Consider the following 61,173-nt stretch of genomic DNA (forward strand, 5'->3'; position numbering starts at 1 on the left):
GGATTCTTTCATAATTCTTTGGAAGGCAATAAGAATTTTTTGTAAGGCATGAAGGGTTCTACATAGAACCATATATCCTATTTCCCAGCATGCTCTATTGCAGGGTGATTTTCAGAATGATTTGTTTAAATATTTTTGTTTTTGCATGTACATTTATTGGTTGATACATTTTATGCTACACAAAGATATACATCATACATTTTTCTAAACTAATCCGATCTGTTAGTAGATGGATTAGTACTGAGATGGTTGTTCCAGTTTAGATGATTGAGGTAGTCTCAGTATATCATTTCCCTACGCTGGCAGTCATTCTGAAGTCAGGTTGCAGTTCTACTGTACTTATTGGATATCCTAACTGGCTGGATTCCAATAGGAATTACGCATCACCATTGGTGTAAAAAGTACTTATTTGTTATACCTGAGTAAAAGTAAAGATATCTTAAAACTTCTTGACACTAGGGGGGCGCCATTTCGACTTTGTAAAAATGAGTTCCCAAATTAAACTGCCTCGTACTCAATTCTTGCTCGTACAATATGCATATATTATTACTATTGGATAGAAAACACTCTCTAGTTTCTAAAACCGTTTGAATTATTTCTCTGAGTGAAACAGAACTCATTCTGCAGCACATTTCCTATCAGGGAGTGAGATTTCAGAAATCGAGGTCCCTGTTCTGAGGTCAGTTTATAAGTCCCCATGTAAGCCATCGGGCTACATGCACTGCATACGCCTTCCTCTAGATGTCAGTAAGCGGTGAGAATTTGAATGGAGTCGATTGCGCAATCTTGGGCCCTATATAAGGCCGTGGAACGGAAGTACCGTCCTTTTCAACGGTGCGCCTGGCGCATCAGGGACATCACTATGGCCTCCTGCAAAGCTTTCGTTTTAGCAGTTCTGTATCACCGGTCATGTTTTTATTCGTTATAGTTGTTAAAGACATCATAAGGTAGTTAATTTAAACCGATTTATAGCAGTTTATATCAGTTTATTGCGATTTTCCTGGATTTCTTTGTCATGCGCTTTCACGAGTTGGACACCTCTCCAGTGGGTGGCTAACGTTAGCGGCTATTTCGACAGGACAAGAGGACATCTTTCAACCAAAAGATGATTGTTCTGAAGAAAGGACACCTAGCCCAAGATTCTGATGCAAGCTCAGAAAATCGTAAGCAGTCTTTATGCTGTTAATTCGTACTTATGTTGACAAATGTCAAATAATAATTCCGCCATGAATTTCGGTGCGGTCTCGCTTTAGCGCACGCTGTATGCTTGAAGTAACGTTAATTTTAAAAATGTAACCCAGCGATTGCATTAAGAACTAATTTGTCTTTCAATTGCTGTCCAACCTGTATTTTTTTTGTCAAGTTTATGAACAGTTTTCGATTAGAATAGGTGCCTCTCCAAGATGGCGCCGGACAGATTGCTTGAGGTTTTGGACACTATTCTCATTGTATAAGCACGATTTGTGCCGCTAAATATGCACATTTCCGAACAAATTCTATATGCATTGTGTAATATGATGTTATAGGACTGTCATCTGAAGAACTCTGAGGAGGTTAGTGAAAAAAATAATATATTTTGGTGGTTTATACGTTATCGCTATTTTTGCCTTGAATCAATGCTGTTGTGATGTTTGCTATTGTGGTAAGCTAATATAACGCTATATTGTGTTTTTGCTGTAAAACACTTAGAAAATCTGAAATATTGGCTGGATTCAAAAGATCTGTGTCTTTCATCTGCTGTACGCTGTGTATTTTTAAGAAATGTTTTATGATGATAAATTAGCTAATACACGATGGTCTCTGTAGTTATTCTAGTCGCTTTGGTGAGAGTTGTGATAGTGGCTGCAATGGTAAACTATGATTTATACCTGAAATATGCACATTTGTCTAACAAAACATATGCTATACAATAAATATGTTATCAGACTGTCATCTGATGAAGTTGTTTCTTGGTTAGTGGCTATTTATATCTTTATTTGGTCGAATTTGTGATAGCTACTGATGGAGTAAAAAAATGGTGGAGTAAAGAAGTGGTGTCTTTTACTAACGTGTTTAGCTAATAGATTTACATATTGTGTCTTCCCTGTAAAACATTTTAAAAATCAGAAATGATGGCTTGATTCACAGATGTGTATCTTTCATTTGGTGTCTTGGACTTGTGATTTCATGAACATTTTATTATATGATATCCCTGTGGCTTTAGGCTAGGCTATGCTAGTCAGCTTTTTTGATGGGGGTGCTCCCGGATCCGGGTTTGTGAGGCGTTAGAGGTTAATAGAAAATGACTCAAGTGAAAGTAAAAAAAAATAAAAAATTATTTGTCACATACACATGGTAAGCAGATGTTAGTGTGAGTGTAGCGAAATGGTTGTAGTCACCCAGTAAACTATTACTTGAGTAAAACTATAAAAGTATTTGTAGTACTATCAAAACTCAATGTAATTGAGAAAATATACTTAAGTATCAAAAGTTAAAATAATTTCAAATTCCTTATATTAAGCAAAGCAGATGGCGACATATTATTGTTATTTACGGAAAGCCAGGGGCACACTCCAACATAATTTACAAATTAACCATGTGTGTTTAGTGAGTCCGACAGGTCAGAGGCAGTAGGGATGACCAGGGATGTTGTCTTGTTAAGCGTGTGAATTGGATAGTTTTTCTGTCCTGCTAAGCATTCAAAATGTAAAGAGTACTTTTGGGTGTCAGTAAAAAGTGTATTTTCTTTAGGAATGTAGTGAAGTAAAAGTAAGTTGTCAAAAATATAAATAGTAAACTACAGATACCGCAAAAAAACGAATTAAGTACTTTAAAGTATTTTTACTTACTTTACACCACTGCGCATCACTTATCAAGCCAGTATAATATGACTTGCAGGCCTGATGTGACCTGTAAACCAGGATTTTCCTAACACCACTGTGTTAGAGTACAACTAGGGCCAAAAAAGGCCTTACGATACTGTATGTGTAATGTATTGTCATAAATTATTACATTTTAAAGGCTGATGAGGCTGGTGGAACCGTTCAAAGAAGGTTATAAGAAGAACCTTTAAACAAGCTCTAAATCGTGTTTAATGCACTCTGTTAGTGAATTTTTTTGCAGTACTGCTTAAACTAGAGGATAGGAACCAATTTCAGCGAGTTTCAAGCATGAAATTGAAAAAAAACACTTTTCCTTAAACAAGCTCTAAATCGTGTTTAATGCACTCTGTTAGTGAATTTTTTTGCAGTACTGCTTAAACTAGAGGATAGGAACCAATTTCAGCGAGTTTCAAGCATGAAATTGAAAAAAAACACTTTTCCTTAAACAAGCTCTAAATCGTGTTTAATGCACTCTGTTAGTGATTTTTTTTGCAGTACTGCTTAAACTAGAGGATAGGAACCAATTTCAGCGAGTTTCAAGCATGAAATTTAAAAAAAACACTTTTCCTTAAACAAGCTCTAAATCGTGTTTAATACACTCTGTTAGTGAATTTTTTTTCAGTACTGCTTAAACTAGAGGAAAGGAACCAATTTCAGCAAGTTTCAAGCATGAAATTGAAAAAAAACACTTTTCCTTAAACAAGCTCTAAATCGTGTTTAATGCACTCTGTTAGTGAATTTTTTTGCAGTACTGCTTAAATGATAAACTGGTTCATGGTAGATCCCTTCATAGACGGTTGTAGGTAGAACCATATACAGGAGGTTCAATAAAGAACCCTACATAGCATCAATCAATCAATCAAATGCATTTCTAAAGTCCTTTTACATCAACAGATGTCACAAAGTACTATACAGAAACCCAGCCTAAACCCCCAAACAGCAAGCTTTGCATATGTAGACGCACAGTGGCTAGGAAAAACTCCCTTGAAAGTCAGGAACCTAGCAAGAAACCAGGCTCTGAGGGGGTGGCCAGTCCTCTTTTGGCTGTGCCAGGTGGAGATTATAAGCATACATGGCCATTAAGGACAGATTGTTCTTCTAGATGTTTAAACGTTCATAGATGACCAGCAGGGTCAAATAATAATCACAGTAGTTGTAGCGGGTGCAACAGGTCAGTACCTCAGGAGTAAATGTCATTTGGCTTTTCATAGCCGAGCATTCAGAGATTGAGAAGGCAGGTACGCTAGAGAGAGAGAGAGTCGAAAACAGCAGGTCCGGGACAATGAAGCATGTCCGGTGAACAGGTCAAGGTTCCATAGCCACAGGCAGAACAGTTGAAACTGGAACAGAAACACAACCAGGTGGACTGGGCACAGACGCCTCACAAGTCCTCATTTGGCAGCTTCATTAAATAGTACCCGCAAAACACCAGTCTCAACGTCAAAAGTGAATTAGGCGACTCCGGGATGCTGGCCTTCTAGGCAGAGTTGCAAAGAAAAGGCCATATCTCAGACTGGCCAATAAAATAAAAGATTAAGATGGGCAAAAGAACACAGACATTGGACTGAGGAACTCTGCCTGGAAGGCCAGCATCCCGGAGTCGCCTCTTCACTGTTGACATTGAGACTGGTGTTTTGCGGGTACAATTTAATGAAGCTGCCAGTTGAGGACTTGTGAGGCGTCTGTTTCTCAAACTAGACATTCTAATGTACTTATCCTCTTGCTCAGTTGTGCACCGGGGCCTCCCACTCCTCTTTCTATTCTGGTTAGGGCCAGGTTGTGCTGTTCTGTGAAGGGAGTAGTACACAGCGTTGTAAGAAATCTTCAGTTTCTTGGCAATTTCTTGCATGGAATAGCCTTCATTTCTCAGAACAAGAATAAACTGACGAGTTTCTGAAGAAAGCCTTTGTTTCTGGCCATTTTGAGCATATAATCGAACCCACAAATGCTGATGCTCCAGATACTCAACTAGTCTAAAGAAGGCCAGTTTTATTGCTATTTTAATCAGTTTAAGCTGTGCTAACATTATTGCAAAAGGGTTTTCTAATGATCAATTAGCCTTTTAAAATGATACATTTGGATTAGTTAACACAACGTGCCATTGCGACACAGGAGTGATGGTTGCTGCTAATGAACCTCTGTATACCTATGTAGATTATTCCATTAAAAGAATCAGCCGTTTCCAGATACAATAGTCATTCACAACATTAACAATGTCTACACTGTATTTCTGAGCAAAATGATATTATTTCAATGGACAAAAAATGTGCTTTTCTTTCAAAAACAAGGACATTTCTTAGTATCCCCAAACTTTTAAACGGTAGTGTATGTTTCTCTTAAGGATACCCTATAACTATAACACATCCAATAGTCAGGTGCTGTGCTGATGTTCTTCACCAGTGTTTACCCTTTGGAGCTGTGAATGACCCAGGTTAGCATTGTGTGAGTGTTCAGAGAGTGCCGACCTGCTCCCTATCACTGTATGCAGTCAAAATGCACTCCACTCTAGATAGCACTAGTGGAAATAACTGCCTGTAATGATTCAATAGAGCACTTCCTGCTCCCTCTCCTGCCAGGTACTAATTACATTAGCAGCTCTCACAGAGATGAGTGCAAATGGCTATATTCACACACACGCACGAGCGCACACGGACGGACGGACGCACACACAAACACACACACACACACACACACACACACACACACACACACACACACACACACACACACACACACACACACACACACACACACACACACACACGACAAGCCTGTTAGTTCTCTTTACTGCACCTTATGTTTAAACGCAAAATTCTTCGACCGACCATTAGTGGAATTGAAAATGGAAGGCTTCTGAATGTTGTTTGGTTTTTTTTCATATCTGTCTGAGGGTCATATGGTAGATGTTTCAGGATAATGGAATGAGGCACACAAATAACTCCAATCTCTATACCGTAGGCTTTTCTGTGTCTTTACGTAGGTCAAAAGTTTTGTTAATAGTCTTGTTTTTTTGCACATTAAATACAGCTCAAACTATCAAACTACTTGTAAAAATAGAACAGTACCACTTTATTTAAACCCTGCAAAGCACATTGTTTATAGGCTGTTATAATGCATTGTAAGACTTGTCATAAGCTTGTATGACCCCCGTGTAATGTGCTATTACCAATGCTTAATAACCCTTACTAAATAAAAGCCATTTTGAGTCTGTTGAAAATATCTATATAGAGACATAGCATAGCCTTATAGAGATTATGAAGGTTCACACTTAGTAAAGTGTTACCGAAATAGCACATTGGATTTGGAGGGAGATACAGTAAGGTAGATCAGGGGAGGAGAGCTACACACTAAAACATGTGGATTCCTCAAGGGTTCTTTGGGAAGGTTGCTGGTTCTATGTGGAACCATACTTACCCAAATAAGCCCTTCAATGGTTCTTTGCAGTTCAAAAAAGGGTTCTTTCCTCTTTTAGTGATACTTAAAATGTAGGGGCGGTGGGGCTCATTCTAATATTTTGGGGCGTAATTTATGCACAGCTCTTTTTGTGCAACCGTGAGAGTGTCATTCCAGTTTTTTCAACTTGTGTGTTATACATTTAAATGTTAAATACCATAGTTGTTAATGGTGTCTTGTGAAAGACTTACTAAGTCAGTAGATCTCAATTCTTTCCTCTGTGATCCCCAGCTGTTCCAGAGCTAGCACAACTGATTTAACTTGTTAATAACACATTAATAAACTTCTTAGGGATGGGCCCTTTTTTCTCTCAATTTCTGCCTGAATGATGTGCCTCAAAGTAAACTGCCTGCTCGGGCCCTGAAGACAGGATATGCATATAATTGGTACCATTGGAAAGAAAGCACTTTGAAGTTTGTAGAAATATTAAAAAACGTAGGAGAATATGACACAATAGATATGGTAGGAGAAAATACAAAGATTTATTTTTTCGAGAGACCATCCTCTTATAAATGCAAGAGAAAGGTCATATTGTAAAATATCTCCCTGGATGCAATTCCTATGGCTTCCACAGGATGTCAGCAGTCTATGTTCAAGGTTTCATGCTTGTAACTTCAAAAACGAATAAAAAATAACAGTTTGTATAAGGACACAGTATTGGAAATCCGTGTCTTGGAAATCGGTTTCCTATTGAACATACTTCTTTCCGAAATAAATATTATAGTTTGATTACATTTTAGGGTACCTGAGGAGAAAATAGAAACGTATTTTGACTTGTTGAAACAAAGTTTAGGGGTAGATTTTTGGATTTCTTTCTCTGCAAGTTGAACGAGTGGATTACTCAAATCGATGGCAGGCGTCAACTAAACAGACTTTTTGGGATATAAAGAAGGATTTTACCTAACAAAATTACACTACATGTTATAGCTGGGACCCTTTGGATGACAAATCAGAGGAAGTATTTCAAAAAGTAAGTGAAAATTTAATCGCTATTTGTGAATGTATGAAACCTGTGCCAGTTGAAAAATATTTTGATGTGGGGCATCATCCTCAAACAATTGCATGGCATGTTTTCGCAAAATGCATTTAGATTAAGAACAATGTAAGCTTTCAGCCAATATAAGAAACTTACATGTACCTAAATGTTTAAAATCCATAATATTTATTTGAATTTATTTGAATTACATGCATTACATACATCACTTTTATTATAAATCGAAATCCTCCCAGATTGCAGTTCCTAGGGTATCCACTAGATGTCAACAGACTTTAGAAAGAGTTTCATGCTGGTTTTCGGAAAAATGAGCCAGGAATTGTAGTTTTTCTAGGTGGCTCCCATTTTGGCTGTAGTGTTTCCAAGCGTGTGGAAGAGAGCGCTTTCTTTGGTATTTTTCTCCGGTAAAGACAATAACGATTCTCCGTCTTAAATTGTATTGTTGTTTGACTTGTTTGGAAAAGTTTATTAGTAACGTTTGGGATTCATTTTGTACGTATTTTGATGGACGGAAACTGGATTATGACTGAAGCGCGCCAGCTAAACTGAATTTTTATGGATATAAAGAAGAACATTATCGAACAAAAGGACCATTTGTGATGTATCTGGGACCTTTTGGAGTGCCAACAGAAGAAGATCATCAAAGGTAAGGCATTTATTATGTCGCTATTTCTGACTTTCGTGGCGCACCTGCCTGGTTGAAATGTTTTTCATGCTTTTGTATGCAGTGCACTGTCCTCAGACAATCACATGGTGTGCTTTCTCCGTAAAGCCTTTTTGAAATCTGACACAGCGGCTGGATTAACGGCTGGATTAACAAGAAGTTCAGCTTCATTTTGATGTATTACACTTGTGATTTTATGAAAGTTCAATATTTATAATTCTGTAGTTTGAATTTCGCGCTCTGCAATTTCACCGGATGTTGGCCAGGTGGGACGCCAGGTCTTTAATGGTTCTTTATAGAACCTTAGGAAAGTGTTTTTTATAGCACCATACAGTATTTTGTTTTTTTTATGTATTGTTTCTTACATTGTTAGCCCAGAAAACCTTAAGTGTTATTACATACAGCCAGTGAAGAACTATTGGATATCAGAGCGACATCAACTTACCAGCACTACGACCAGGAATACAACTTTCCCGAAGTGGATCCTTTGTCCGCACCACCCAGGGCATTTGAACTGATTCCAGAGGCCAACCCAAAACAACGCCGCCGAGAAGAGGGAGATAGAGTGGTCTTGGAGGCACGCACACCCCCCACCGCTTCTGAGTATATTACTCGCTAATGTCCAGTCCCTAGATAAGAAGGTCAACGAAATCAGGGCAAGGGTTGTTTCCAGAGAGACATCAGGGATTGTAACATACTATATTTCACGGAAACATGGCTCACTCGGGATATGCTGTCGGAGTCGATACAGCCACCTGGAATCTCAGTGCGTCGCGCCAACAGGAATAAACATCTCTCTGGGAAGAAGAAGAGCGGGGATTTCATGATTAACGACTCATGGTGTAATTGTAACAACATATAGGAACTCAAGTCTTTTTGTTCATCTGACCTAGGATTCCTCACAATCAAATGCGTGTGTCAACCAACACGCAAAATGCATGTTGAAGGTGAAGGGGGTGGGTCGTCTACATCATTCACTTCCCATCATTCAGTTTACTAATTTTGCTATGACATCTTTAGTCTGACAGACATTTATGTAACCTTAAACTCATTTTTTTAACTTCCTACGTTACCTAACCTGCTGCTTTAGTTAGTTCCATCAATATATTCCCTCCAAAAGGTACAGGTTTGGGGTCAAGTACGTTGTTATGTGCGGCGTGAAGACCAGATTTGTCCAGGACATTATTGTCTACACAGGGTTCACCACTGACTTCTATCTAACCTTAAAAGGGGCTTGGGGTGTCTAGGTACGTGGTCATGATAATGCTGGCTCATCATCTCAGGGAGGGCCACACTTTGAATGTGGACAAGTCCCACACCCTTCCAGCATCTGCTCTCCCACAGCACAGGGGCCTGTGGCACAGTCCGGTTGAACAGGAAGGGGATGCTGGCAATCAGAAGCAGGAAGATGCCGAGGGGGAAGGTGGAGTTGGTCAACAGCTGGCAGTAAAGTGGCATGACAACGAGACGTCCATGTTCTCTCCACTGTCCATACAGCAACCATGTCTGCCACGTAGACGGTGGACCATCTGACGGGAGAGAGAAAGATCAAACCAAACTGAGAACCTCATGAGAGAGCTGCTGGAGAAGCACTACACTGCTCAGCGTCCATTCATTGGGGGCCGCCCTGCTGCAGACAATCCCCTACGCCTCACTGTAAGTCATTTTCCCTACAAAGTCTTTAAAATTGCTGCTAAAGGCAGTTGCACACAGAGGCATTGCAAAGTCCGGCACCAGGAGAAAGAAGCAGAGGAGTTTGACAAAGTACACTTGTTTATGTTGTGACACACCCCTGTGTGTTGCACCATGCTTTGGGGAATATCATAAACTCAAGTACTATTGAGCACATCTGCAGCAATTAGTGACTGACTGACTGACTGACGTGACCTGCCATGATATGCCCTAAGGGATGGCGGTGGGAATGCAGTTGTTCAATTCATATGAATATTGAAACATAGGTTAGGCATATTATTAATATTAAGTTGTCAATCTTTTCTTTAGTTTTTTTCCTCAAGTAAAACTACTTTTTGTTTTTGTTGTTCAACCACTAGCAATACTTCAATAAAATAGACAACCATTACATATAGGCCTATGTAATTTCTTGCATTTTTTTTCCTCCAGTAAAACTATAAAGGAATGCATGATAAAGCACTATGTTGCTAGTTGACAGAAGCTGGCCTCAATCTTCAGCAATAAATATGTGCAGTTCCAGTTGTGATGTTGGCAAATCATTTTAAATACTGTGTGTGTGTGTGGTTTCTGAATGTACAAAATAAAGAGGAAGAATTAGTACTTATAATATCAGGATATAGCAATAAAACAATATCACAATGGAGTAACATAATAACACTGCTATAAAAATAAGTTGCAATGACAAAAATCACAATTATGAATGATATAAGAACAGTAACTGAAAAGCTCTATAAGGGCTCCACAAGAGGGCAGGGCAGGACAGGGGCAGAGCTATGCTAAACAGGCCAAATTAATACATAGGCCGTGGTCACTATAAGACCAGGGTAGCTTCAAAGGACACAACACAAGCTAATACTTCTTTGACACCATTAGCATTGTTTTACAGAGCTAATAGAATAATGTAGCTAGCTACATAAGCACAATTGAGTATATCACTATAAAGGTTATGAAATTAGTATCTTGCGTTGCACGGTTACAAAGGCATACACACAGAATACGTTATGCTCCATACATACATACATGCTGTGACGCTCGTTGATAGAAGGATCGGACCAAGGTGCATCGTGGTAGGCGTACATCTTACTTTTTTTGATGACACCGAAAAAACAACAAATACAAAACAAAACGCACAGTTCTGTAGGGCTGGAAAGTAACAGTACAAAAACAAGATCCCACAAACTAAAGGTGGAAAAAAGGCTGCCTAAGTATGATCCCCAATCAGAGACAACGATAGACAGCTGCCTCTGACTGGGAACCATACCCGGCCAACAAAGAAATAGAAAAACTAGAATGCCCATCCAAATCACACCCTGACCTAACCAAATAGAGAAATAAAAAGGCTCTCTAAGGTCAGGGCGTGACACTACCCCCCCAAAGGTGCGGACTCCGGCTGCAAAACCTGACTCTATGGGGGAGGGTCCGGCTGGGCATCTAGCCTCGGTGGCGGCTCAGGTTCGGGACGTAGACCCCGCTCCGCTCGCTGATCCCTCCGCTTCCGTGGAACCGGACCGTGGATTGTCGCCGGAGGCTCCGGACCGTGGATTGTCGCCGGAGGATCCGGACCGTAGATCATCGCCGGGGACTCCGGACCGTAGCTCGTCACTAGAGGAACCAGATCGTGGATCATCGCCGGAGGAGCCGGACCGTGGATCGTCGCCGGAGGCTCCGGACTGTGGATCGTCGCCGGGGGCTCCGGACCATAGATCGTCGCTGGAGACTCCGGACCGTAGGTCGTCGCCGGGGACTCCGGACCGTAGATTGTCGCAGAAGGCTCCGGACTGGGAACCGTCGCTGGAGGCTCCGGACTGGGAACCCTCGCTGGCGGCTCCGGACTGGGAACCCTCGCTGGAGGCTCTGGACTGCCGACCGTCGCTGGAGACTCCGGACCTTGGATCGTCTCTGGAGGCTCCGGTCCATGGATCATCACGGGATGCTCCGGGCCATGGATCATCCCTGGAGGCTTTGGGCCATGGATCATAACTGGAGGCTTCGGGCCGTGGATCATCACTGGAGGCTCCGGGCCATAGATCATCACTGGAGGCTCTTGGCCATGGATCATCACTGGAAGCTTCGGGCCGTGGATCATCACTGGAGGCTTCGGGCCATGGATCATCACTGGAGGCTTCGGGCCATGGATCATCACTGGAGGCTCCGGGCCATGGATCATCACTGGATGCTTCGTGCCATGGATCATCACTGGAGGCTTCGGACTGGGAACCTTCACAGGAGGCTCCGGACTGCGAAGGCGCACTGGAGGCCTGGTGCGTGGAGCCAACACAGGGCGTACCAGGCTGGGGAGACGCACGGGAGACCGGGTGTGTGGAGCAGGCACAGGGCTTACCAGGCTAGAGAGACGCACTGGAGGCCGGGTGCGTGGAGCTGACACAGGATATACTGGGCCGTGGAGGCGCCCTGGAGGTCTGGAGGGTAGAGCTGGCACAACCCGTCCTGGCTGGATGCTCACTATAGCACGGCAAGTGCGGGGCGCTGGCACAGGACGCACTGGGCTGTGAAGGCGCACTGGAAACACAGTGCGTAGAGCCGGCGCAGGACATCCTGGTCCGAGGAGGCGTACTGTAGACCAGGAGCGCTGAGCCGGCACAACCCGTCCTGGCTGGATGCTCATTTTTGCACGGCACGTTTGTGAATGCGCACTGGAGACACAGTGTGTATCACCGCCTTGGTTTGAGCAGGCAGGGTGCCTTGGTTTGAGGGCAACGTGGGTTAACTGAACTGTTGTGTTCATATTTTGGAACAGTGACATTCTGGGTTGCCGGTTTGCCCAGGTAGCTGTCCCTGGGCAAAAAAGTTTGAAGACGCCTGATTTACAAGATACCTGCAATTTGCTCTTTAGCGCCATCTGTTGAGTACACTATAGAGCAGATCACATGACCTGGGTGGTCATTTCAGCGCCCCAGGACAGTCCATTTACTTTGTGCTGCAACCTGAAACTCTTCAATCTCATTGGTGCAGAGCAGTCCCATAGCAAAGCAATCTATTAGCTTGCAATGCAATCCGAGCACTGGGTGGCAGGCCCTTGCGCCTGGAGCTTATTGTAAGAGTAGGGGTGTTAACCCGGTGTCCTGGCTAAATTTCCAGTCTGGCCCTCATACCATCATGGCCACCTAATCATCCCCAGCTTCTAATAAGAATGGCGCCGGAGAGGATGGCTGCCGTTTTACGGGCTCCTAACCAATTCTGCTATTTTGTTTGTTTTTTTGCATTGTTTGGAACTTATTTTGTACATAATGTTGATGCTACAGTCTCTTATGACCGAAAATAGCTTTTGGATATCAGAACAGCGATTACTCACCTCAAACTCGACAAAGATTTTTTTCTTTAACCTTTCTGGGAACGGGGTTCTCGCCAACAGCCAATAAAATTGCAGGGCGCCAAATTCAATCAACAGAAATCTCATAATTCAAATTTCTCAAACATACAAGTATTAGACACCATTTTACAGATACACTTCTCGTTAATCCAACCACCGTGTCCGATTTCAAAAAAGCTTTTCGGCGAAAGCAGAACATATCATTATGTTAGGTTAGCAACTAATCACAGAAAATATACAGCCATTTTCCAACCAAAAAGAGGAGTCACAAAAAGCAGAAATAGAGATTAAATTAATCACTAACCTTTGATATTCTTCATCAGATGACACTCCCGGGACAACATGTTACACAATACATGTATGTTTTGTTGGATCAAGTTCATATTCATATCCAAAAACCTCAGTTTACATTTGAATTTGCACAGAGCCACATCAATTTACAGAAATACTCATAATAAACATTGATAAAAGATACAAGTGTTATTCATAGAATTAAAGATATACTTCTCCTGCAACCGCTGTGTCAGATTTCAAAAAAACTTTCCGCAAAAAGCAAACCATGCAATAATCAAATTTTGGCGCTCAGACAACAAATCAAGCCAAACAGATATCCGTCATGTTGGAGTCAACATAAGTCAGAAATAGCTTTATAAATATTCACTTACCTTTGATGATCTTCATCAGAATGCGCTACCAGGAATCCCAGTTCCACAATAAATGTTTGATTTGTTCGATAAAGTTAATCTTTAGCCCAGTAATCCAAATTCATGACGCGCGATTTACTAGGTGCAGACAAAAATCAAAAAGTTCCGTTACAGTCCGTAAAAACATGTCAAACGATGTATAGAATCAATCTTTAGGATGTTTTTAACATAAATCTTCAATAATATTCCAACCGGAGAATTCCTTTATCTTCAGAAATGCAATGGAACTCAAGCTAACTCTCACGTGAACGCGCATGGTCAGCGCATGGCACTCTGGGAGAGACCTTACTCAATCCCCTCTCATTCGCCCCCACCTCACAGTAGAAGCATCAAACAAGGTTCTAAAGACTGCTGACATCTAGTGGAAGCCTTGGGTAGTGCAATATGACCCCATAGACACTGTGTATTCGATAGGCCAAGAGTTGAAAAACTACAAACCTCAGATTTCCCACTTCCTGGTTGGATTTTTCTCAGGTTTTTGCCTGCCATATGAGTTCTGGTAAACTCACAGACATCATTCATACAGTTTTAGAAAAGTCAGAGTGTTTTCTATCAAAAACTACTAATAATATGCATATATTAGCAACTGAGACTGGGGAGCAGGTCGTTTACTCTGGGCACCTCTGGGCACCTTTCATCCAAGCTACTCAATACTGCCCCTGCAGCCATAAGACGATAAGCTTCCCACAATAAATCAAATCAAATAAAATGTTATTTGTCACATACACATGGTTAGCAGATGTTAATGTGATTGTAGCGAAATGCTTGTGCTTCTAGTTCTGACAATGCAGTAATAACCAACAAGTAATCTAACCTAACAATTCCACAACTACTACCTTATACACACAAGTGTAAAGGGATAAAGAATATGTACATGAAGATATATGAATAAGTGATGGTACAGAACGGCATAGGCAAGATGCAGTAGATGGTATCGAGTACAGTATATACATATGAGATGAGTAATGTAGGGTATGTAAACATACAAGTGGCATAGTTTAAAGTGGCTAGTGATACATGTATTACATAAAGATGGCAAGATGCAGTAGATGGTATAGAGTACAGTATATACATATACATTATATTAAGTGGCATTGTTTAAAGTGGCTAGTGATACATTTTTGATCAATTCCCATCAATTTCCATTATTAAAGTGAGCTGGAGTTGAGTCAGTATGTTGGCAGCAGCCACTCAATGTTAGTGGTGGCTGTTTAACAGTCGGATGGCCTTGAGATAGAAGCTGTTTTTCAGTCTAGCGGTCCCAGCTTTGATGCACCTGTACTGACCTCGCCTTCTGGATGATAGCGGGGTGAACAGGCAGTGGCTCGGGTGGTTGTTGTCCTTGATGATCTTTATGGCCTTCCTGTGACATCGGGTGGTGTAGGTGTCCTGGGGGGCAGGTATTTTGCCCCCAGTGATGCGTTGTGCAGACCTCACTACCCTCTGGAGAGCCTTACGGTTGTGGGCGGAGCAGTTGCCGTACCAGGCGGTGATACAGCCCGACAGGATGCTCTCGATTGTGCATCTGTAGAAGTTTGTGAGTGCTTTTGGTGACAAGCCGAATTTCTTCAGCCTCCTGAGGTTGAAGAGGCGCTGCTGCGCCTTCTTCACAACGCTGTCTGTGTGGGTGGACCAATTCAGTTTGTCCGTGATGTGTACACCGAGGAACTTACAACTTACTACCCTCTGATGCTGCTATCCCTGTGGGATGATGTTCTTTGGCTTGCAAGCCTCCCCATTTTTCCTCCAAACAAAACGATGGTAATTATCGGCAAACAGTTTTATTTGTGTTTCATCAGACCAGAGGACATTTTCTCCAAAAAGTATGATCTTTGTCCCCATGTGCAGTTGCAAACCATAGTCTGGCTTTTTTATGGCAGTTTTGGAGCAGTGGCTTCTTCCTTGCTGAGCGGCCTTTCAGGTTATGTCGATATAGGACTAGTTTTAGTGTGGATATGTCACGACTTCCGCCGATGTCGGCCCCTCTCCTTGTTCGGGTGGTGTTCGGCGGTCGACGTCACCGGCTTTCTAGTCACCACCGATCCATGTATCATTTTTGTTTTGTTTTGTCTGTATTACACACACCTGGTTTCAATTCCCATATCATGTTCCTTATTTAACCCTCTAGCATACCTTTCTGTTCTGTCCGTGATTATTGGTGTCTTAGTGATTGTAGTAGGTGTTATTTTGTATGTATTTTCCTTATTGGAATATTGCTTGTATTTTTTTGTGATTAAAACTCAGTTGTTTTTGTTCAAACCTGTGTCCTGCGCCTGACTCCGCTACATCTCTTCACCCAGTCGCTGACAGGATATAGATACTTTTGTACCTGTTTTCTCCAGCATCTTCACAAGGTCCTTTGCTGTTGTTCTGGAATTGATTTGCACTATACGCAACCAAAGTACGTTCATCTCTAGGAGACAGAACGCGTCTCCTTCCTGAGCGGTATGACGGCTGCATGGTCCCATGGGGTTTATACTTGGGTACTATTGTTTGTTCAAATGAAAGTGGTACCTTCAGGCGTGGAAATTGCTCCCAAGGATGAACCAGACTTGTGGCGGTTTACAATTTCTTGGCTAAGAAGGTATTGGCTAACTTTTTTAGATATTCACGATGTCAAGCAAAGAAATTGACACATTGACTCGGTACCGGTACCCCCTGTAGATAGCCTCATTATTGATATTTTAATGTGTTAGCTTTTTTTTTACCTTAGCTTATTTAGTAAATATTTTCTTCACTATTTTCTTAAAACTGCTTTGTTGGTTCAGCACAAGTGACAAATAAAATTATATTTTATTGGCTCATTCATCCCCTCTCCTCTCCCCTGTAATTATTCCCCAGGTCGTTGATGTAAATGAGTATGTGTTCTCAGTCAAGTTACCTAGTAAAATAAGGGTTAAATATAATTAAATAAAAGGCTGTCAGTCATACTCAGAGCCCTGTGAACTGGGCCACCCACACATATTCTGTACGGTGGCTCAGATGCAGCCCTTAAGAGATTTTGTAACGCTTGTCGTCTGGAGGAGGAGAAGAGGACCAAGGTGCAGCGTGGTAAGTGTTCATATCATTTAATAAAATATGCAACACTAAACAAAACAACAAACACAACAAACGAACAGTCCTGAAAGGTGACACAAACACTAAACCGGAAACAACCACCCACAAACACAGGTGGGAACAGGCTGCCTAAATATGATTCTCAATCAGAGACAATGAATGACAGCTGCCTCTGATTGAGAACCATCCCAGGCCAAACACACAGAAATACAACACAAGGACAGCCTAGAACACCAGACATAGAATGCCCACCCAAACTCACGCCCTGACCAACCAAAACAGAGACATAAAAAGGATCTCTAAGGTCAGGACGTGACAGATTTAGAGGCAGTATTTTTAAAGGAGGGTGGAGATTCACTCTGCTTGCATATTTTTTTTTACAGATATATCAGAAACAGAGGTGGCAGGTTAAGAGGAAACAAAGTGTGAAAGGTGGCATCAGGTATTGAATCCCAGTCTCATGTGGGGAATCGTACATGTGCGTAAAGCCGGGGCTTAATGCATCATGTACATGGGACGCACATGTACAAAGGAGCTCAGCTACATTAGACAGCTACATTACCCACAGATATCAAGTACTGATCACTGCACAGAAGTTCTCTTTCAATCTCTCCCTTTCTCCCGTGTGGTACAACCTTAACCATTTGACTGGCGAAGAGGAGGGAGGGCTATCCACTCCGTGGTAGTTAGATGGATTGGGAGGAGGAGGAGGAGAGTGACTGCTGCTGTGTGCCTGTCTACACAGCCCCCCTCCCTCTCTCACTCTGTCAGCAATCCCCTCTTCTCTTTCTCCCTCTCCATCTCCCTTGCGCTCTCTCTGTCTGTCTGTTGTGTTAGCAGTATGGAGCCCAACAGTCCTAAGAAGATCCAGTTTGCTGTGCCTCCCTTTCAGAGCCAGTTGGACCCTCAGGCAGCTGAACATGTGAGTTCATCCAACTGCACTATTGGCTTGTGGGGGGTGGGTGGGTGGCGGGTAATGTGCATGGGTGACAGGGATATTTGATCATTTGGACTTCACTAGAGAGTAGATGGCTAGTTGGGTTTGTTGCTAATTGACAAGCTGGGAACGTATCAAGTGTCTCAGCGTAACAGTGCTGATTTAGGATCAGTTTAAACATTTACATCACAAAAAATAATATTACATGGACAGAGGGAGCTGAGCCTAGATCAGCACTCCTGCTCTGAAACACTTGATACATAATTGCCCTGGTTTTTATGAAATAGCTTTTGGTTTTATTCGTGGTCATCTTTACAGCTGATTTCAATATTTGTGCATTAAACTATCTAACAATTATTCTAAAGATGATTCACAAACATCATGCTTGAAGTTGATTGCATTTACACAGTCAGCATTGGATGAACAATATCATGTTACTTTAATGGTTGAAGCAAAACCTTCATGCCCCTAAATCCATTACTACAACCAACATCAGCCGTTTGGCTAGTAATGGCTGGAACACACAGAATGAGAGGATTGGATGCAGTTGAGGATTAGATGCTGCTGTGCATTATACTGTAGGGTGGTTACCCCTAGGCTCTGATCGTGGGTCAGTTTTTGATTTTCCCCTCTAATGGTTATGGTTGGGATTGGGAAAGGGGAAGCTGATCCCTCACCCCTTCCTCCCCCATCTCAGATTCGTAGGAGAAGACCCACCCCTGCGACGCTGGTCATCTACCAAGAGCCATCTGGGGCAGGTAAGACAGGGAAAACTCTATCCCATCACAGTGTGTGAGTGTGAGTGTCTGTCTGTCTGTCTGTCTATCTGTCTGTGTGTTTAAATATTCTTCTTATTTATCTAATCCACAAGAATAGTACAAAAACAAAAATTTGACTAACTGTGGACATCTTGTTGGTCCCCACAAGGTCAAATTATGTTTCTAGGAGGTTTAGGGTTAAGGTTAGAATTAGTATTAGGGTTAGAATTATGTTAAGGGTTAGGGTTAAAAGCTAGGGTTTGTTTTAGGGTTTGGTTTAAGATTATGTTTTAGGGTTAGAGTTAGGGTAAGAGTATGGGTTAGGGTTAAGGTTAAGGTTTAGGTTAGGTATAGGGCTTAGGGAAAATAGGATTTTGAATAGGACTGAATTGTGTGTCCCCACAAGGTTAGCTGTACAATACTGTGTGTGTGTGTGTGTGTGTGTGTGTGTGTGTGTGTGTGTGTGTGTGTGTGTGTGTGTGTGTGTGTGTGTGTGTGTGTGTGTGTGTGTGTGTGTGTGTGTGTGTGTGTGTGTGTGTGTGTGTGTGTGTGTGTGTGTGTGTGTGTGTATCTCTCCTTGTGTGTACTGCAACTAAGGTTACAATGGAGGGGCGTACACCACCATATCCTTTTTACCAGCTTTTACAGAATGTCTGGAGGCTCCTGAGTGGAGCAGTGGTCTAAGACACTGCATCTCAGTACAAGAGGTGTCACTGCAGTACCTGGTTTGAATCCAGGCTGCATCACATCTAGCTATGATTGGGTCCCATAGGACGGTGCCCAATTGGTAAGGGCCGTCTGGGTTTGGCCGGGCTTGGCCGTCATTGTAAATAAGAATTTGTTCTTAATTGGTTAAAGGTTAAATACATGTCTTCACTCTCACACTATATACTTTATCTGCCTTAACATTATCAGCATAACATTTACTGTGAGTTTATAGAAGTCAGGACATTCACTCATGCTCACTCATATGCTATTGAGAGCCAATTATCTAAGGAAAACTCTTCCGCTATCTTGATCAGGACTATCTTGAAAAATGTATTTGTATCTTAATGACACAAAGATGGATAAATTAACGTAAAATAAAAGGAGTCAGCTGATAGTTTGTACAGGAATTCCAGCGGAATGTTAGTCATAACAATGTAAGAACCTTTCAGCACTGGCCCAAATTCAAAGGCGTCTGCATCCCAGAGCATATTCCAGTCTGTGCTAGCAAAACAGTCCTGTAGCTTAGCATCTGCTTCATCTGACCACTTTCTTATTGACCGAGTCACTGGTGCTTCCCTGCTTTAATTTTTGCATGAAATCAGAAATCAGGAGGATAGAATTGTGGTCAGATTTGCCAAATGGAGGGTGAGGGAGAGCTTTGTACGAGTCTCTGTGTGTGGATTAAAGGTAGTCTAAAGTGTATTTTCCCCTCTGGTGGTCTGTAGGTTTCCTTCCAGTGTTGGCCATTTTAGTTTTGTCCCACACCTGTCTATAATCTCTGTATAGGTTGCCAGTGGCATTATCCTCCTCTCATCATTTAGGGTGGCCATTACTCCTAGTAGCCATCTGAATGGTCACTTTTATCATATTTGGAATTCTGGAGCAACATTAGGACGTGCCAATGCACAGGCTGTGCAGTTGTAAAGGTGCTTTGGAATGGTTAAACTGTTCAACCTTGAATCTGAACCTTGAATCAGCGCATGCTCGGAGTACACGTCCTGGTAATCCGTCTGGCCCTGCGGCCTTGTGAATGTTGACCTGTTTAAAGGGCTTAATCACATTGGCTGCGGAGAGCGTGATCACACAGTCATCCAGAACACCTGATGCTCTTATGCCCCCCCCCCCCTTCCAACAGAGATCAAATGGACAGAACTCATAGAAAGTTGGTGGTAGGGGGACACTGAAACATAGTGAGTGTTTTGGTTTTGTAAGTCTGGTGGCTAAGCCTTACTTTTTAAAACATATTTTTTGTTATTTTTATTGAATATCCAAAACATACAATATACTTGCAGTGAAGCCGCTCAACAACTACATCATACCAGTCAACCAACAGACTCCCATTTAGAGCGACACACAGAAAAATCCAGGGTCAATTCCCTGCACAAGGGCACATTGACAGATCTCCCACCAGGCCAAAAAACATGAACCCGAACCCTCCAAGATCTCCCCCACAGTTCCCCAAAAGCTGTCCCTCAACCATTCGAGACCCCTCCAACATCCCCCCCCTCCAAGAAGAAAAATGTGATGTGATTCATTCCATTCCCCTGTCACGACTTCCGCCGAAGTCGGTCCCTCTCCTAGTTCGGGCGGCGTTCAGCGGTCGACGTCACTGGCCTTCTAGCCATCGCCGATCCACCTTTCATTTTCCATTGGTTTTGTCTTGTCTTCCCTCACACCTGGTTCCAATTCCATCAATTACATGTTGTGTATTTAACCCTCTGTTCCCCCCCATGTCCTTGTCCGGAATTGTTTCTTGTAGTGCTTGTGCACGTTATGCTGGTGGATACCGGGTTTTGTTTGACCCATTCATTGATTGTTCTGTTCACGGTGGTTTTATGTTTATTAAACGACACCGTTGTAAATCAGTTTTCGCTCTCCTGCGCGTAATTTCTGTGCCGCCAGTACGCACCCCCTTACGTCCCCACTCCCAAGAACCCCCCAATGCACCAACAACCAAGACAATGAACTAAAGAGAAAAAGGGAAAAGACAGAAGAAAACAGCAAACAACAATGCAAAAAACTTTTATCTGACCATCATTTTACTTCCCGCACAACAACTCCAATCCCATTTGTCTCCAATTCTACATCCCAACCCTCGGCTTCCCTCGGTCCATCCCATCTATCTCTGCTGGCCACCCACTTCGGGTTTCTACGCAACACATCTTTCAACTATGCTGTGCTGTTTGACGTACATTTTCAATTTATATAATCGAATAGAATCCACAGATTGTGAGTTGAAGATAAATACTGTTACTAAGAGTATTAGCATATTAGTAATTGACTGACCCGGTCTCTCCAGATCTCCTAACAGCACTATTTTTAGTGTCAATTTTAGATCAATGCTATGCATTTTCAGCCATTCCTGAACCTGAAACCAGAAACAGGCTACCTGAGGGCAATGCCAAAATAAATTGTCTATTGATTCTGTATCCTCACAACAAAATCTGCAGAGTTTCGATGATTTTATGCCCCAAATATTCAAAATTTTGTTGGTGGCAAGAATTCATACACCCTGCACCATGGAATCAGTACATCAAAAATCTCTTCCCAACTATTTTGCAATCTGTATGGCACAGTTGTCAACATCCTGGTCTTCAAATGAAACTGGTATACTTTCCTATTTATGCTATTTTTATTCCTCTGCCAGTTTTGATCCGTTATATTGGGCAGACAGAGCAGTTCCCTACCTCCTCCCGCTGCCACCTGCCTCCTCCATTTTTGGGGTAATGCTGTAATCAATTGGTTGTACTCTTGGATTGAGCTGACCTTCCCGTACAATTCTGATAACTCCATGAAGAACATAACTCTACCATTCCAATTTACAATATAATTTAAGAACAAAATACCCTTTTCAAACATATTTCCCATAAATACATGTATTTTAACAACAAGCACATTTGAGATCAGTGTAACAACTCTCCTCTTCGTCTGATGATGAGGAATAGGAATCATCGGACCAACACGCAGCGTGGTAAGTGTTCATCCTAAATTTAATCAAATAAACTGAACACTGAATGACAAAAAACAACAAAGAGAGTGAACGACACGAAACAGTCCTATAAGGTGAAAAAACACAAAACAGGAAACAACTACCCACAAACACAAGTGGGAACAGGCTACCTAAGTATGGTTCTCAATCAGAGACAACGATTGACAGCTGCCTCTGATTGGGAACCATACTAGGCCAAACACATAGAAAAGGACAACATAGAACAAAACATAGAATGCCCACCCCAACTCACGCCCTGACCAAACCAAAATAGAGACATAAAAAGGATCTCTAAGGTCAGGGCGTGACAATCAGCCATAATATTTGTTGTAATATTTGTTTTATCTTTTCAAGGGGATGAGATTGAAATTGTAGCCAGCTCTGCAATGCTTGTTTGAAAAAGAGAGATACTTTTAAAAAAGTATCATTTTCAATTAATCGAAAATGAGACATGGCAATCTGCACAAAGGCAAAAAGGCAATTTCTTATATAATATAATTTCATGAAATCACAAGTCCAAAACAGCAAATGAAAGATAAACATCTTGTGAATCCAGCCAACGTGTCCGATTTTTAAAATGTTTTACAGCGAAAACACAACATATATTTATGTTAGCTCACCACTATATCCCAAAAAACACAGACATTTTTTCACAGCAAAGATAGCTTTCACAAAACCCACAAATAGAGATAAAATTAATTACTAACCTTTGAACAACTTCATCAGATGACAGTCATATGACATCATGTTATACAATACAGTTATGTTTTGTTCGATTATGTGCATATTTATAGCCAGAAATCATGGTTTTACATTGGCGCCATGTTCAGAAATGGCTCCAAAATAGCGAAAGTAATTACAGATAGCCACGTGAAGTACAGAAATACTCATCATAAAACTTTAATGAAAAATACATGTTGTACATATAATTAAAGATAAACATCTTGTGAATCCAGCCAACATGTTCGATTTTTTATATGTTTTATAGCGAAAACACAACATATATTTATGTTAGCTCACCACAATATCCAAAAACACACCGCCATTTTTTCACAGAAAAGATAGCTTTCACAAAACCCACAAATAGAGATCAAATTAATCACTAACCTTTGAACAACTTCATCAGATGACAGTCATATGACATCATGTCATACAATACATTTATGTTTTGTTCGACTATGTGCATATTTATAGCCAGAAATTGTGGTTTTACATTGGCGCCATGTTCAGAAATGGCTCCAAAATAGCGAAAGTCATTACAGATAGCAACGTGAAATACAGAAATACTCATCATAAACTTTGATGAAAGATACATGTTTAACATATAATTAAAGATACACTGGTTCTTAATGCAACCGCTGTGTTAGATTTAAAAAATAACTTTAATAAAAAGCACAGCATGCAATAATCTGAGACAGCGCTCAGCCATTCTCCGCCTTTTATTATTCTATTTTTTTATTTCACCTTTATTTAACCAGGTAGGCTAGTTGAGAACAAGTTCTCATTTGCAACTGCAACCTGGCCAAGATAAAGCATAGCAGTGTGAACAGACAACAACACAGAGTTACACATGGAGTAAACAATAAACAAGTCAATAACATGGTAGAAAAAAAGAGAATCTATATACAATGTGTGCAAAAGGCATGAGGAGGTAGGCAATAAATCGAATAATTACAATTTAGCAGATTAACACTGGAGTGATAAATCATCAGATGATCATGTGCAAGTAGAGTTACTGGTGTGCAAAAGAGGAGAAAAGTAAATAAATAAAAGCAGTAGGGGGTGAGGTAGGTAAATTGGGTGGGCTATATACCGATGGACTATGTACAGCTGCAGCGATCGGTTAGCTGCTCAGATAGCAGATGTTTAAAGTTGTTGAGGGAGATAAAAGTCTCCAACTTCAGAGATTTTTGCAATTCGTTTCAGTCGCAGGCAGCAGAGAACTGGAAGGAAAGGCGGCCAAATGAGGTTTTGGCTTTAGGGATGATCAGTGAGATACACCTGCTGGAGCGCGTGCTACGGGTGGGTGTAGCCATCGTGACCAGTGAACTGAGATAAGGCGGCACTTTACCTAGCATAGCCTTGTAGATGACCTGGAGCCAGTGGGTCTGACGACGAACATGTAGCGAGGGCCAGCCGACTAGGGCATACAGGTCGCAGTGGTGGGTAGTATATGGGGCTTTGGTGACAAAACGGATGGCACTGTGATAAACTGCATCCAGTTTGCTGAGTAGAGTATTGGAAGCTATTTTGTAGATGACATCGCCGAAGTCGAGGATCGGTAGGATAGTCAGTTTTACTAGGGTAAGTTTCGCGGCGTGAGTGAAGGAGGCTTTGTTGCGAAATAGAAAGCCGACTCTAGATTTGATTTTGGATTGGAGATGTTTGATATGAGTCTGGAAGGAGAGTTTGCAGTCTAGCCAGACACCTAGGTACTTATAGATGTCCACATATTCTAGGTCGGAACCGTCCAGGGTGGTGATACTAGTCGGGCGTGCGGGTGCAGGCAGCGAACGGTTGAAAAGCATGCATTTGGTTTTACTAGCGTTTAAGAGTAGTTGGAGGCCACGGAAGGAGTGTTGTATGGCATTGAAGCTCGTTTGGAGGTTAGATAGCACAGTGTCCAAGGAAGGGCCAGAAGTATACAGAATGCTGTCGTCTGCGTAGAGGTGGATCAGGGAATCGCCCGCAGCAAGAGCAACATCATTGATATATACAGAGAAAAGAGTCGGCCCGAGAATTGAACCCTGTGGTACCCCCATAGAGACTGCCAGAGGACCGGACAACATGCCCTCCGATTTGACACACTGAACTCTGTCTGCAAAGTAGTTGGTGAACCAGGCATGGCAGTCATTAGAAAAACCGAGGCTACTGAGTCTGCCGATAAGAATATGGTGATTGACAGAGTCGAAAGCCTTGGCCAGGTCGATGAAGACGGCTGCACAGTACTGTCTTTTATCGATGGCGGTTATGATATCGTTTAGTACCTTGAGCGTGGCTGAGGTGCACCCGTGACCGGCTCGGAAACCGGATTGCACAGCGGAGAAGGTACGGTGGGATTCGAGATGGTCAGTGATCTGTTTGTTGACTTGGCTTTCGAAGACCTTAGATAGGCAGGGCAGGATGGATATAGGTCTGTAACAGTTTGGGTCCAGGGTGTCTCCTCCTTTGAAGAGGGGGATGACCGCGGCAGCTTTCCAATCCTTGGGGATCTCAGATGATACGAAGGAGAGGTTGAACAGGCTGGTAATAGGGGGTGCGACAATGGCGGCGGACAGTTTCAGAAATAGGGGGTCCAGATTGTCAAGCCCAGCTGATTTGTATGGGTCCAGGTTTTGCAGCTCTTTCAGAACATCTGCTATCTGGATTTGGGTAAAGGAGAAGCTGGGGAGGCTTGGGCGAGTAGCAGCGGGGGGGGCGGAGCTGTTGGCCAAGGTTGGAGTCGCCAGGAGGAAGGCATGGCCAGCCGTTGAGAAATGCTTGTTGAAGTTTTCGATTATCACGGATTTATCGGTGGTGACCGTGTTACCTAGCCTCAGTGCAGTGGGCAGCTGGGAGGAGGTGCTCTTGTTCTCCATGGACTTTACAGTATCCCAGAACTTTTTGGAGTTAGAGCTACAGGATGCAAATTTCTGCTTGAAAAAGCTGGCCTTTGCTTTCCTGACTGACTGCGTATATTGGTTCCTGACTTCCCTGAATAGTTGCATATCGCGGGGACTCTTCGATGCTATTGCAGTTCGCCACAGGATGTTTCTGTGCTGGTCGAGGGCAGTCAGGTCTGGAGTGAACCAAGGACTATATCTGTTGTTAGTTCTGCATTTTTTGAACGGAGCATGCTTGTCTAATATGGTGAGGAAGTAACTTTTAAAGAATGACCAGGCATCCTCAACTGACGGGATGAGGTCAATATCCTTCCAGGGTACCCGGGCCAGGTCGATTAGAAAGGCCTGCTCGCAGAAGTGTTTTAGGGAGCGTTTGACAGTGATGAGGGGTGCTCGTTTGACCGCGGACCCGTAGCGGATACAGGCAATGAGGCAGTGATCGCTGAGATCTTGATTGAAGACAGCAGAGGTGTATTTGGAGGGCAAGTTGGTCAGGATAATGTATATTAGGGTGCCCATGTTTACGGATTTAGGGTTGTACCTGGTGGGTTCCTTGATGATTTGTGTGAGATTGAGAGCATCTAGCTTAGATTGTAGGACTGCCGGGGTGTTAAGCATATCCCAGTTTAGGTCACCTAACAGAACAAACTCTGAAGCTAGATGGGGGGCGATCAATTCACAGATGGTGTCCAGGGTACAGCTGGGAGCTGAGGGGGGTCGGTAGCAGGCGGCAACAGTGAGAGACTTATTTCTGGAGAGATTAATTTTTAAAATTAGAAGTTCGAACTGTTTGGGCATAGACCTGGAAAGTATGACAGAACTTTGCAGGCTATCTCTGCAGTAGATTGCAACTCCTCCCCCTTTGGCAGTTCTATCTTGACGGAAAGTGTTATAGTTGGGTATGGAAATCTCAGGATTTTTGGTGGCCTTCCTAAGCCAGGATTCAGACACGGCAAGGACATCAGGATTGGCAGAGTGTGCTAAAGCGGTGAGTAAGACAAACTTAGGGAGGAGGCTTCTGATGTTGACATGCATGAAACCAAGGCTTTTTCGATCACAGAAGTCAACAAATGAGGGTGCCTGGGGACATGCAGGGCCTGGGTTTACCTCCACATCACCCGAGGAACGGAGGAGTAGTAGGATGAGGGTGCGGCTAAAGGCTATCAAAACTGCTCGCCTAGAGCGTTGGGGACAAGGAACAAAAGGAGCAGATTTATGGCCATGGTAGAATAGATTCTGGGCATAATGTGCAGACAGGGGTATGGTGGGGCACGGGTACAGCGGAGGCAAGCCCAGGCACTGGGTGATGATAAGAGAGGTTGTATCTCTGGACATGCTGGTCTCAATGGGTGAGGTCACCGCATGTGTGGGAGGTGGGACAAAGGAGGTATCAGAGGTACGGGGAGTGGAACTACGGGCTCCATTGCAAACCAAAACAATGATAACTAGCCTGAACAATGAGAGAGACATACAGTAAGGCATAAAGTAATTGCAGGTCTTGATTGGGAGAGCTAGCTAAAACAACAGGTGAGATAACAGCAGCTAGTCAGCTAACACAGCAACAGCAGGTAAAATGGCGATGACTAGGCAGAGAGGGTCGGATTAACTACACACAGAGCCTGAGTTAAAACACAGAGCCGACAGATAAAGCACAAATAAACAGAATGGAGTACCGTGAATTGATGGACAGTCCAGCAGGCATCAGCTATGTAGCCAAGTGATCATAGTGTCCGGGGGGCAGCCGTAGATGGAGCAGGGAGGCCGCCACTATGCTAGCACGCGGCGTTTAAAGTTAGTAGCCCGGTGGTGGTCTGCTCAGACTGAGGGGGTCTGCTCAGACGGAGGCCGGTTGAGGGCACAGCAGATGGGGTATTCGTCGGCAGACCAGACGTGGTGGTGCGGCGGGGCGCCGTGTCGACAGAGAATCCAAGCCAGATGGCGAAAGAGGTATTGTAGAATTTTGTTTGCTAACTGGTGCTAGCTTCGTGGCAGTGGCGCTAGCTGCAAGCTAGCTGTGAGGATCAGAAGTAGTGGCTCAGGGATTACGGCAGGAATCCGGCGTTGTTGTGGAGAGACAGTCCGATGCTGGTAAATTGGTGAGTAATATCCAGGCTAATAACAGGGCTGGTGTCTGTGCAGAAGGTAAAAGCTGCTAGCAGTGGCTAAAAATGACTAAATAGCTTGTAGCTGATTAGCTGGTTAGCTACTGGGGGTTCTTGAATGTGTTCCAAAGTTAAAAAAGTAGAAAAATAATAGCGATTCCGTATCACATTGGGTGAGGTAGGTAACTGGAAGGTATAATGGTATTAAAAATCGAAAAGAGATAGATTTTTTTTTTTAATATATACAAAAAATACGAAAAATACAAAAGTACACGAGAGGACGAAACAAAACACGCCTACACTGCTACGCCATCTTGGACTGTAAGGACAACATGTTGTCCGCCATGTTGGAGTCAACAGAAATACGAAATTACACCATAAATATTCCCTTACCTTTGATGATCTTTCATCAGAATGCAGTGCCAGGAATCCTAGTTCCACAATAAATCGTTGTTTTGTTTTATAATGTCCATTACTTCTGTCAGATTAGCAACTTTGGCTAGCATGTGTAGTACACGTGTCCAAACACTTGTGCAATTGAACGAAAACGTTGAACGAAAACTTCAAAAAGTGGTATTACAAGTCGAATAAACTGGTCAAACTCAGTTGAGAATCAATCATCAGGATGTTTTTCTCATATATATCCAATAACGTCCCAAACGGAGCATTTCTTCATGTCTATCTAACGCAGTGCAGACAAAGACATCACATGCCCTCTGTGCGTGGCCAAGAACTGGCAATCTGCCTGACCTGTCACTCCAAAGGCTCTCATCCGGTCCCACATGAAGCTATATGCTTCATTCCACGTTCTACTGCCTGTTGACATCTAGTGGAAGGCGTATGAAGTGCATACAGATCCATAAATATAAGGCAATTGAATAGGCGATGCCTTTCACAGCGACCCATTTCAGAATTTTCACTTCCTGTTTGGAAGTTTGCCTGCCATATGAGTTCTGTTTTACTCACAGATATAATTCAAACAGTTTTAGAAACTTCAGAGTGTTTTCTATCAAATAGTAATAATACTATGCATATTATATGATCTAGGACAGAGTACGAGGCTGTTTAATTTGGGCACAAATTCATCCAAAAGTGAAAATGTCGCCCCCTATCCCTAAGAAGTTTTAAACAATGGATGAGCTTTTCTTTGTAATCTACTTGAGAAACATTTAGGGCTCAAATACAACTTTTGAATAAGTGAAGCTTTTAGAGAGAATTATAGTGCTTTTATATTTTATAATCTCAACCCACCCAATTCATATTCATTAAATAGATAGGCACGTTGCCTATCGTGCCTATTTTGTCTGGTTTAGCGTCCCAGATGAAGCGAAATATTTTTTACTCATATAATTTGAAAAACGAATCATCAGGAGTAGGCAGCGCCATACGTAAGTGAGGGTACTGAGATATGACTAAGGAGTTAATCAGGGCAATTTTTCCATAAATAGACAGGTATTTACCTCTCCATGGTTGCAGGATCTTGTCTATTTTTACAAGTATTCTATTGAAATTCATTGTGGCAAGCATATTTATATATTTTGTGATATGAAAAGCAATTATGTCTACTTCACCATAATATTGTACACTTATCATAATTAGGTTTTAGTCCAGAGAGTACAGAAAAGTTATCTAGATCTTCAATGAGACATTGCTGGGATCTAGCTTGCTGACGTAATATAAAACTTGAGCCATCAGCATACATGGATACCTTTGTTTTTAAGCCTTGGATTTCTAATCCTCTAATGTTATTGGATCTGATTTTAAGGCCTGGCTTCTTAGATGTTTCATTATGTTCTATTATTTCTAGTATATATCTCCAATGTATCGTCCATGTAAAAAACCTGTCTGATCAGAATGAACAATACCTGGTAATACCTTTTATTTCTGAGTGCAATGCATTTCGCTGGTATTTTTGCATCACAACATTGAAGTGTAAGGGGCCTCCAGTTTTTTAGATAGACTGGGTCTTTATATTTGCCATCTGGGTCTTGTTTAAATAATAGGGAAATCAGAAATTCCCGCTGAGTACCTGACAGACTACCATTTCTATAGGAGTAGTTAAAACAATCTAACAGGCTGACTACACTGCACGTGTGTTGCAAAATACATTTTGAAATCTAGGTTATTCAATTATTGCATCCACACTGGTCGTGCGCGCCAACGAGTGTCTGCGTTGCCAAGGGCTAAAATAGAAGTCCGTTCTATTTCTGATGCAGATTGCGCCACAAGTCCTGCCTCTCCCATCTCCTCATTGGTTTATAGAAGCAGTTACAAACGCGTCATCTCCTCATTGGTTATACCCGCGTGGGTGACTGAAAGACGAACGAGGTCAGTGGCGGTAATGCACCTAATTTAAGAAAAGTTCCAATCGCAATTTAAAGTCAAGAGAAGAAAATGCCTCGAAGGAGGAGAGATGACTAGAAACGATTCGGTTGACCATTTTATGTGTGGATTAATTGTCAGAGTAGAGGACCTTGTGCATTTCAGGTAAAATAACAACTCAATGTTTATATCCCAGGACAAATTAGCTAGCAGCAGCAAGCTAGCTAAATAGGACAAATTAGCTAGCAAGTGCAAGCTAGCTAGCTAAATTGCCATAAATGTTTAATGCTTTTTCACCTGTCACCAAATGAATGTAATTGGTTCAGAGTTGGTTTTGATATGTTAACTTGCGTGTCGTGATCGCGTTTGGTGTGGGGGGACAAAATACATTTATGCATGATGGCGCACGGTTTGGCTTCCGTGTAACAATGGAGCTTTTAGTATATCAAAAAAGGCTTGATATACCTCTACCGGTATGCCATCAAGCCCTGGGATTTTTCCAGATTGAAAGGATTTATAATAGCCTGAAAAAGTTATTTCTCTGTAATTTGGCTTTTCACACTGATCTTTCTGTACATTTGTTCATTTTAAATGTTTTATATTATTTGGAAAGAATTCCTTACCGTAATATTCATTCAGTGGGAGATGATGAGAAGGAAAAGAGAGCTGCTAAAATTTACATTTACATTTAAGTCATTTAGCAGACGCTCTTATCCAGAGCGACTTACAAATTGGAAAGTTCATACATATTCATCCAAATAATTAGCTTCCTCTTAAAATTTAATTCAGAGTATCATAGATGATGTCTTCAGTAACAAGTTTCTGCAAATTCTTTGTTAGCGTCCCTGTATTGGAGAAAGGAATCATTTTGTGCATTTTTCAAAAAATATTCCATTCAGTTAGCTTTATTTTTGTAATATTTTACTTGAGATCGTTCTGGAAAAAGTTCCTCAAGTTCTTTTTGTTTTTCCTCTAACTTATTTTGTATCTCTGTGGTATCGTTTTTATTGCTATCTACTTGTACTGTTAGTTAATGGATTTCCCTTAGTCTTGTCTCTTGTGGTGGTTAATTTCTGTATTACCAAATGAGGAGAAACAAACTTCACACATCAGTCTGAGTTATACTTAAACTACATCTTTAATAAGAGCTCTGCAATAGCATTGACTTTCAATGATTCCCTATTTCTAATTAACCGTTGAGAGTGACAACACAAAAGTACAAAGATCTTTTATAGCCAAGATACACTTCTCTCAACCTACATGACGAACAACAGATACATAGAATGGTCACACGGTTAAGATTTGTATGAAAGATATCTATAATACATAGCAGACAGGATCTGCTATGTCAACAGTTTATTGTATAGACCAGTGTCTGGTCCTCCTACTCCAAACTGGAACCGTCTCTTCCTGGTACGGTATAGAACAGAAACATTAGCTCATCCAATGGCATAACTCAATTGTCAACTCTAGATTATCCCATCTCAAGTAAAACCCCTTCTTGACCCCACTCCTGGACAAGCTCACTGAGGGGAGTGAGTCTCTAGGTCATATGCTATCCCAGGATAAGTGCAACATCAGAGAGGACATACAATGGTTCCATACACTGCCATACACCTCACCCCAATGCCAAAGGATGGAGTAACTTGCGCACACAGACATTGTGGAGACAAGTAATTGGTTCCCCATTAATCACGCCATCCCTTCACATGGTTTAAGAATAGGTAAAGACACATTCACATGTGAAGACAATGTTCCATCCTGTCCTCTTCCCTTTCTGATATTCTGCATAGCACCAGAGACATGTAAAAGGCAAGCCTGACCTCTCCCCTCTCTGGGCCCCAAGTGACTGAGCCCCAGCTGAGGGAAGAAGTGCAACTGCCAACACCAGAGTCCAAAGGTATACATTCTAATAACAAGTATATCACATAAGCATATTATGCAGATAAGACATCTTAATTATCTATGTTACCCAACTAATTCTGATTCATCCACCACACTCTTTAGCAAGAAACTGCTTTTTTATTATTGATGAATATTGAATTGAATGACCCCTGAAAGTACATTTTGTCACGACTTCCGCCGGAGTCGGTCCCTCTCCTTGTTCGAGCGGCATTCGGCGGTCGACGTCACCGGCCTTTTTAGCCATCACCGATCCACTTTTCATTTTCCATTTGTTTTGTCTTTGGTTTTTACACACCTGGTTTCAATTCCCTCATTACATGTTCATTATTTAACCCTCTGGTTTCCCCCATGTTTGTGTGCGTGTTTGTTCTATGTTGATGGCTGTATCTGACGGCTGGTATTTTGTTGCCGGGTTTTGTATTTACGCCCGTTTATTTGCGGTACCGGTATATTTCACGCACCGTTGTATTGTTTCTATACTGGTGTATTAAATACCTTGTCCACGCATCTCAACTCTCCTGCGCCTAACTCCTTTTCACCAGTTACCCAAAGCCTTGACACATTTAAAGGTATCCCAATAATGGGATTTGCTGAACCTATATTATACTGTAAAAATTCTGTTATAAATAATTTTGTCTTAGTTAAAAATAAGTTGTCCTCCAGTACACTTAAATTAAATTTCCAATATCCCTGTCCACGTGGAAAATATATAAGAGTTATGTGAAGGCCAATTAGATGATGATCCGATCACATTCTGTCTCCTATTAAAACTTTTTTAACCTTTGATGCAAGAGAAAAAGAGACAAGAAAGTAGTCAAGACAACTAACTAGATTAAGTCTCCTCCATGTATATCTCACTAGGTCAGGGTTTTTTAGTTTGCAAATATCCACTATTTCTAATGTGTCCATAATATTTGTGATTTCCTTAAGGGCACGGTGATGATAGTTTGTAGAGTGATTACCTTTATGGTCCATTGAGGTACTTAACGCTTTGTTATTGTTACGGCTCTTGTTTGTGGAATGACCAAGGTGCAGCGTCGTCGGCGTACATCGTTCTTTTTATTGATGACACCAAAAGCAAAATAACAACGACAAAAACGAACGCGCACAGTTCTGTAATGCAAAATAAACTATACAGAAAACAAGATCCCACAAAACCCAAAAGGAAAATGACAACGTATAGATGATCCCCAATCAGAGACAACGATAGACAGCTGCCTCGGATTGGGAACCATACTCAGCCAAAAACACAAAGAAATAGAAAACATAGATTTTCCCACCAGTGTCACACTCTGACCTACCCAAACATAGAGAATAATAAGGATCTCTAAGGTCAGGGCGTGACAGTTATAGTATCCTACCTTAATGATCATTTGTTGCCTGTAAGTTCAATAAATTGGTATAAATGTTTTCGAAGAAGCATGGATCATCCTGATTTGGACCATATAGATTAATGAGCCAAATCTCTTTTTCGTCCACTTTAATATTCAAAAGGATCCACCTTCCTGGCGAATTATTCCTGACTATTTGCACATTCAGATCAAAATGTTTTGTTGATTAATATAATCACACCTTTTGAGTTCCTTTGTCCGTGACAGAAAATTATTTCACTACCCCATTCCTTTATGCATGCAACTTCATCTAAGGATGTGGAGTGAGTTTCCTGTAATCAGTATATGTTATATTCCTTTTCTTTTAGCCATGTAAGACTGATATTCTTTTTTTTATAATCTGCTAAACAGTTACAATTATAACTGGCTATACTTATTTCACCCCTTAACATAACTAGATACTATTCTCAGTCTAAATTGACCATACTTAGTGTTTGTAAAGTTACTTCCATCAGAGATTTTATGACGGCCAAAACTAGAGCTTTCAAATATCTGATATTTTGAATTCAAGAAATAGGTTCTAGCAATATTTGTTTTATTCCCCTGCCTGAGCCAATGCCACAGATGTTAACAAACTGAGACAAGATATTATGTGTTTAGTAAATCTGAGTAGGTTCATGTGTATGATATTGGATGTGATTTAGTGAGATTGTGTATGATGTCTATATAAGACCATTCCCCTGATTTCAAAACTCAGTCCTCCAGAAAGTGGAGAACAACACTTTTGCAGTTCTAATAAGTGATATCTTTAAAAAAATATACACGTTAGAAAGGATTACCTACACATACTGACCAGCTCATGTTATAGATAGAAGCGCACTACATGGCAGACCAATCCGAACTCATCTCTCGGCATTGATCCATTAAATCAAATCAAATGTTTATTTGTCACATGCGCCGAATACAACAGGTGTCGACCTTACTGTGAAAAAGGTATCAGCTTTCATTATCTCAGCCAATCAAGGCTAGCGGGAAGGTTCCTGTCTTTTCCCGTGGCTAAACCAACTAGGCTGGTAATTTAATAATGTTACTCGTATTTACAGATGGCATACAAGTTATTAAGGCACATGAAAGTTCACATGTTCCTGATGGAATTTCTGCCACACTTTTTCCCGGTTCTGTTTCTGTTACTTAGTTTCTTTTTTGAATTTCAGTTCTGTTCCCTGAACTGGTTCCAACCTCTGGTTAGGGCCCCTGTCTTATCCAAAGCTGTTGTCAAATAGAGTAGCTCTTTGTCAGGTTGCTGATTCTCTCCTGCCAGATGACTTGTCACTGTTAATTCCAGAAATACCAGGGCGGGTTCTTAATCGTCATGTGTTTCCTGGACTTACAGTAGTAGACCTGTATCCCTATCGAGATGGTAAAGTTTTTTGTGCCGCAACTAGCAAACAAACATGAATTTGTTTATATGATTTCATAGCCATTTCAATCTTGTATGAATTTATTCCATTTCATTTTGGTGCTGCTGTAGAGTCACCGGCTTCATTAATATGTGCATTGACAACGTCGTCCCTACAGTGACTGTACGTACATACTCCAACCAGAAGCCATGGATTACAGCCCACTACAAACAGACGTCAATTCAACGTCTATTCCAAGTTGGTTCAACATAATTTAGTTGAAATGACGTGGAAACAACGTTTATTCAACCAGTGTGTTCCCAGTGGGAGGCCACATCTGCACTGAGCAAAAGGCTAGATAAAATGTGATCTAATGTGCTTTGATTTGGTCCCGTGTGGCTCAGTTGGTAGAGCATGGTGCTTGCAACGCCAGGGTTGTGGGTTCAATTCCCACGGGGGGACCAGGGTTCAATTCCCACGGGGGGACCAGGATGAATATGTATGACCTTTCCAATTTGTAAGTCACTCTGGATAAGAGCGTCTGCTAAATGACTTAAATGTAAATGTAAAAATTTGAAGGAATGATTGAGGTGGTGTGGTGTGTTACCTGTGGTGCTGATGTTTAGGGCAACAGCTTTTAGATGGAATTTGTATTTGTGGTCCTGGCAACTGGCCCATTTTTGGAACACCATTATTTTTGTCTTAGTGAGATTTACTGTAAGGGCCCAGGTCTGACAGAATCTGTGCAGAAGATCTACGTAGGTGCTGCTGTAGACCCTGCTTGGTTGGGGACAGAAGTACCAGATCATCAGCAAACAGTAGATATTTGACTTCAGATTGTAGTAAGGTGAGGCCGGGTGATGCAGACTGTTCTGTCTCTTCTCTCTCTCGTTTTCTTTTCAAAACATACATCTATTAAAATATGTACAGTACATACAATCCTTTCCAACATTATTGGCACCCTTAATAAAGGCGAGCAAAAAATGCTGTGTAAATTAGATAATACAACAACTGAGCTATATTAATTGTATGCAACTAAAACAAAACATTTATTTTGCAGAGAAAGATTTTTTTTATCTAAAAAAGGTAGGTATCAAAATGATTGGCCTCCCTAAAGATTCATATAACTAATATCTAACAAAATAAAATCTGCATAAACATAACACTTTTTTAAGTTTAGCTATTGTAAATTGACAACAAAATCAACATTTTGCTATGGCCGTCTCAGTCTCAGGAATTAAACCCCACTGAAAAACAGTGATTTGAATTGAAGCGGCAGTCCATAAGCACAGACCGAAGGATATCAAGGATCAGGAAAGATTCTGTATGGAGGATGGTCTAAGATCCCTCCCAATGTGCTCTTCAATCTCATAAAACGTTATACAGTAGAAAAAGGCTAAGTGCTGTTACAATCATAAGGGGAGGGTGCGCAAAGTATTGAAAACAGAGGTGAAAATAATTAAGACACCTATGTTTTTTTGTTTGTTTTGTATTACTTGTTAAACATAATATTTTTCTCTGAGCAATTTTATTAGCATAATATAATATGATTTACCTATTTTTCTTTTTGCATACACTAACAGCTCAGTATTTGTACTATTTAATACTTTTATATTGCATATACAGTACAGTACCAGTCAAACGTTTTGACATCTACTCTTTGAAGGGGTTTTCTTAATTTTTAAAATTTTCTACATAATAGTGAAGACATGACAACTATGAAATAACACATATGGAATCATATAGTAACCAAAAAAGTGTTATACAAATCAAAATATATTTATAGTTGATTCTTCAAAGTAGCCACACTTTGCCTTGGTGACAGCTTTGCAACTCTTGGCATTCTCTCAACCAGCTTCATGAGGTAGTCACCTGGAATGCATTTCAATGAACAGGTGTGCCTTGTTACAAATTAATTTGTGAAATGTCTTTCCTTCTTAATGCGTTTGAACCAATCAGTTGTGTTGTGACAAGGTAAGGGTGGCATACAGAAGATAGCCCTATTTGGTAAAAGACCAAGTAAATAATATGGAAAGAACAGCTCAAATAACCAAAGAGAAACAACACTCCATCATTACTATAATACGGAACATTTCAAGAACTTTTCAAGTTTCTTCAAGTGCGTCGCCAAAACCATCAAGCGCTATGATGAAACTGGCTCTCATGAGGACCGCCACAGGAAAGGAAGACCCAGAGTTACCTCTGCTGCAGAGGGTATATCCTTAGAGTTACCAGCCTCAGAAATTGCAGCCCAAATAACTGCTTCACAACGTTCAAGTAATAGACGCATGTCAACATCAACTGGTCGTATTGCCTCAAAGAAATCACTACTAAAGGAAACCAATAATAAGAAGAGACTTGCTTGGGACAAGAAACACAATCAATGGACATTAGACCGGTGGAAATCTGTCCTTTGGTCTGATGAGACAAATTTGCGATTTTTAGTTCTTACCGGCGTGTCTTTGTGAGACGCATAGTAGGTGAATGGATGATCTCCGCATGTGTGGTTCCCACCGTGAAGCATGGAGCAGGAGGTGTGATGGTGTGGGGGTGCTTTGTCCGGTGACACTGTTGGTGATTTATTTAGAATTCAAGTCACACTTAACCGGCATGGCTACCACAGCATTCTACAGCAATACGCCATCCAATTTGGCTTGCACTTAGTGTAACTGTCATTTGTTTTTCAACAGAACAATGACCCAACATACATTGAGGCTATTTGACCAAGAAGAAGAGTAATGGAGTGCTGCATCAGATGACCTGGCCTCCACAATCACCCGACCCCAACCCAATTGAGATGGTTTGGGATAGGTTGGACCGTAGAGTGAAGGAAAGCAGCCAACAAGTGCTCAGCATATGTGGGAACTCCTTCAAGGCTGTTGGAAAAGCATTCCTCATGAAGCTTGTTGAGAGAATGCCAAGAATGTGCAAAGCTGTCATGAAGGCAAAGGGTGGCTACTTTGAAGAATCTCCTTTGTATTTAGATTTATTTAACACTTTTTTGATTACTGCATTATTCCATATGTGTTATTTCATAGTTTTGATGTCTTCGCTATTATTATACAATGCAGTACAAATCAAGAAAAACCCTTAAATGAGTAGGTGTGTCCAAACTTTTGACTGGTACTGTATATACATCACATTCAGAAGGTATTCAGACCCCTTGACTTTTTCCACATTTAGTTACGTTACAGCCTTATTCTAAAATGGATTAAATAGTTTTCCCCCCTCACAATACCCCACAATACCCCATAATGACAAAGCAAAAACAGGTTTTTAGAAATGTTTGCAAATGTATTAAAACAAAAAAAAACGGAAATATCACATTTACATAAGTATTCCGTCCCTTTACTCAGTACTTTATTGAAGCACCTTTGGCAGTGATAACAGCCTCGATTCTTCTTGGTTATGACGCTACAAGCTTGGCACACCTGTGTTTGGGGAGTATCTCTGCAGATCCTCTCAAGCTCTGTCAGGTTGGTTGGGGCACGTTGCTGCACAGCTATTTTCAGGTTTCTCCAGAGATGTTAGATCGGGCTCAAGTCTGGGCTCTGGCTGGGCCACTTAAGGACATCCAGGGACTTGTCCCGAAGCCACTCCTGCCTTGTCTTGGCTGTGTGCTTAGGGTTGTTGTCCTGTTGGAAAATGAACCTTCGCCCCAGTCTGAGGTCCTGAGCGCTCCGGAGCAGGTTTTCATCTCTTCCTTGACCCTGACTAGTCTCTCAGTCCCTGCCGCTGAAAAACATCACCTCAGCATGATGCTGCCATGCTTCATCGTAGGGATGGTGCCAGGTTTCCTCCAGACGTGACGCTTAGCATTTCAGCCAAAGAGTTCCTTCTTGGTTTCATCAGACCAGAGAATCTTGTTTCTCATGGTCTGAGTCCTTTAGGTGCCTGTATGTGTGCCTTTTATGTGCCTTTTACTGAGGAGTGGCGTCCGTCTGGCCACTCTACCATAAAGGCCTGATTGGTGGAGTGCTGCAGAGATGGTTGTCTTTCTGAAAGTTTCTCCCATCTTCACAGAGGAACTCTTGAGCTTTGTCAGAGTGACCATTGGGTTCTTGGTCACCTCCCTGACCAAGGCCCTTCTCCCCTTATTGATAATTTTGGCCGGGCGGCCAGCTCTAGAAAGAGTCTTGGTGGTTCTAAACTTCTTCCATTTCAGAATGAAGAACTGTGGTCTTTGGGACCTTCAATGCTGCAGACATGTTTTGGTAGCCTTCCCCAGATCTGTGCCTCGACACAATCCTGTCTCTGAGCTCTACGGACAATTCCTTCGACCTCATGGCTTGGTTTTTGCTCTGACATATACTGTCAACTGTAGGACCTTATATAGACAGGTGTGTGTGCCTTCCCAAATCCTGTCCGATCAATTTAATTTACCACAGGTGGACTCCAATCAAGTTGTAGAATCATCTCAAGGATGATCAATGGAAACAGGAGCTCAATTTTGAGTCTCATAGCAAAGGGTTTGAATACTTATGTAAATAAGATATTTCCGTTTTTTATTTTTAATACATTTGCAAACATTCTGAAATCCTGTTTTTGCTATGTCATTATGTGGTATTGTGTGTAGATAGATGAGAAAAAATATATATTTTATCCATTTTCGAATAAGGCTGTAACTTAACAGAATGTGGAACAAGTCAAGGGATCGGAATACTTTCCGAATCAACTGTGTATAATATATGATGTCAAATTGTATACTTCTTTATCAAGCGTGTAAATCATTTTGCAGGGGACTGGATGTGCAAAATTTTTAATCTCAATGCTGTAGACATTTCTAGAAATCAGTTATGCTTCATGCATGTTTAGAATGAAATGGAATCTACTTGTGACCTCTGGGCTGGAATACTACTTACATTGGTAAGATTCCCTTTTCACATATATGTAATTGAAAACTGTATACCCACCTCCTTTTCCAAATCAGTGTGCTTGTTTCCCTTATTCTTCTAGAAGCAGATGGGAAGCGGACAACAAGCAGTAGTATGGAAGATGTAAGTAAATATACTCTATTTGGTGTAGGGTGAAGTTGCCCCTAGACACTGATCTTCGGTCAGTTTTTCATTTTCGCCACTAATGGTTAAGGTTGGGATTCGGGGAGGGGAAACTGATCCTAGATAAACTCAGCAAAAAAAGAAATGTCCTTTTACTGTCAACTGCGTTTATTTTCAACAAACTTAAAATGTGTAAATATTTGTATTCAACAACTGAGAAATAAAGTGAACAAGTTCCACAGACATGTGACTAACAGAAATTGAATAATGTGTCCCTGAACAAAGGGGGGGGTCAAAATCAAAAGTAACAGTCAGTATCTGGTGTGGCCACCTGCTACATTAAGTACTGCAGTGCATTTCCTCCTCATGGACTGCACCTGATTTGCCAGTTCTTGCTGTGAGATGTTACCCCACTCTTCACAAAGGCACCTGCAAGTTCCTGGACATTTCTGGGGGGAATGGCCCTACTAGCCCTCCCCCTCCGATCCAACAGGTCCCAGACGTGCTCAATTGGATTGAGATCCGGGCTCTTCGCTGGCCATGGTAGAACACTGACATTCCTGTCTTGCAGGAAATCAATCACAGAATGAGCAGTATGATGGTGGCATTGTCATGCTGGAGAGTCATGTCAGAATGAGCATGCAGGAAAGGTACCACATGAGGGAGGAGGATGTTTTCCCTGTAACGCACAGCTTTGAGATTGCCTGCAATGAAAACAAGCTCAGTCCGATGATGCTGTGACACACCGTGACGGACCCTCCACCTCCAAATCGATCCTGCTCCAGAGTACAGGCCTCGGTGTAACACTCATTCCTTCGACCATGGACGCGAATCTGACCATCACCCCTGGTGAGAGAGAGTTCTGTCTGGTCCAGCAACGGTGGGTTTGTGCACATATGCGACGTTGTTGCCGGTGATGTCTGGTGAGGACCTGCCTTACAACAGGCCTACAAGCCCTCAGTCCAGCCCCTCTCAGCCTATTGCGGACAGTCTGAGCACTGGTGGAGTGATTTTGCGTTCCTGGTGTAACTCGGGCAGTTGTTGTTGCCATCCTGTACCTGTCCCACAGGTGTGATGTTTGGATGTACTGATCCTGTGCAGGTGTTGTTACACGTGGTCTGGCACTGTGAGGACGATCAGCTGTCCGTCCTGTCTCCCTGTAGCTCTGTCTTAGGCGTCTCACAGTACAGACATTGCAGTTTATTGCCCTGGCCACATCTGCAGTCCTCATGCCTCCTTGCAGCATGCCAAAGGCACATTCATGCAGATGAGCAGGGACCCTGGTTAGTCAGTAGAAATGCCTCTTTAGTGTCCTAAGTTTTCATAACTGTGACCTTAACAGTCTGTAAGCTGTTAGTGTCTTATCAACCGATCAAACAGGTGCATGTTCATTAACTGTTTATGGTTCATTGAACAAGCATGGGAAACAGTGTTTAAACCCTTTACAATGAAGATCTGCGAAGTTATATACATTTTTACGAATTATCTTTGAAAGACAGGGTCCTGAAAAATGGATGTTTCTGTTTTTGCTGAGTTTATGTACCTTGGGAAACTTCACCCTGGACTATTGTCTATATGTAGGGTGAGGATTCTGACTTTTACCATCATCTACTACATTCACACCCAATCCCAAACTGATTTCTAACAACTAGCCCCTAACCCCCTAGGTACTTGTTTATATCTGTCAGGATTGGAGAGGTGTAAACATAAACAACATGGCCAAAATTTAACTATTACCATGCTGCTTACACCTATCCAATCCTTCTAGATCTACAGGAAACGCAGAGGGGTAAGGCCTATGGGTTAGATTGGGATTGGAGGCTATCGTGAAGAGCCAGGGATCCCTTTTTGCAGGTTTTTACCAATGTTGTACGTATGTGACGTGCTGTGGAATATTGCCATGAGAAACCTTCTGATTCACGGACAATCATTGTGTTGTGTAATACTAGTTGTGTAATACTAGAGTCTGATAGACTTCTTCTTCTAGACATCATTTCAGCAGTCCTCTGGGAGGTTATTTTATGGAGGCACGTGGTTTCTTGAGAGGTTATTTTATGGAGGCACGTCTCACCCGGTACCTTTGATTCTTGTCATCTGGAAATAGCTGGAGTGAAACTAGATCTTTTTATTTTGTTCACTCCTCTCCTCCCATCAGCTCCAGGGTGCAGATTTGTCCTCGGCACAGAGGAAGCAGAGCACCTTCATTCCGCCAACTGTGAAAGGTACCACCATAATGCCCATCTCCCATCAGCCATTTCATGAGTACCCTAATAGTTGCTACTAGATACACACCAGAACAGGAGTATGAGGGTATAAATTCTAACAATGCAATATATTTTCATATGATTTCCCTTTTTTTGAGGAGGGAGGGCAATTGCAACAATTCGACCATGAAGGCCTGATTCACGCAGTCTCCTCTGTTCAGTTGATGTTGAGATGTGTCTTTTACTTGAACTCTGTGACGCATTTATTTGTGCTGCAGTCTGAGGCGCAGTTAACGCTAATGAACTCATCCTCTGCAGCAGAGGTAACTCTGGGTCTTCCTTTCCTGTGGCGGTCCTCATGAGAGCCAGTTTCATCATAGCGCTTGATGGTTTTTGCGACTGCGCTTTAAGAAACGTTCAAAGTTCGTACATGTACATGCCAAGCGTGTACAAAGCTGTCATCAAGGCAAAGGGTGGCTACTTTGAAGAATCTCAAATATAACATATTTTCCGATTTTTTAACACTTTTTTGGTTACTACATGATTCCATATGTGTTATTTCATAGTTTTGATGTCTTCACTATTACTCTACAATGTAAAAAATAGTAAAAATAAAGAAAAATACTTCAATGAGTAGGTATGTCCAAACTTTTGACTGGTACTGTATATATAATTTACATAACTGTAATAGAATACAACAAATCATCTTTATAATAAATCATGCTCTATACTCTAGAACTGATTAACCTAAACTACAAAGATTGGACCATAGTCTCTTGAATGTCCCACAAATGCGGAGGCAGTGTGTGAAATAACACAATTCAAATAAATTGGACAGAAATACCATTGGACTCAAATGAGCTATCTTCTGCAGAGCTATTACCTCAGCTGTGAAGCAATGAGAAATGTGGGTGTTTTTTCGAAGAGGTAGGGGGTGAGCATTAGGATCTCCATGCTGACTCACTTTAACAGAGCAGCTCATTCCTGGAATAGTTGTGCTGCTTAACGCTAAATGCGTCTTTATCTCTGTTATTGATCCAGCCAGAGTGGGCATGCAGTAAATGGCTGCAAATGGACTGGCGGTGCCAGCCCAAGGCTGAGTTGTGTGCAGGCACTTAGCTAGCTACCTTGAGCTGCTCTGTAACAGAGCTGTAATGGACTTCCAGTTGCTCTGCTACTCCGGGCATATCAAGTGTTTGAGCATCAGTTAATTACAAATAGTTTTCTGTTCAATGCAATATACACAGTTTTAAATGGTTCATGATGAGTTTTGTAGCAATGTGTCAGGGAATATGGTGTATTGGGTGATTGGTTAGTTGAACCAAATAGTGGAATAGGTTAATATGTTGTATTTTTATTATTTCACCTTTATTTAACCAGGTAGGCCAGTTGAGAACAAGTTCTCATTTATAACTGCGACCTGGCCAAGATAAAGCAAAGCAGTGCAACAAAAAACAACAACACAGAGTTACACATGAGATAAACAAAAGTACAGTCAATAACAATAGAAAAATCTATATACAGTGTGTGCAAATGGAGTAAGGAGGTAAGGCAATAAATAGGCCATAGAAGCGAAGAAAGTACAATTTAGCAAATTAACACTGGAATCATAGATGTGCAGATGATGATGTGCAAGTAGAAATACTGGTGTGCAAAAGAGCAAAATAAAGTAAATAAAAACAATATGTGGATGAGGTGGGTAATTGGATGGGCTATTTACAGATGGGCTGTGTACAGCTGCAGCGATCGGTGAGCTGCTCAGATAGCTGATGCTTAATGTTAGTGAGGGAGATATAAGTCTCCAACTTCAGCGATTTTTGCAATTAGTTCAGGTCATTGGCAGCAGAGAACTGGAAGAAAAGGCGGCCAAAGAGGTGTTGACTTATAGATGACCAGGAGCCAGTGGGTCTGGCGACGAATATGTAGCGAGGGCCAGCCGACGAGAGCATACAGGTCGCAGTGGTGGGTGGTATATGGGGCTTTGGTGGCAAAACGGATGGCACTGTGATAGACTGCATCCAGTTTTCTGAGTAGTGTTGGAGGCTATTTTGAAAATTACATCACCGAAGTCGAGGATCGGTAGGATCGGAATCGTGAGTGAAGGAGGCTTTGTTGCGAAATAGGAAGCCGATTCTAGATTTAATTTTGGATTGGAGATGCTTAATATGATTCTGGAAGGAGAGTATAGTCTAGCCAGACACCTAGGTATTTGTAGTTGTCCACATATTCTAAGTCAGAACTGTCTAGAGTAGTGATGCTAGTCGGGCGGGCGAGTGCAGGCAGCGATCGGTTGAAGAGCATTCATTTAGTTTTACTAGCATTTAAGGGCAATTGGAGGCCACGGAAGGAGTATTGTATGGCATTGAAGCTCATTTAGAGGTTTGTTAACACTGTGTCCAAAGAAGGGCCAGATGCATACAGAATTGTGCCGTCTGTGTAGAGGTGGATCAAGGAATCACCCGCCCACCTGCACCCGCAGCAAGAGCGACATCATTGATATATACAGAGAAAAGAGTCGGCCCGAGAATTGAACCCTGTGGTACCCCCATAGAGACTGCCAGAGGTCCGGACAACAGGCCATCCAATTTGACACACTGAACTCTGTTTGAGAAGTAGTTGGTGAACCAAGCGAGGCAATTATTTGAGAAACCAAGGATGTTGAGTCTACCGATAAGAATAAGCCTTGGCCAGGTCGATGAAGATGGCTGCACAGTACTGTCTTTTATTGATGGCAGTTATGATATCGTTTAGTACCTCAAAACCGGATTGCACAGCTCGGAAACCGGATTGCACAGACGAGAAGGTACGGTGGGATTCGAAATGGTCAGTGATCTGTTTGTTAACTTGGCTTTCGAAGACTTTGGAAAGGCAGGGCAGGATGGATATAGGTCTGTAACAGTTTGGGTCTAGAGTGTCTCCCACTTTAAAGAGGGGGATGACCGCGGCAGCTTTCCAATATTTAGGAATCGATACGAAAGAGAGTTTGAACAGACTAGTAATAGGGGTTGCAACAATAGCGGCAGATCATTTTAGAAAAAGAGGGTCCAGATTGTCTAGCCCAGCTGATTTGTCCAGGTCCAGGTTTTGTCGCTCTTTCAGAACATCTGCTATCTGGATTTGGGTGAAGGAGAAGCTGGGGAGGTTTGGGCAAGTAGCTGTGGGGGGTGCGGAGCTGTTGGCCGGGGTTGGGGTAGCCAGGAGGAAAGCATGGCCAGCCGTAGAAAAATGCTTATTGAAATTCTCGATTATCGTGGATTTATCAGTGACAGTGTTTCCTAGCCTCAGTGCAGTGGGCAGCTGGGAGGAGGTGCTCTTATTCTCCATGGACTTTACAGTGTCACAGAACTTTTTGGAGATAGAGCTGCAGGATGCAAATTTCTGTTTGAAAAAGCTAGCCTTTGCAGTGCTAACTGACTGTGTGTATTGGTTCCTGACTTCCCTGAAAAGTTGCATATCGCGGGGACTATTCGATGCTAGTGCAGTACGCCACAGGATGTTTTTGTGCTGGTCGAGGGAAGTCAGATCTGGAGTGAACCAAGGGCTATATCTGTTTTTAGTTCTACATTTTTTGAAAGGGGCAGCTTATTTAATTAAGATGGTGAGGAAATTATGTTTAAAGAACAACCAGGCATCCTCTACTGACAGAATAAGGTCAATATCCTTCTAGGATACCCGGGCCAGAATGATTAGAAAGGCCTGTTCGCAGAAGTGTTTTAGGGAGCGTTTGACAGTGATGAGGGTGGTCGTTTGACCGCGGACTCATAACGGATGCAGGCGATGAGGCAGTGAATGCTGAGATCCTGATTGAAAACAGCAGAGGTGTGTTTGGAGGGAAAGTTGGTCAAGATTATATCTATGAGGGTGCCCGTGTTGACGGATTTAGGGTTGTACCTGGTGGATTCTTTGATAATTTGTGTGAGATTGAGGGCATCTAGCTTAGATTGTTGGACGGCCGGGGTGTTAAGCATATCCCAGTTTAGGTCACCTAGCAGAACGAACTCTGAAGATAGATGGGGGGCAATCAATTCACATATGGTGTCCAGGGAACAGCTGGGAGCTGAGTGGGGTCTATAACAGGCGGCAACAGTGAGAGACTTAATTCTGGAGAGATGAATTTGTTTAATTAGAAGTTCGAACGGTTTGAGCAAAGACCTGGAAAGTATCATGTAAAAGTGTATACGTTTCTCATATGGCTCATTCCTCTGACACTTCTCTGTTGCCAACACACTCTTAATTATGCTTTTATTTTACGACCCTTATTTCCCCCCTTATTTTCAACCAAACTATAGTTTATCTTCTTGGTTCAGTTTCAAAGACCGCTCAAAGATCCACATTAACACATTATTATTATTGAATGTTTAAAATGTATTAGCTCAGCTGTCAGCTTCCCACCATAGGCGATGCCTCTGTGTTCCCCTGTTGAGTTCAGAGCTACAGATGGTGATGGACCAAAACTTTCAGAAACCGGAACATCTGGAAGCGGGCCTCTGTGAAAACACTGACCAGCTCAGCCCAATCACAGCCCAGCACTATGGCAATACTGCCCCACGGGCTAATCATAACGAGCCTGATGAGCCAAATGGCAATGAGCTGTATGCCAATCATCGACTGCTAGCCAATGGGGGCCTCTCATTCGCAGACAGCAACTGTACTGGGGGTAAGTGTGGCTCATTGTTTGCCACTGTCCCACCTCACCTTAAAAACGAGGAAACTATTTGAAATCTCCATGTTTTCACAAAGGACACTAAGTTGCTTATCACCTGCACCATCATCCACAAAACAGCCGTTTTAATCTTCTCTATACAAAATATCAGAAACACATAATGAAAATATAATAAGGATCAAGATGAAAAATGTAAAGTTTGTGCTGTACTCTCTATTCCTCTTCAGATTTTGGGGGGGGATGAATTCTCCAACATGTTACTAATATATCTCTTTTGTCTTTCTCCCCTCTTTTGTTTTCATTATTACCATTATTATTGCCGTGATCATATTTGTATTGTTATTAGAGACCTCTACAAGTCAGCAGGACAATCTCTCCAGTCCCACATCTATCTCTCGATAACGTTGCCACACTGTTTTGTCATTCTGTCTATCGCTTGTTCCTGGGTCGTGTTCATTAGGGCATAAAAAAACGTAGCAAAACGTTTTGCAATGGAAACGACAAGTTGACCTCCCCATCTCTTTAAGCATCAAAAGTTTTATTCTGTTTTGTGCCTACTGAACAAAACCCTGGTCCTCTGTTTCCTCTTCCAATTATACAATGGTTGTTGTCCCTGGAAGTTATGTTTCCATAAACTATACAGCTCCAGCTCTCCTGATGTACGAAGTGTCTCAGAAGTGTAAGATTGGATTATTTTCATTGCTTATCTAACTGGATGTTACATTATTTCTGTATTTAGTGAGGTCAAATTACATTTTTGTTCAGAAAGCTTTCTGGTTTGTTTCTTCGTTTTTAGTCCATTTATACGATAGTTGGTCTCTTGTTATTAATATGTTGGTATGTACTGTTCTTAAGATTTATCTTGCAAAAATGAATGGAACTTGTTCAAATAAAATGTGTTTTATGAAATGCCACGTAATTCTCTGGTACATTGAAATAACACAAGGATTCACAGTACAGTAAACGGATAGGGACTCGACTAGCACAGCGACACCATGAAAATACCTACGTCTGGCTTTGGTGCGCATGAGTCAGCATTCCCATAGCTGTAAAAGCACAAACAAAACTTCTAGCACCTGACACAAGCATAAAACATGTCATATGGATCCCAATTAGAACAGAAACAAAGGGAGAAAGAGAGAGCGACAGAGAGAGAGAGAGAGAGAGAGACTTTGGGGAACATGTTAAGAACATACATTTACTTTTACGCACCTCTGACCCTCACCAGTTGGGACACTCTGTGGGAAGGCAAAAAACCTGACCTCTGATCTCAGAGCAGTAGGGATAGACAAATTCTTCTCTTTATTGGGCCCATAATGGCTCAGTTCTTTGAGTGCACTACGTCAGCTCTGACACTAAGTAGAGAACAGGGGTTTAGGTTTCTCTAAAGAGGTCAGTGTATACCATAAGTACTCCAGAAGGGTGGTGGGTGACCTCATGGAACAATTAGATGATTCCCAACAGGAGGGTTATTATAAGTATGCGTCTGACAGTCTTAGGCCTTGATTCAATCAGATCAAGCATTAACCAGCGATACCCGACACCCGCATAGCTGATGTTTTGCAGTCGGGGGTGTGACTGCGTTGGAGCTGTCAAATATGAGAGCAGCTGCTCTTGGTCATTGTCACAAAGCCAGAAGTTCAGGACAAGAAAGTGTAGGCTATAATAGAAATAATGAGGATTTCTATTAGCATATTTGAGGTCTAGATTACATCTAAAATTCCAGTGTTTTCGCTTGTAAACATGGTTGTGTGGTATTTCTCTTAATGCGACTCCGTGCAGTTAATAGCAATGTCCGCTTTAAGTATAATGCCAGGAGCTGCTTCAGTATTTGACAGAACTAATACAGTTCCACCTCCGACACTGCCATAACATTGGATCTGACTGAATAGTATGCGGTATCTGTCGTATTTACAGTACCAGTCAAAAGTTTGGACACCTACTTATTCAAGGGTTTTTATTTATTTTTACTATTTTCTACATTGTAGAATAATAGTGAAGACATCAAAACTATGAAATAACACATATGGAATCATGTATTGACCAAAAACCTGATTGTAACGGTTGTTCTCCTCCTCTTCGTCTGAAGAGGAGGAGTAGGGATTGGACCAAAGCGCAGCGTGATAGTTTGACATAATGATATTTATTAAAGTAAAGACGAAATACGAAAATACTTCAACAAACTACAAAAACAAATAAACGAACAAACGAAACAGTCCCGTGTGGTGCACAGACACAAACACGGAAGACAACCACCCACAAACAAACAGTGTGTACAACCTACCTTAATATGGTTCTCAATCAGAGGAAATGTAAAACACCTGTCCCTGATTGAGAACCATATCAGGCTAAATGACAATGAACCTAAACATAGAAACACATAACATAGAATGCCCACCCCAACTCACGCCCTGACCAACTAAACACATACAAAAGCAAGAGAAAACAGGTCAGGAACGTGACATAACCCCCCCCCCCCCCTCAAGGTGCGAACTCCGGACGCACCACCAAAAGTCTAGGGGAGGGTCTGGGTGGGCATCTGTCCACGGTGGCGGCTCAGGCTCTGGGCGTGGTCCCCATCCCACCATAATCAATCCCCGCTTTTTTAGCCTCCTCCCAATGACCACCCTCCAAATTAACCCCACTGGATTAAGGGGCAGCACCGGACTAAGGGGCAATACTGGAATGAGGGGCAACACCAGAATGAGGGGCAACACCGGATTGAGGGGCAACTCCGAAGTGAAGGGCAGCTCCGGACTGAGGGGCAGCTCCGGACTGGCTGACGGCTCTGGCTGGTCATGGCTGGCTGACGGCTCTGGCTGGTCATGGCTGGCTGACGGTTCTGGCTGGTCATGGCTGGCTGACGGCTCTGGCTGGTCATGGCTCGCTGACGGCTCTGGCTGGTCATGGCTCGCTGACGGCTCTGGCTGGTCATGGCTCGCTGACGGCTCTGGCTGGTCATGGCTCGCTGACGGCTCTGGCTGGTCATGGCTGGCTGACGGCTCTGGCTGGTCCTGGCCCTGATTGAGAACCATATCAGGCTAAATGACAATGAACCTAAACATAGAAACACATAACATAGAATGCCCACCCCAACTCACGCCCTGACCAACTAAACACATACAAAAACAAGAGAAAACAGGTCAGGAACGTGACACTGATGACAGCTTTGCACACTCTCTGCATTCTCTCAACCAGCTTCATGAGGAATGCTTTTCCAACAGTCTTGAAGGAGTTCCCACACATGCTGAGCACTTGTTGGCTGATTTTCCTTCACGCTGCAGTCCAACTCATCCCTAACCATCTCAATTGGGTTGAGGACGGGTGATTCTGGACGCCAGGTCATCTGATGCAGCATATTCACTCTCATTTGTCAAATAGCCCTTACACAGCCTGGAGGTGTGCTTTGGTTCATTGTCCTGCTGAAAAAGAAAAGATAGTCCCGCTAAGCGCAAACCAGATTGGATGGCGTATTGCTGCAGAATGCTGTTGAATCCATGTTGGTTAAGTGTGCATTGAATTCAAAATAAATCACCAACAGTGTCCCCAGCAAAGCACCCCCACACCATCACACCTCCTCCTCCATGCTTCACGGTGGGAACCACACATGCGGAGATCATCCATTCACCAACTCTGCGTCTCACAAAGACACAGCGGTTGGAACCAAAGATCTCAAATTTGGACTCATCAGACCAAAGGACACATTTCCACCTGTCTAATGTCCACTGCTCGTGTTTCTTGGCCAAAGCAAGTCTCTTCTTATTATTGGTGTCCGTTAGTAGTGGTTTCTTTACAGCAAATCGACAATGAAGGCCTGATTCAGGCAGTCTCCCCTGAACAGTTGTTCTTGAAATGTGTCTGTTACTTGAACTCTGTGAAGCATTTATTTTGGCTGCAATTTCGGAGGCTGGTACCTCTAATGAACTTATCCTCTGCAGCAGAGGTAACTCTGGGTCTTCCATTGCTGTGGCGGTCCTCATGAGAGCAAGTCCTTAAAATGTTCCGTGTTGACTGACCTTCATGTCTTAAGGTAATGATGGACTGTTGTTCCTCTTTGCATATTTGAGCTGTTCTTGCCATAATATGAACTTTTACCAAATAGGCTATCTTCTGTATACCACCCCTAACCTGTCACAACACAACTGATTGGTTCAAACAGATTAAGATGGAAAGAATTTGCACAAATTAACTTTTAACAAGGCACATCTGTTAATTGAAACGCATTCCAGGGGACTAGCTCATTAAGCTGGTTGAGAGAACGCCAAGAGTGTGCAAAGCTGTCATCAAGGCAAAGGGTGGCTACTTTGAAGAATCTCAAATATAAAATATAATTTGATTTATTTAACACTTTTGGTTACTACATGATTCTATATGTGATTTTTCATAGTTTTGTCTTCACTATTATTCTACAATGTAGAAAATAGTTAAAAGAAGAAAAACCGGGGCCTCCCGGGTGGCGCAGTGGTCTAGGGCACTGCATCGCAGTGCTAACTGCGCCACCAGAGTCTCTGGGTTCGAGCCCAGGCTCTGTCGCAGCCGGCCGCGACCGGGAGGTCCGTGGGGCAACGCACAATTGGCATAGCGTCGTCCGGGGTAGGGAGGGTTTGGCCGGTAGGGATATCCTTGTCTCATAGCGCTCCAGCGACTCCTGTGGCGGGCCAGGCGCAGTGCGCGCCAACCAAGGGGGCCAGGTACACGGTGTTTCCTCCGACGCATTGGTGCGGCTGGCTTCCGGGTTGGAGGCGCGCTGTGTTAAGAAGCAGTACGGCTGGTTGGGTTGTGCTTCGGAGGACGCATGGCTTTCGACCTTCGTCTCTCCCGAGCCCGTACGGGAGTTGTAGCGATGAGACAAGGTAGTAATTACAAGTGATTGGATACCAGAAAATTGGGGAGAAAATGGGATAAAAAAAATATTATAAAAAAAAAGAAGAAAAACCGCTGAATGAGTAGGTGTGTTCGAACTTTTGACTGGTACTGTATGTTTGTTTATAAACAGTGTATGCACGTTAAAGGGGAAGTTCAGGATTTTACACCTTGGCCCACTGACTACCCTGAAAGTGTAAGTGGCCAAGAAAAACTGTGATCCGTGGTTCTGTTTTCTTTACAACCACCACATAGTTCAGCTAACTTTAACTACCGCTAGCTGACAATCAATGACAGTGATAAAGGGATATTGTGAGAAATAAAAAAAGTTAAAAACCTTTCACTAACATCAAACCAAATAAGTTGATTTGGCCATGAGATTTTGTCAATTGGACAATTGACCGTATCACTCCCAGGGTGTTTCTCACGCATCAGTCAGAGTATGAGTCTAAATCAATGTATGCAAAACGGAGCATGGAGGGCACTTCTCTGATGTGTACTCGGCTTGTACACATTTCGAAGTATGCATCGATGCAAGCTTCAATGAAAAGTATGGACAGAAATATATGCATGAATATGGATGAAATATGATGTAAAACTCAAACAAAAAATATAGTGAAATCCATGGTGCCCATTATTTGGGCTGAAATGAAAGAAAATAAACTCAGGCTTTGGAATAAAACGTTGCCCATTCCTATCTCACATGTTGCCTGACTACAATATTTTATCTTGATACATTAATAAATACATTGTGTTCATTTTGGCATGTTTACCTGCAAAAAATACTGACGGTAATGTGCGTATATCGCAATCCCATAGTACTGTAAGTTAACAGGGCTAACTTGCTACAGTTGAAGTCGGAAGTCAACATGCACTTCGGTTGGAGTCATTAAAACTTGTTTTCAACCACTCCACAAATTTCTTGTCAACAAACTATAGTTTTGGCAAGTCGGTGAGGACTTTGTTCGTGACCCAAGTAATTTTTCCAACAATTGTTTACAGACAGATTCTTTCACTTATAATTCACTGCATCTTAATTCCAGTGGGTCAGAAGTTTACATACACTAAGTTGACTGTGCCTTTAAACAGCTTGGAAAATTCCAGAAAATGATGTCATGGCTTTAGAAGCTTCTGATGGGCTAACTGACATCATTTGAGTCATTTGGAGGTGTACCTGTGGATGTATTTCAAGGCCTACCTTCAAACTCAGTGGCTCTTTGCTTGGCATCATGGGAAAATCAAAAGAAATCAGCCAAGACCTCAGAAAAGAATTGTAGACTTCCACAAGTCTGGTTCATCCATGGGAGCAATTTCCAAATGCCTGAAGGTACCACTTTCATCTGTATAAACAATAGTACGCAAGTATAAACACCATGGGACCACGCAGCTGTCATACCGCTCAGGAAGGAGACGCGTTCTGTCTCTTAGAGATGAACGCACTTTGGTGTGAAAAGAGCAAATCAATCCCAGAACAACAGCAAACGACCTTGTGAAGACGCTAGAGGAAACAGGTACATAAGTATCTATATCCACAGTAAAACGAGTCCTATATCGACATAACTTGAAAAGCTGCTCAGCAAGGAAGAAGCCACTGCTCCAAAACCGCAACAAAAAAAGCCAAACTACAGTTTGCAACTGTACATGGGGACAAAGATCGTACTTTTTGGAGAAATGTCCTCTGGTCTGATGAAACAAAAATTGAACTGTTTGGCCATAATGACCATCGTTATGTTTGGAGGAAAAAGGGGGAGGCTTGCAAGCCGAAGAACTGTAAGGGTCCTGTGTGTAGCTGGTGTAGAGAGTCAGGCGCAGGACAGCAGATATGAGTAATCAACGTTCTTTTACTCAAAATTACAAATATACAAAGGAACATACCGAGCCCACAAAGACGGACCGAATTACAACAAACGGTCACTCACAAACACAACACGGGGAAGAGAGGTTTAAATAATAAACAAGTAATTGGTTAAGTGAAGCCAGGTGTGTAAGACAAAGACAGAAGAAATAGGAAATTAAAAGTGGATCGGTGGCTAGATAGCCGGTGACGTCGTCCGCCGAACGCCTCCCGAACAAGGAGAGGAACCGACTTCGGCGGAAGTCGTGACAAGAACACCATCCCAACCGTGAAGCACGGGGGAGCACGGAGGAGGCAGCATCATGTTGTGGGGGTGCTTTGCTGCAGGAGGGACTGGTCCACTTCACAAAATAGATGGCATCGTGAGGAGGGAAAATTATATTGATATATTGAAGTAACATCTCAAGACATCAGTAAGGAAGTTAAAGCTTGGTCGCAAATGGGTCTTCCAAATGGACAATGACCCCAAGCATACTTCCAAAGTTGTGGCAAAATGGCTTAAGGACAAAAAAGTCAAGGTATTGGAGTGGCCATCACAAAGCCCTGACCTCAATCCTATAGAAATGTTGTGGGCAGAACTGAAAAAGTGTGGTCAAGGAGGCCTACAAACTTGACTCAGTTACACCAGCTCTGTTAGGAGGAATGGGCCAAAATTCACCCAACTTATTGTGGGAAGCTTGTGGAAGGCTACCCGAAACGTCTGACCCAAATTAAACAATTTAAAGGCAATGCTACCAAGTACTACTTGAGTGTATGTAAACTTCTGACCCACTGGGAATGTGAGGAAAGAAATAAAAGCTGAAATAAATCATTCTCTCTACTATTATTCTGACATTTCACATTCTTAAAATAAAGTGGTGATCCTAACTGACCTAAGACAGGGAATTTTTGCTAGGATTAGATGTCAGGAATTGTGAAAAACTGAGTTTAAATGTATTTTGCGAAGGTGTATGTAAACTTCAGACTTCAACTGAAGCTATCCACAAGAATTGGTTAGCTAACGTTAGCTACCCATGAATAATGGACAGCTAGCTAGTCATCTCCCTTGCATTCCATTAGTTGTGGTTTGCCTGTTAAACTAGCTGCCTAGCTCGATTGTTATGATTCACCTATAGTTAGCTGATAATTATGAACTTAAACTTTTCTTTATGTAGTTATCTTGTTTCATCTGTGTTAAGTTAGCCTGGATGTCTGGCAGGCAGCAGATTAAGAGAATAGGCCGTAACATTACAGGTTATAGTTGTGCAATGGGAATGTTACAGGGCACTCACACTTCTCATCTGCCGGCTCTCACCCTCTCACCTAAAAAATGTAATCTGACGCAGAAGATGGCGACCAGTGCTGACTGCCTGATGACATCTGCAAACCACAACTAATCCCCTGCAATCATTGGGAAGACCACAAGAGATACCTACACTCACAGACAGCGCCACGACAGCAGCTCTCAGTGCTTCCTTCCACTGCCGCCCTCTAGCTTCCCTCCTCTGGATGGATATTCACCTAGCTGTCGGGTCTGTATTGTCCGGATGTTTATTTGTAGTGTAGCTAGTACCAGGTTTAGTACCAGGTTTTATATTGGCATGTTTTCCCAGGGTTGACAGAGTCCTTGCTACTACTCCAGTAGTAGCCGACATAGCCATGGATCATGACGAGTGATAGCTTAGCTAGCCAGCTAACTTGGGCTGCTTGCTAAATAACCATGGATCATGATGAGGGGTAACATCTAGCTACTGCACTAGCAAGTTACCTTTTGTATTAGACAAGTAGGGTCGTTACCTATGCTAATGTTAACGTTTTGTTAAATATGTTGCAAAATAATTTATATAATGTCTCTTGCTAGCTAGCACTTTCGTTGACCACATTTCTATGTAGCTATATAACACAAAACAACAACAGATTAACAGTCTCAATTTCTTTACTAACAACAATGCAATATTAAACTAAATCTGATGTTCAGATCTACCCTCCTGCTGTGTTCCGGTCGAATTGGACCGACTTACAAGTTGTCTCTCTGAAAAATGTAGTTCATTTAATCTGATTGTCATAAGGTTCCATGACTTTGTCCACACAGGGCATCTGAATAAACAAAATACATTTTGATGATGTTCCTAAAATATGGGGTGTTTTGTTTAACTTTTGTACACCTGTGGTGTTCCCGGTTACCAGGAATCAAGGTAAGACCCAAGTGCAGACTGTGTGGAGTAACAATGTTTATTGTAACTACAGGGGAAGGCAAATGACAGGTCAAGGCAGGCAGGGGTCGATAATCTAGAGCAGAGGCCAAGGTACAGGACAGCAGGCAGGCTCAGGGTCAGGTCAGGCAGAGGTTGGTAATCCAGAGATGGAGCAAAGGTACAGGACGGCAGGCAGACTCAGGGTCAGAGACAGGCAGTGGTCAGGCAGGCGTGTACAGGGTCAGGACAGGCAAAGGTCAAAAACCAGGAGGAAGAGAAAAAGAGAGACTAGGGACAAACAGGAGCTGCGACAAAACGCTGGTAGGCTTGAACAAATAAGACAAACTGGCAACAGACAGACAGAAAACACAGGTATAAATACACAGGGGATAATGGGGAGATGGGCGACAAGCACAAGGACAGGTGAAACAGATCAGGGCGTGACACCGGTCAAAAATGACCGGTCATTAGTATTGAATGAGTGAGACTACAACTAGTGTATAAAATTGAGTTCAGGCACATGCCCATTCATCAGATGGACACATTACCTCTGCCAGACCCCCACATACATGTGTGTTTGAGCACACACACACACACCTCACTCCCCTTCTTGGCGTTTATGTCAACCCCCACGAGAACCTTTCCCCAATATAATATTTCCCCCATGGGAACCACACCTGTTAGCATTCTCACAAACAATCGCAACATTGTTTCAATAATATATAGAACTTTTCTTGTGGCTCTGGTATATAAAGATTTTTGAGGCATTGCTCACAATTCATTCTGTGGCAGCACAATGACCAAACGATATACTGTATGTGAGGCTCTTGATCATATCTTTGATCATGACACTGGTGAGGAGGAGAGAGTCCTTGTTAAACTTTGACACCGAGTAGTCTGTGATAAATAGCACAATATGTTTCATCTGAGTATTTGGTATAGTCAAAATAATCCGTACATTATGCTTTTATGAGCTCAGGTCAATCTGGACTACAGGCCATAATTAGCAAATAAAAGTTCAAAACTTGTAATGTTCACAAGAACTTAAGTTGATAAAAACATCTAGCACGACGTTAGGTGATAACATATGGATTATTATGGATTTATAATCAGCTATAATGGGACGGTCATTTTGGACCGGGAACACAGAATGAATTAACATGAAACGAACACAACAGGAGGGTTAAAGAGCTTCTTGATATGCCACACCTTTTCAGGTGGATGGATTATCTTATCTTATCTTAAATTAACAAATTTGTGCACAACATTTGAGAGAAACAAGCTTTTTGTGCATATGGAACGTTTCTGGGATCTTTTAGTTCAGCTCATGAAACATGGGACCAAAACTTTATATGCTGCGTTTATATTTTTGTTCAGTATATATACTAGAGCGGAATTGGTTTGCTGCAAAGGCTATATCACCTAATGCATCTGTCCAAGCCAGAACTACCCAAGCCAGAACTACCCATACCTTTAGCGAATGCTTTTACCATGGCCCCTAATGGCCATCAAAAGGAAATTGAATCAAACTGAGTGCTCTGCTCCTCTTCATTAGACTAGACCGGAGAGTTAGGTTTCAGCTGACACATCCATGATGGGTCCATATTTCCAGAGGGAAACCTGCCAATCCTCCATCTGTCTTTGACTCTTCTTATCTATTATTTTGTAGCCAGCCTGTACTATAGGCCTAATATTATGTTCAAGATACAAACATGTATGTTAACCATATGCTTTGGCACTATTTCTTGTTTGGATATTTTGGGAGAAAATAAAGATATTTGTCCTTGTACATGTTTATCCTTGTATGCTACAGAGCACAGTGCTAGATGATTCATGATTCAATTCCGTAATCCATTGTATGAGGGTGGGGTTGGACACCTTTACAAAGGTGACTAAGCATGATTTAATCATTTAAATAATTAATTCAACAATGTGTGTTATAAGGGAGCACATATATACTGTAACCAGAGTTTTGTAAACAGAGAATTTGAAAACGCCTCCTTATCACATTTCTTTTTGAAGAAAAGTTTCAAATCAAATCAGTACTTTTTGCACAGCTCTGTTCTCTTTAGCGCCACGAAAATGGTGCCAATACAGCATAACAATGTAGCCTATGCAGAACTGATTGTTGAAAATAAAACATTGTGCTGCAGTCAGTACCCTGCCTTTACTAATAGCTGAAAATAATGCATTTACAAAAAATAATAGTACTGATACTGAACATGAGAGACAATTTTGCAAAAAGGTGGATCAAGGGCTCTGGGGCTCCTCTTCCTCTTCATTTATCTCTGTACTCTCTCCTGTGAAGTCATATCACACACCAGTCACGATAACGTCTTTCACACACGCATGTCGTCAAGGTAACATGACATTTGTCTCAGGGGAAGAAGGATGCACAATATAATTGGAACATTTGTCTGCATTAGAATACTATGGATGTAAAAATCCAGCTGAATCCAAATGAAGCAAAAGGTTGGAATCCTAAAGCACTGTGATCTTCTTGTTAAAAATATATACACCCAACACACCTGTGCACACAGTGGTGTGTGTGTGTGTGTGTGTGTGTGTGTGTGTGTGTGTGTGTGTGTGTGTGTGTGTGTGTGTGTGTGTGTGTGTGTGTGTGTGTGTGTGTGTGTGTGTGTGTGTGTGTGTGTGTGTGTGTGTGTGTGTGTGTGTGTGTGTGTTCGCACGTGTACATGGCATATGTCTGTCTGTGTGTCCTTGTGGTCAAATTCGAGACGGGTGTTTCTGGGGTGTGTCCACCCCTTTGTCTACAAAGGAGGGCCAGCAGTCCTGTGGTAGGGCATTATGGGTATCATCCAGTTCATTTAGACCCTCTGTATCTTCTGTATCGTCTATATCATCACTCCTCTCCAAAGCTGTCTGTGTCAGCGAAACCTTTGACCCCACTGTGACTGTGCTCGACTGGTCTTGTCCATGCTCATTTCTTTGACACAACCTCTCTTTGCTGGCCAGCTCTGGTCATCAACAAACAACAGAAGACAATGACACTGAGACAGCTCACTAGACATGATTGTGTTATTATTACACAGGCATTACAAGTGTAGTAAACACTTTGTACACAATTCCGGATGAATAGACTGGAGTTGTGTGAAACACATGGAGAGACAGATTTGTGCTGGCTAGGCATAGACAGTGTTAGGGTTAGACCATTTAGTCATGCGGTAATATACTGTAAGAGCTGGGAATATTATATTGTGCAATGTTCTTTATTTTTTCTACGTGTACAAACAGTTAGTCTGCATTCTGTTGGCTTTTTGAATGTAGGAGTAAGCTTAGGAGTAAGCTTCTACTCTAGAAGACGCTAAACAAGACAGGTCTGGTTGTTATGTTTGATAAAGCAATAAAATACTGAGTTAGGTTGGGCTACCTTGCTCAGCTAGCTCCTTCCATCTTTCCTTGTTGTGCTGGGTTAGGGTTAGGGTTAGGGTTAGACGGTGTACCCGTCTGAGGTCTATGCTTTGCAGGGAGTAGTCAAATGGAGCTCCACAGCCAATGTGTCTCTGTACCGACTCCATCACTGTCCCCGTGTCTGTGGCAGTCATGCTTAAAGAAAGACCAACACGTACAAATGCACACGCCAACATATGCACGTGCAGGCACGCACACATGTAAGCAAGCACCCTCACGTATAAGCACACACATGCATGCTTTGAATTTACTTATACCTGAACACACGGAAGTAAATGCCATTTTTTAATATATCTGCTCTAGTGTCAGATGAGTCTATGGGTCTCTGCTTGGGTTTCATGAAAAGTACCTGGACATTCTGACTCCAGAGGCTCCTGACTTCACAGCTTCCTCTATGAGAGGAGAGATCGCCTTCACTGTGGAGTCGATCAGGGCAGAGAACGTCGGCTCAACAATGAAGTCAATGAATCCTGAGAGAGAGGGGAGACCATTCCAAAGAGTAATTGCAAAGAATTTTGTAATCATGCCAAACTTTAAATTAAGGTCAAACATTTTCCTCATCAGAGAGGGTGCATCTTAGCAGTAAAGTGTCTTCCTCTCCTCATCTACTGTACTGAAAACACAGAACAGGTGAAAAGCAATATGTTGGAAGTTATGTTGTTTTCTTTATTCCAGTTCTGCTAGATCAGTGCAGATATAGGGAAGGAGACAACAAGGCCACTTTTTTTATTGAGATGCAAGCAATTGTTGAAGCTAATTTCCCAATATTCCACTGCCCACACGGGGTGGTAAAGCCCTGTGATTAAGACTGAGGTAGTGAAAGGCCCTGTCCAAACACTTTGAAATGCTTCCTTCCTTCCTTGAAGTAATCACTGATCTGACATTATAGGATTGGAGCAAGCTTTCCAATGCATTGAATCTAATGGACTGTCCTCGCCAAATAAAATACAAATGAAATACAAATGAAAAATGAATGAGCATTTTAAGAGTTTTCTTACTGGGCTATCTGTGACTGAGCGATCATGGTTGTGTTGCGGTCACAGAGAGGGGAGAAGGGCAGTCCAAATTCAGCCTCCTTGTCACCCTGAAAACATACAAAAAAAGCCAATGACAAACAAAAAAAGCCAGAACAAAGACATGAGGACAGTGCGTTTGTGTTTTCGCACACTAATAAGTGCTATATATATAAATAGTGCGTTTGTGTTTTCGCACACTAATAAGTGCTATATATATATATATATATATATATATATGTATATATGTATATATATATATATATATATATATATATATATGTATATATATATATGTATATATATATATATATATGTATATATATATATATATATATATATATATATATATATATATCTATATAGTATGCACATATACAGGACACACGTACAGCACACAATCCCTTTCTTTTTTGTGTTCAATATTTTTCATGTATGAATGCTAAGGTTTCATTGTGTGCTAAGGTTTATTTGAGCTTCTACGTATTTGCAGCTTATTGGAGGTTATCCAATAAGGGTCAAATCCTCTGTTCTCCTCGAGGTCATTGATGATAGAATGTTCATATTTGAAGATTTCTGAAAGGCCAGACTGTTAGTCTTGACAATGACAAAGGAGTAGGCAAAAGTGCAAACAGATCTGGGACCAAGCTAGAGTAAACGTGAACAGACAAACATTTAAAATGAGTCGATTTAGATAAGGGGAATAAAGAGTTGATTGGAGAGTTGATACGAAGCAGTTCAGAGTGGAGGGAGCAGCATCTTTGGTCAGCCTGGTATCATAGACTAGACGTAACATAGTAAACGTAGTAGTAAACGTAACATAGTAAACGTAGTAAACGCAAGCGTCCCACATGGCCAACGTTCAGTGGAAATGCCGAGCACCAAATTCAAATAAATTACTATAAAAATTTAACTTTCATGAAATCACACATGCAATAAACCAAATTAAAGCTACACTTGTTGTGAATCCAGCCAACATGTCAGATTTTAAAAAGGCTTTACGACGAAAGCACACCGAACGATTATGTTAGGTCAGTACCTAGTCACAGAAAAACACAGCCATTTTTCCAGCCAAAGAGAGGGGTCACAAAAAGCAGAAATAGAGATCAAATGAATCACTAACCTTTGATGATGCAGGGGCAGTGTGATCAAACCTGTGACG

At 42.0% G+C, this 61,173-nt stretch overlaps 1 protein-coding gene across 1 annotated transcript; it reads left to right on the top strand.

The window, feature by feature from the left end:
- Positions 1-17,384: 17,384 nt before the first annotated feature.
- LOC129840569 (protein phosphatase 1 regulatory subunit 1C-like) lies at positions 17,385-47,588 on the top strand. The gene is made up of 6 exons (XM_055908537.1): positions 17,385-17,678; positions 18,391-18,451; positions 39,767-39,807; positions 41,963-42,029; positions 46,441-46,668; positions 47,021-47,588. Exons 1-6 carry the CDS (start codon positions 17,598-17,600, stop codon positions 47,074-47,076), a joined length of 534 nt encoding a protein of 177 aa, XP_055764512.1. The 5' UTR covers positions 17,385-17,597; the 3' UTR covers positions 47,077-47,588.
- The last annotated feature ends 13,585 nt before the right edge of the window (positions 47,589-61,173 follow it).

This window comes from Salvelinus fontinalis, chromosome 41, assembly GCF_029448725.1.
Source record: "Salvelinus fontinalis isolate EN_2023a chromosome 41, ASM2944872v1, whole genome shotgun sequence".
NCBI lineage: Eukaryota > Metazoa > Chordata > Actinopteri > Salmoniformes > Salmonidae > Salvelinus > Salvelinus fontinalis.

Excerpts from the sequence above, each read along its gene's own strand:
- LOC129840569 (XM_055908537.1), top strand. The coding sequence starts at position 17,598 with ATGGAGCCCAACAGTCCTAAGAAGATCCAGTTTGCTGTGCCTCCCTTT. Across the intron at positions 17,679-18,390 it reads ACCCTCAGGCAGCTGAACAT|ATTCGTAGGAGAAGACCCAC; the intron begins GTGAGTTCATCC and ends CCCCCATCTCAG. Across the intron at positions 46,669-47,020 it reads AGACAGCAACTGTACTGGGG|AGACCTCTACAAGTCAGCAG; the intron begins GTAAGTGTGGCT and ends TATTGTTATTAG.